Source organism: Achroia grisella, unplaced genomic scaffold (genome assembly GCF_030625045.1).
Source record: "Achroia grisella isolate CSIRO2021 unplaced genomic scaffold, CSIRO_AGI_Agris_v1 utg918, whole genome shotgun sequence".
In the NCBI taxonomy this organism is placed as follows: Eukaryota; Metazoa; Arthropoda; class Insecta; order Lepidoptera; family Pyralidae; genus Achroia; species Achroia grisella.
In genome coordinates this window covers 1,797,908-1,869,996 of record NW_026713067.1, presented here as the reverse complement: position 1 = coordinate 1,869,996, position 72,089 = coordinate 1,797,908, and the positions used below count along the sequence as shown (strand labels likewise).

The following is a 72,089-nucleotide window of genomic DNA, read 5'->3' as shown; positions in this document are numbered from 1 at the left end:
TTAATAAATTGTTCTTGATTTGATTTGAAAGTAAGCTGCTCTGCGGCGGAAAATGGTGAGACAGAGGTACATGAAGATGACATTGTATAAAACTTACTTTTGTAAACAATATATTGTCACAGATGATATACCAAATGGAATAGCTGATTTTGATCTCTACTATCTGCGTAGCAGAGATTAATAACGTCTATTCTATTTGGGATACCTACCGTATTTACATTGTACAAATGTAAAAAATACGACTAATTTAATTTCGTTCTACTTATGTCTCCGCTCTATATTCCATAATTACATATGATCCTACATATATGATAGTGTAATAACCCCTCTAATTGCATCTATTCACATGTCACTTCAGATATTTGTAGAAAAAACTATCACAAACGCTCCGCGGGAGTTAGCGCATTCTACTGTAGCTTATTACAGAATACTTATTTCAAACTATGATCAATACCATAAATATTTTCATAGCAATCAACCTATCACATTGAAACGCTAAATGTGCCAGCGAAGTGGCTATTACTAGATAATTATAGGTTCGAAAGTTTATGAAATGACATCCATCACTGCCGCCGGTGCTACGTCGAGTAACGTTTTAACTGTAAAAGCACAATCAACTTATACGCAACCACTGATCAGATTTTAATTATATAAAAGATAATAAAGAAAACAGTTAGAAACAATAATTGCATAACACAATGAATGATGACTAATTTATTGTAACAAAGTTATAGAAATAATAAAGAAAAGTGCAAATATTTTCAATTGTAAAACCAAATGTATAAAACTCGAAACTTGCTTACAATTATATAATTAATAAAAGTTATTAATTAACTATTTACATATTAAGTTTTTAAATACATCATAGAAAATAAATAATTTGGAAAAATACTATATATATTGATAAAATACCTCATTTGTATATAAACAGGATATTTACCAGGATGTTATTTATGAGCTCGCGATATTTATTTATTTAAAACAGTGTTTAAAAAACAAAACAGTGAGTAAATATATACATAGTTTATATAATATAAATACTTTATCTGATGCTACGGCGTGAACATATTTATTTCCTCAAATACTACAAGTATATTTTATGAGTTGAATTCAAAATATTATTTTAAATAATGACTGGACCCCTATTTTAATACCACATGGAGTCCACAATAAGAATTTTAAGTATAAAATATATTTTCTCTCCAAACTTTTTATGGTGAAATTTACGATTCTAATTTATTAAAATTCCTCTATCTAAATTAAGTTGATATATTTTAGCTATCTTCACATTTAGTACCTCACAGTATATGTCGAGTATAACTTTTCTAAACTTCCATATTTCTCAATCCTTATCTGTCAAACTCATCTCATCCCTACTTTCATTTGCATTCTACACAAACGTACTAAATAGTATACCAAGAACGAATACCAATAATAATGCAATAGCAAACGGTATATACCCAAAGCGGTCTACCTGCGACCTTCGAAAATAAACATTTGTGGAATGTCGAAAAAAGGGACACTCGTGAGAAATGGAAAAAAAATCGAAATTCTTCGATGGGGGATGGGAATATACGGTTCTTGGAATACACGTGCCATGCGTTTGAGCATTTGTACAGTAAAGCCCATTGTCAGGTATTGCATGCTCGAATGTGCGCTAGGAATGCAGTTTTTTTTTTCAATACCATTGTAATATATTCGACGATGTATCTATTTATTAACGAACTAAGTATTTTTTCTATTACTAGCTGCTATCACTATACTGATACTAAAACTATTATTACAAACAAACATAGGTACATAATGTTTCGTTATTAACAGTATAAATTAATTTCATTACAATCAAAGAATCTATGTTTTCCTGTAACAGTAGGAGTTCTGATAATTAAAAGCGCAAATGTGTATGTAATTTTTCAGTAATAGCTCCTAAACAAGGAGATAATCAAACGTTTATCCAGGGTAAATGTTTTTTTTTTTTAATAATTCAGACAGTAAAATGGAAATCATTCATTATTGTATGTTTAGAGACCAGGACGCTTGTGACTCGTTCAAGAGTACTAAAGTATTATTGTTTATAGAACTTTCTTGGTACTAATGATGGATTGGAAATAATGGCTATAAATTGTAACCGTATAAGTTTGTTACTGATTTTATTGATTTTTGAATGGTCTGTTAGTTTCGTATGAGTTTGTTATTGATTTTTGAATGGTTTTTGATGATTTGCTGTCATTGCCCCCTTTCTCTCCCTGCCCAGTCAAACTATTTTCAAGAAATCCACACTATATTATTATCCTACTAGCTGTACCCTCGGTTTCACACGCGTTAAATTTCAATAAAAAATATAGCCTGTGTGTTATTCTGATGCACAAGTTATATTACTGTAAAGCGTCATCAAAATCTCTTCAGTAGTTTTTGCGTGAAAGAGTAACAATAATCTATACTCCAAACATTAGTATTTATAATAAATATTATTTGAATTTAATAGAAGATTCCAGAAATTTATTAATGCATTTAATATATAAACAACTAGTAGTAGTAGTTTATCTATTTCAATACGGAACCCTGATAAGTTAAAACGATCGAAGACATTCGTGTCTTGCTCCGGTTTTGCTTCACGCCCCCAGCAGTCATTAACGAGGTTTTATGATGAATAGTCATCAGGTATGTCACATTCCGAAAGGTCAATTGCTTCGATATAAGACGACATTGGCTTTTAAAGAAACGTGAGCACGGATTTGTTGTCACTTATACATACATTTATTTATTAGCTCTCGAGTGCTTATATGGTACTAGCTGTCCCGGCAAACGTTGTTTTGCCTTAAAATAAAAAAAAAATTAGGGGTGGACTACCCCTAACATTTAGGGGGATGAAAAATAGATGTTGGCTGATTTTCAGACCTACTCAATATGATCACAAAATTTCATGAGAGTCGGTCAAGCCGTTTCGGAGGAGTATGGGAACGAAAACTGTGACACGAGAATATATATAAGATTAAGTTTTTTTTTTTTAATAAAGATTATTTCTTTATATTTCTACTCTTCATTGCACCAGAAGTACATAAAATAGAGCAGTAATAACAAATGGTGGTCTTATCGTATAAGCAATATCTTCCATACAACCCTTAGGTAGAGGAGATAAGATAGAAAGTGGTAGGTAGCAGAAGAATGGACTTGGAGAAAAAAAAAATTACAGGATGAGAGGATTGATATATAGTCCTTTGGATTCTCAACGAATGAGTATCATGAGTGTCATGATAACATGATGTCCGTAGTGCCGTTCTTGTACTTATATGGACGACGGTTACCAGATGCCACCAGATGGGCAGTCAGCGTGCTTAGCATTCTTTAAGTAAAAAAAACTAACTTTACAACGTAATGGAATTGAAAACCATGATTGTTAGAAAACTAGTCTGTGCGTTTGTGCGCACTAATCTCAGGAACGGTTTAACCGATTCGACTGTGTTGTGGCAAAGATCTAAAATTTTGTGATCGCCTAAAAAGTTACACGAAGTCACGGTCTCAGCTAGTATGTATCAAATAGATGTATTATACATAGTCAGTAATATTAATAACTTCATGCGGAAAAGTAAACTTAACTTTTTTATATAGATTTTTTTGTATTAATCTATGTTTAATAATTTTATAAAGAGTTAAAGTTTGTGAATTTTGATGTTCGGAGTAATCCCCAGTCCTACTGATCAGATTTAGAAAATTCTTTTAGTGTTGGATAGCTCACTTATCGAGGCTACATAACATCACGCTACGACAAATAGGAACGGAGCTGCAATGAAAAATGTTGCTGTGAAAATGTGCAGACGAAGTTGCAGGGGTCAGCTAGTATAACAAACTCATTAAAGGTATGAAAATACATAATTGCTTGTGCGTGCGCCTTCAAGGTCTGACGCGGAGGTCGTTCATCGGTGCCTGCGCACGCGTCCCCCGACGTAAAAACAATCTCATGTTACTGGAGAGCTGACCGGGATCGGGTGGTACCACTTAAGGAATTTTGCAGGACGGTGCGCCGAAAATATTTAAATATACCAAGATATACACAGACAGGACAGAAAGAAAAAAGATAATGTAACAATTTTTTAAAGTAACTGGAAACCATCTATTTGCTTACCTGATGGACAGTTGTCGTTTAGTGACCCTAACAATTGCTTGATTGTTCTGTGTGGAGTTGTTACGTGACGATACTGTGAGTATAGTTTAAAAAGCTGGATGATGGCATAGCAGAATTAAAAAATCACAGACTAATACCATATCATCTACTTTGAAAAAAAAAAAGAGAATCTATGAAGATAAACTAATACCAAGGTTTTGTTCTTTAACCACTTTAATAGATTTTTGTGTAAATCTATCGAAATTACACCCAGATGAGTAAGATACAACTAGATGAGTACAAGTCGAAAACTTTGATTTCATCTAAAAAAATGACGATGAATATTTTGTCCTACATTGCAATGGCGTGTGGTCGCGTAAAGCAAGCGAGATTTTATTGTTTTTGTACGCGGTTGTAACATTAGCCCGTCGGTTGGTAACAATGGGTGCGCACGCGCTGAGGTCGCCGCGCTTGGGTCGAGGACGACTCGGCCAGCCTTCCCCGTCCTTCACTCTTCATTTGAGGGCCTCACTGGTCTAGCGGTTTAGCCGATGGTCGCGGGTTCGATTCCTCTCACGTTACAAACATTTGTATTCATGAGTATGATTATTTTTATCGGTCTGCGTGTTTCCTATTCCTATATAAATATCCAAAATTCCAACGTTATATTAGATAACATTGGTTTTTTTTTATATATAATTATATACGAAGTTTCGTAACATAATGTATATTATATAACAACCGCCACGTTAAAAATAGCATTCTACTGTTAATAAATTCCTATAAGACTTGTTTAGTACAACATAAATAATCTTTAACCAAATAAAATATTCATAACACAGTCCTTCTTGTAAGTATTAATTCAAAATAAGCTGCCAAAGTCCAAAATAAACAATTTTATTAATCTGTACCAATGTATAAGAGTTCAATTACAACATATTTAAAATGTAACGTCATAAAATGAGTCAATTTCGAAATGTTAAAAAGCATACCACAACAATGACAAAGAGACTCATTAAACCGTTAGCCACTTCAAATTTTTCATGTTATTTATTTTTTAATGGACTTTTATCGTATTTGTACCGTGAACAATTTTATTTCAAATGTACTAACTGTTTTATTCTGTCTATTACACTAATATTTGCAGAAAATAGAGAAATAATGGGCGCTCATGGTAAAATAATATCAATATTACTAATTTTTAAGAAAAGTGACAGTGATGGATATTGAAATTTAATTATTCTTATTTATTGCCTGTATCCTTAAGTACGTCCCATACAGTATTTCAGATCATAGGCTACATATTATCTGAACTTATTTACGTTGAACACTACTTGTGTTCAACGTAAGCACAGATAGCGTGCTTGATACACAGATAACGTGAAGCACTAATAAGATCTAATATTTCTTCATGTACAAATTTAGAACTTTCCTAATTTTAAATTGATAATAGGCAAATGTTGTTCTTTTTAATTAGATTATATATTTGATATTCACAAAATAAATTCACAACATTAACTTTACAAATCTCTTACAGATAATGTAGCAGGCAACGACGCGTTAATAACAAAAAGAATCTGGTCCCATCATGAAGATGTTTTGTTTTTATAGTAGTTATAGAAGACATTGGTTGACGGCTACCGTATTACTTCTAAATGAGATTAGATAAAAATGAATGACCCTTTGTGTGAAGTATTTTGAATATGGCCAACAAAAGTTCAACAAGCCCACAAGACGACCTAATGAAGTTACCAAAAATAAAATTACCAAATTCATTAATTTATCTTTCAAAGTTACATTACGAAAAGTGCTACTAAATTACTATTTTGCACGAAAAATATATTGCAAAATTATGCAATAATTCAGTAATATTTAAAACATATATTAATAATCATCTTAAAGACAATTTTTTATTGAATCTTCACAAAACTTTTCTAATAAATAAAATCGAGTGAAATATAAATTTAATTGCTATTTACTTTATTGGTATTGCTAGTATATTAAAAAATTAATAACTACAAATAATAGATTATGTATTACTACCAAAGGGTTTTCAAATCTACCAAACCTAGTGGTAATCACTACGGTGGCAACACTGAGCATATAAAACGATACACAGGATCATATACTCGGTTTTATAATCTCTAATATGTGTTACGAGTGGAATGTCGATGGGCTACTGCTTTCATTTACATTTTTTGAACATCAACCCTCACTGCACAGGTAAATACAGGCTGCATGCATAGTTAAGAGACTATTGTAGTAAAGTAAATCGTATGGTGATTTTTAAATCCATTTCAATAGGAAGTTTATTGTTTTCATTTTACATGTATAAGTTAAAGTATATTATGTTTTTTATGCATATAATATTCTTGTAGCATAATATATTGATATAATATATATTTGTATGTAGCATTAATTATTGTAATATTTTCGATATGAATAAAGATTTAATCTATCAAAAATTGTAAACGCATGTTTATTCTACTACATATCGAGATATATTATTAGATATATATTATTAATATCGAGACATTTTACAAAACAAAGTATCATAGCCATTGTATGTCTGTAGGTTCGCGATTTTCTCGAAAAGTTGAACTATTTTTGATGCGGTTTTCATCCTGATTATTATTGTTAATTTTTAAAAACTTGTAGGTGTATAGCGTTAAGATTTTGTGTGAATTCAAGTCTCAGTCAAAAGAGTCGTAATAAATTTGTTATTACTTAAGCTGTAATGTTTTCATCTCACAGTCGGTAAGAAACCCTTTTTATATATTATATATATACAAATATATGTATACGCTTGAACGTGCTTAAACTTTCTGTCGTGTTGCTTGAAATAAATATCGTTGGAATGTTTATCTTAAAGAATTTTACAGTTTACGAGCGAAAGTGAACCAATGAGAAAAGGACAACAGTTGAACGCCAGTCACTATAACTTAAGAATTACGGTTAAGTATAAATGAAAATTTAAGATTTTGTAATAGAAAAAGACATACTATATCGTATGTAGATAATATTAGAAGAATAATATATAACCTAAACAAAATAACAAAAAACTTTTGAGTTACTTATATTTTAGCCACTTGCAGACGCTTGTTTTACGTCTTTTTTATTTTGCGAAATAACATCAACCTGAAAGAATCAATATAAAAGACGTTTTCTAAAAAAAAGAAAGTGGTAAAATAGGGGTAAATATCCATTTATACTCAACTAAGGGATAAAACTCATCATAAAAATAAAAAATAAAAAAACAAACTACTCTAATTCTAAGCAGGTGATGACTCGGTGCTAGTATATATATATATGTGCATATTATATTAGATCTAACGCCCTTAGATTATTATCTTGAAGGTATGCATGAACCATTTCTATTACGCCTTGTATATCTACATTCAGACAGAGACTTCAGCAGCGGATGCAGTGCCCGAAGCGCCCATATATAATTACACCAACAATTTTGTTCACATCTCACCCTACAATTAGTCATAAAGAGTAAAACCTGTAATTTGTACACAGTAGCGAGCAGCCAGCGTGTATGCACATAATAATTATATAAATGATTTAAAACACTCGTCGAAATGGACAAGGAATAACATAAAATACATATTTGGAATGAGCATCGCTATCGTAATGAAGCTGGACCAATAATTTGAGAATCAATTGAGGCTGTCGAAATTCCAAACTGGAATATGAGTTACAAATAAATATGGAGGCACTACTGGACCGCTATATTTTGTTTGTACCCGGCTTCGCACGGGTATTCAACGAATTCCAATGATATAAATATATACATCCTTCAACGTAGAGATTCAGAAACATCCCAACTATTTTTGTAATATTATTTTCTTTTTAGTATATATTTTATTAAATATTTTCAATTCAAAAACCTAATCATTTTTAACTTTTATTTTACTTGTAGGGTCTAGTATTAAAGAAATAATGTTTATGTAATACTGGACTTTTCAGTTCAAATAAATTTAAGCAATATAAATGATAAAATCTGAACATGAATCAAAATTAATTTATGTTATGTTTCCCTGCTAAATATAAACAAATTAAGTTTATATTACTAAGGTTTCGCAATGAATAATAATACAGACGGTCTGCGATTATAAAAATTTGATAACAATGTCGTGTTTGAAGGGGACAGTAGACTAAACTAAGTTTCTATGGGAACTAACAAAATTATCGATTTTACAAAACGTCCATGGCATCCACGTCCTTTCCTATAACCTTGCATCCCTTAAACCCAACCTATTAAGAGAGCATAGAAAGATTTGTATTAATTATGTATCTTTGTGTTAGCATGCTTCTCATTAATAAATTATACATAACTCACACATAAGTATTTTATATAATATGTGTGTATATACGTAAACATCTCGTCTATTATCAATAGTATAAATGAAGTTAGTTTAGAACTAGATGGCGCTATGTTGAGTTATATAGTTATTTATATATGATAAGACCTTCGCTAAAGTACCTATCCCGAGCGATATTATGTCGAATGCATTCATAAATTATCCGACTTGAATATATCGCAACATAATACTGCGTTCATAAATTACAAACAATGGGAATAGTTAAAATTTATCTCGGAAAGTTAACCGTAAATGAATACGCCCATTGAGGTCCGTCTGGATGGAATTCAATAGAAACTAACGTATATATAGAATACATTATTCGATACTCCCCGGCCGAGGCCATTTTTATGGTACGATAACCATGGTCATTGTTTGCGTTTAGGAATCATCATTACACCATTATAGTGTCTAAAGAGTAAAAAGAAGGTTTCGTATGTGTTTTATATGTGGTTTGTTTATGCATGTTGTTGTACGATTATATGTAGTGATTATATAAAATCTTTTTAAAAAATATGACCAATATAATTTTTATATGCCTAATTTGATGCAATTCAAAAACGTCTAGAATTTTGCATAATAATCATACATATTGTTTCTGTACTTCCATTATTCACTGATCATTATTTAAACAATTTCATTTGTTGGTCACTTAGTGTTAATATATTTTATATTTCTATTCCCTAAAAGTATCGACATTTAAATAGGTATATAGTAAACATATTATCTAAAAACAGGCACGTAATAAAATAAATATATAAACGAAACCAACACGAAAATATATTGATGTTCATTATAAGGAATATATGTATACCTATATAAAACATATTTATTGTAGTGACTGATTAATTTAATATATGAAAATAAACATTTGTACAAAATGAAACACAATCAGTATATATGTATATCCATATATGTAATTATATTATCATAGCACGCCTTTGAATTTTAGTGATCATGATCACTGATCGTTAGCAGTCGATCAAAGCTTGAAATAAATAATGAGCCTGAACTTGTATTTCTGTGTCGCATTATACAAGGCACTATCACAGCTGCATCCATCACATTTCCCTTATATACCATTAAAGGCATTGAATATATGCACTTGCCTTAAGAGGAATTAATGTCCATAACAGTATTTGATTTCTGTAAAATTGCCAATTAAAATAAACAGATTTCTAAGATTACAGGATTGATCAAACTGATACACAAATATTAGGAAGCAGAAGAAATAGTAATAGGGCCAAAGGACCCCAATGCTAACTGGGCTGACTTGATACATTGCTAATGTATCAAACAGGTCGACCTCCAGTTGGTCTCTCCTGGAAACCATAAAAGTCCACCTTTGCTCACATTGTCTCTAAATTATAATATCTTTTTATTATCTGTGCAATAAAAAATATATAATAAAGTTTTATCCCGCTGAATTTGTCATGATGGGCTAACTTAGACTTTATTATCATCCTATCTTCCTTCATTCTTGCTCCACTTGCTCCAACTGCAGTTAATCTTATTAATATTATAAACGCGAATCTTTGTGAGTACGGATTTGTTACTATTTCATGCAAAAACTTTACAGTAATATAGCTTATAAATCAGAATAACATATAGGCTATGACTTAAAAGGATATTATGCAAATTGGGCAAAATATAATGATAAATGCAGACGAAGTTGCGCGGGTCAGCTAGTATGTTCATAAATGTTTCTATTTTTAATCAGTTTCTGATTACCAATAAAAACATTTCCTAAAGAGGGCCTAATCCATTAGTCTTCACATTACTGCTTATGTTACTTAAGCTGACTGTTACTTGGCATAATCTTTGAAGCACACGAACTAATATGAATACTTTAACTACATTACTAGTGTGTCACTGTACATCTATAAAAAGAATTATCATACTGAATTGAAAGCAAGTGAAAAACAACGTCTCGTCTTTCATTGTAATCTCATACACATATTAATCTTTTACTTCACAACTGACTGCATTTTCAACATTCCAACGGCATGACTTCAAACTTAAAATTATTTGAATTCTTGCCTCTCAATGGTCTAAATACATTTTGAATATAAAAGGAGAGTTCACTCGTTGATAAATTGATGTTGTCATTCTTCACACATTTTGTACAATGCACAATATAATATAGATAACAGACTATTATAATTTGATTCATATGACACTAAAGACATCGCTTTTAAAAACAGGATATACTTACAGTAATAGGAAAATATTTTTTCATTTAAAAGATAATGTAAAACTGTACAGTTAAAAGTTAGATTATAATTTTCGTCGAGATTATAATCAAATATTTAAATTACATTTTAACGAATACAAATTACACTTGCATCGTATTTAATTTACCTTTGGGTCCATATGACAAATGCGTAGACGCAGACAATTTATATCGATGGCACGTTAATGGATTTAATCAATTCACCGGCATGTTGTTCGCATACGATGAAAAATGGAAGATTTGCTTTGCATATTATCTAGATATATCGCTACGAAATGGAGTTAAAAGCGACCATTTATAACGTTGTTACCGACTAAAGCTTCTGCATCTAAAGCCTAAATGATTTATACTAATATATATTTCCTGAATTTTAATATGGGTCATCATGATCTATTTTTCTTATCATTTGGAGTCGAGTAATATTTTTCTCCTCCATGCATCTTTATTCGCAATCATCTTGTTATTCACTGCCATATCATCTTTCGTACAGTCCATACATCTCTTTTTCGGCCTTCCTCTACCTTTATAACCATCTACATTTCTATAAAACTTAAACACAGTAAATATGGAATTTAATGCAGGTAAGTTCATTATTTATTCACCAAGCGTAGCAAATCCGAGCGACCTTCACGTACAGACCAAAATTTTCAACGGGCACAGAGCGTGAAATTGTCATAATAACATCCCACGCATCTCACAGATTTACGACAGGCTGCACTGGACCACAAGTCCCATAATCTGAGCCACGTATATCATAATCAAGGCAGCATCTAAGCTCAATATATTATCCACGGCGAGCCAACCTGTCGTACAGTAGCTTCCAGACGTTGTATTATACTAACAAACGACCAGGTTTCAACTCCATCGATTTTATTATCGATTTTATAACATTATGCTATAGTAGCTGTCTCTTATAATTAAGTGTCGAAGTATTCGATACAAACTTTATGTCAATTTGTTGTGGTTGCAATATCTTTTAACTATTGTATCGGTAACAAATTCTCGCAATATTGTTAGGTATTAAAGATCTAGCTCGACTGCTTTATTATTTTATTTTTAACTAGCTACTTGCCCCTGCTTCGCACGGCTATACATGTATTATATGTATAAACCTTCCTCTATCTATTAGAATCACTGTATCTATTAGATTTAAGCATACATAGGGACGGACAGACAACGACAGCGACTTTGTTTTTTATATTATGTAATGATTACTTTCAAAATGTGCATTTTTCGAATGGCTAAGTTAGTTCCTTTAATTAAAAATAACTAGTTTCAGTATTAATGATTCCACTACAATGTATTACGAATTAAGTCATTAAGAGATTACCATCGCATAAAAGTTTTTGTGGACATTGTTTCTTATAAAAAATATTATATAAGAAACAATTTAACTATTTAAAGTTTAAAGTAAAGAATCTTTAATCTAGTATATAGGTATAGCTAATAATATTCAAGCTACTTATGCGTCTCTACCATACCCAATAATCCGAAATATGCTGCTTATAGCTCAGCCGAAGAAAATTATTCAATTTATAAATAATTATCTAATGTAATATCTCGCTATATTAATGGATTGTATGAAATTTTTATTACAACCAGTTCGGTGTCGGCATTTTCTAATACAAAAATATAATTCAAATACTGGTTTCCGAGTGACGACATATATAAATTATGAGTGTAGTTTGATAACTAACATAATTATAGTACTATATAGATTACGTGAGAGCTATCAAATGGAATTTCAACGTATATTGCACAAACAATCATCCGTAGCATTCAATCACGTGTAGGTTGAACGTTATACGTTCATACTTTTGTTATCGTTAAATACAATAAAACCTAAACACACTATTTTAAACTGTACACATAAAACCGCAAACGAAATAACAGATGACAGAAACCAATTACTCGAAACACAAAAGAGATATTTTATTACTGCAGCCATTCATCGCGGCAACATAGTAGCGGTTTATGAAAAATTCACAGTCTAAAGATTACAATCCAAAGAGGTGCACGCTCGCATTCCTATAGAAACGAGTAGGACTTGGCCGGTCAACTTTTTGCAGCTTGCTCTTTTTGCCCGCAGCGTAACTTGGTGGCGGGGTCATAACTAATATTTATGGATGGTTTGTTACGTTTTAAATTTAGTGTAATGATGACTCTGCGCTCCTGAGCCCCATTTCACTTTAATTCCCCGACTCGTAAAGTCGCAGCTAAAACACTTAACATTGTAGTTGTCTGCATCGGATTTACTGTTGATCCTTCTCTGTCATTAGTTGCTTTGCCATGTTTCTTTTACGATCTGGCAGTTAAAGTAGTTTTTTACATTGGTAGACAATGTACTGAGGAATCAATTTCTGTTGTTGCCATTATTGTTTATTAGTCATTTATATGAGTTGTATCTTAGTTATTATTAGCTGTCAATGTATAAGAATAATCTATACCTACTTCTGTTATTTATTACACATAGTTGTCTATAATTACATGCTTTTACATATTTCAATATTTATTATAGTAGTAATGTACTATAATAAACTTTAATAATGAGAGAATTTGTTAAATCGATGCAGGGGTCCTGGAGTTTACATTATGCACAACAATATCTACGCTGTCTCTTCATAATATAAATATAGATAGATAGATATAGATGTTACTACTATTATTGTTCAGATATTATTGGGTTGTAAGTAATCAAGATTGCGATCAGATATGTAGAGTAATATTTCTGACACGTGAATTCGTCCACTTGATTAAGGTATGCCGATTACTTTCTAATATTCTTCTATATCCCATATTTAAGTATAAGACAGACGACTGATTTATTAAACAAACAAATAGTCACTTTTACTTTAATACTATTTAGATTATATAATGATGGAAAAGTTTATCTGTGTGATCAAGGAGTCTCTGAGAGCTCTTATAATTTTGTATCTGCCATAGCAAATAAATAAGTCTGAAATCTTATTCTAACATTGTTATATCAATAACAATAAATATATTACTATCATTATATTCTTTGATATCGTTAATGCATATTTAATTTGGTTAATTTAGTATCTAATAACACAGAAACACAATTGAAATGCCTAACCTTAATGTGCCTTGGCTCCAATAAAAAACTTTGACATTTTTGCCAGTTTATAATGATAGTAATCAACATTTCTGCGTACGTATTACCAAGGTGTCGCTACAAAGAAATCTCAACTATAATCTGAATTGTTTTAATTAACTTCCGTAATAATTAGTCGTTTTATAAAACATAAGAAATAAAATTATTTCTTAAAATGCAGATATTGCAGTGGCCGCTATAATTTGAGATGTAATGTACTATGTCTTGATATCTGAATTATTATTATTTATAATATTAGTATGTATTAATTAAGTGTATTATTGTTTATAGTCGCTGATTCAATTCAACATTTGTCTTTCTAAGTATAGTTATTTGAATGTCTGGGTGATTTCTATGTATATAAGTAGTTAATATCAATTTTTTTTATTAAAACGTTTATAAAAATGAGTAATTAAATAAAATATCATTAAGTTTTATTAATTTATATTTCATCATTCAAGAAATCTGAGTTATATCTTGCCAACAAACCTTCTGCAGTTTGGCCAGTCCTTGAATAAAAATGTACCTATCTTTGTTAAATAAATGAATAAAAAAAATGTAATTTGTGGAATTTCGATTGTGATGACGAGTAATTGGTGGGTAGCTGGAGAGCTCATTAAATATGACCCGGGACGTTCCTGGAAGGTCGCCGTAAGCCTCGGGCTGGACAGATGAGTGGGAGGGGTCGGCTTCCAACATTTTGTTATTACGGAGTTTGGGAGGAATTAGGCAAGGTTGTTTGGAGGTAAACGATTATGTCTGGATGTAATTTAATCTTTTTTTAGGTTTCGTATTTCGTATGTTATCGTGTTATTAAAATAATATTCTTTTTCTAACAATAAATAAAGCAGGCCCTTTTGTTACGAAATCGTGAACAAATAAATATAAACATATTTCTTCTTTGAAAAATTAAAACTTCGTCTATTAATTTATTGTTCTGACTAACTCTTTGGTGATAGAAAGTCTCTCAGAAAGCCTCTAGGATTAGTTTGGTTTGTTGCCAAACCAAACTAATCCTAGAGGCTCTGGTAAGCTTGTTCTCTGCCACGTTAAATCTATAAATACTAATTATCTACGACGACAATGCCTCTATCTACCCCATCAGTGTAAATAGCCGTGAAGGTTTATTGTAGTATAATTATTAGTGCCTTTATAAGTTTAAAAAATGTGTGGGTGAATATTAATATTACAAAACAACGTCAAGAATATTATACAACAAAAGAAAGTCAACGTCAGATCTGATAATAAAATATGCAGGATAACGACATGTTTTAAAGAGATTTAGTACCGTATTATATAATCATAAATGTATTTATATAAATACTGAGATTTAGAATTATACATATATATATTTTTTTGTTTTAAACGAACAACCGCATTGTTTATATACGTATTTTTATAGAAGTCACATCACTATATAAATATTACGTATAAAATATCCTGCTGTTTGTTGTAAAAGATATAAATTATTTAGAAATTGTTTAGCTTTTGACGAAAAATCAACAGTACATATTATCCCTATTAAATTTAAAAATGAATCTATATTTCTGTAATCGTATACAAGCTCATTTGAAAGGAAAAAGAGCTCAGTGTCTTGTCAGATCTTCTTGGCTCGAACGCAATGCGAACTGACTTAACTACTAACTGAACTGGCTAATATTTTGACATATCATAATAGTCTGTAATAGGCCTACATAAATTGATTTGATTTGATTACGCATCATCTTCGCCGCTATGGTGAATACACACAATAAACATAGAAGCTATACAAAATCAGTTATTATATCTGTATATTTAAATAAATCAGCAATCATATCGCCTTGTTTAGATATCTGCATTTACACAGACAGTGCAATGGGATAGAACTAGTAAAAATGCCAACTACAATATGACGTCAAACAAACAGGAAGAGCTAAATCCTTCATGACTAAAGACCCATCAAACCAGGAATTAATTGCTACTTAGTGCGACAAGTGTGACAAGATAAATATAAACAGTGCGGACAGCCTTGGTGGTCTAACAATTTAGCACAATGCTTTACTACCGATGGTCGCAGGTTCGATTCCCACTGTATAAATATTTTTTTCATGAGTATGATTGTTTGTATAGGTCTGGGTATTTTCTATATTTAATATGTATTTATATACAAAAAATAAATACATGCATGTATTTGATTCAGTTATATACTACTCATAACACAAGCTTTAGCTATCTTAACTTGAGTCTAGATGGCGCTGTGTGAATTGTCCTGAGATCATTATTATTATTATAAAGCGGTATGCTTTATTATCGATGATCGCAGGATCGATTCCCACAGATTGTTTTGGTCTAGGTGTTTTCTATGTAGGTATTTATGAATAAAAACTGTCTAGTGCCCATAACGCAAACTCTGCTTAACTTGGGACTAGGTGGCGCTGTGTGAATTGTCCAGTGCTATTATTATATATTAACAGCGACTGACACTAAGCAAGGGTGATATCATAATATCAACATTAGGATAAAATGAGAGATATAACTGATTGAATTACTAATATGAATGCGTAATATGAACTCATTTGCTATCTCAATACGACACTACTGTTTACGTAGAAAATTTTGATGAGCTAAAAGAAAAAATTAGTAATAATTACGAATTTCAGATTGTGCTTATCTTATAGGTAGGTAACCACTAAAATTCTCAAGTTAAACATATATTTATATATTTACACATATTCAGTCACTCAACCAGTTGGTTGTGTATTTAATATTTAAACTTAATTAATGCTATTTGGTAGTTTGTATTCACACGTTTTAACTTAAAAATGCAAACTTAAAATTTCAACAATTATCTAAAAGGTCAAAGCGTAAGTTTCTTACTCACTCTTTTGATGAGACAGCTTTTCTAATGAGTGATAGATTCAAAAAACAAGTATGACAAATCAAAATTATTTAAATTAAAGTTTATTTTAATGAAGAATTTTCTATTTTTTTACAAATATGAATACTTGAACGTACCTACATTACTTATTTACTAAAACATTTTCAATTAATGTTTTAGTAAATAGTAAATAATAAGTACTGAATACCCGTCCAAAACACACATTGAATATAAATTGTGGTTAATGTAACAAGACAAAAAACAGAGGACCACTAGTCAGTACGTAATTTTTTTATATAATAACAAACAAGGTGATGGCCCTTGGCGGAAAATGGTAACCATCGCCTAGACATGGTCATCACAAATATTATATAATCATGTAAAGCCTTTGGGCTTTATACGTTCCCATTCCGGGGAACTGAGGTGTCGTGCCTCCATACATTGCAATATTTCCTTGCAATCCAAAACACAGCAAGCAAAAAAAAAATAGCTAGCTGCTTCGCTGTAGATATAGCTAAAACAAAGGTATCTCAATTGGTAAGGGTAAAGGTATACGCAAACGTCTAATTAGGATCATAACTATATAATTAGAAATGAGTACCTAAGTACAATATAAAGATTGTATAATGTTGTCATATAACCCAATAAATTATAATTACTAAAACCGATGAATACATAAATAGATATATAGATTGAATATCCTTTTATTTATATAACATAGTAAACTATAATAGCTACTCGCCCCAGCTTGGCACGGGTGTATTATATACAATTATATATATAACCTTCATCTAGAATCACTGTCTCTATTTAAAAAAACCGCATCAAAATTCGTGCGTAGTTTTAAAGATTTAAGCATACATAGGAACAGACAGCGATAGCGACTTTGTATTATACTATGTAGTGATCTCTTCACTACAAACAATTTACAATTAAACATTTTTCCATACAATAAGACACCGTATTGCTAAAAACAATATTTCAAAGGCAATACATTAATCTATAATTAATTTTATCGTTATCTCTAAACAAAAGATGCATAATTAAACTAATTTACAACAGTCCAGTGTAACAAGATATCCCGAGTGCTGTACGCTGATAAGCACGCGCGACGTTTCCTGGAACTTTCAAGAGATGGTGCTGGCGGCCTTCCGCGAAACATTTCGACCCATTAAGTGGCCGCGTCGAATCAATCACAACAAAAATCTCGAATAACAGGAAACAGGCTAGGATGTATAATAACCACTTTTTATATTATCTCTAAATGTAATAAAACGTGGAATGTGTTTATCACAATTTGCACGTGTGGCGCGGAAATTACTGGATGTATTTCGACGAAACTTAGCATAGTAATAGCTTATTTTCCATATACTATTTTTAACACAAATTCACAAGAACTGAATCGCATGACTTTATTGCTGTACGTATACTTAATATAAGATAAACAGTGCTTATATAGTTTGTCCTGAATGACTTACGTCACCCAAATTTCAATTATTTTTAACAACTCACAGCCAACACTAATACTTTGTTTACTTGTGTAGGGTAATATTTGGACAATAGATAATATTTGGATATTAGACATAGGAAGCATTTTTGAAAACTTCAACGTATAGATAACATGTGAGCAAAGTCGCGGGCAACAGTCCGTATGTAATAAACGAAATCCATCTTGCAATCTTAATCATTACATAGTATAAAACAAAGTCGCTGACGCTGTCTGTCCGTCCCTATATACGCTTAAATTTTTAAAACTACGCAACGGATTTTGAAGCAGTTTTTTTTAAATAGATAGTGATTCTAGAGGAATATTTATATGTATAATACATGTACACCCGGCCGAAGCCGGGGCGAGTAGATAGTAATATTATAAATGCGAAAGTTTGTAAGTATGGATGGATGTTTGTTACTCTTCACATAAAAACTACTGAACGGATTTTGATGAAACTTCACAGTAATATAGCAGAATAACATATATGCTATAAATTTCACACGGATACAGCTAGTAGGTAATAAAACAGAAGATATATTTTAGCACAACTATTAGATTACTCATAATTATTTAAATACAGTTAATCTTTCCTATAATTATTTAATTAGCCGGAAACGACTGTCATCCGAAAATGGCGACAATGATAAAAAATATTGCAACAATAACACAAAAACTTTTGAGTTCATTCTTGACAATTTTGCGTGTGGGTAGACATTGCCGAATAGTCAAACAGGACCTCGTAATGCATTCCTTACGCAAACTTAGTTAGTATGGCGAGAGGGATGCCAACTGTACGAGAAACATAGTGGAGATATTTTTATCCACTTAGAAGCATATAAAAGTTTATTAAGATCAAAAAACTACGAAGTACATTATAGTATTATAACCTTAAAAACTAAGTACTTCCAATGTCTTTTTAAGCAAACTTAGTATGGCGAGAGAGATGCCATCTGTACGAAAAACATAGTGGAGATATTTTTATCCTCTTATAAGCATATAAAAGTTTTTTTAAAGTCAATAAACTACGAAGTACATTATAGTATTACTACTTTAAAAACTAGGTACTTCCAATGGTTTTTTTTAATAAAAGATACGTCGTTCTAAGTTACAAAAAAACTGTAAATAAATAAGTATATTTATTTATTCCCGCAGACAGCGGTCCGTGACGTTTTTAAAATCTTCTATACGTATTAATTTAATAACGTTTTTATGTATTCCGCACTATATAAATTACAATTACAATCAAATTAAGACTTAATAGATTAGACCAAATAATTATTACTAATTTTAAAAATAATTCAATATCAAATTAATATAAAAATGAATGTAATTTTTTTTTAATATAAACTACGTATTACTAGTACCAGGTTAAGGAGCTAAATTACGAGACTTTATTTCTTCTTAGGAGGCCAAATGTTTTATGGTAGGTAACCCTGGTACGTAGACTGCATGAATTAAATGTATCGTTCACGAAAATTTAAACCTATACATTATAAAATAAGGACCTGTCTGTCTACATTTATGTGGTAATCTCAAAAACTACTAAACGTATTTTTATTAATTTTTCATGCATCGACAGAGTGATTTCTGAAGTAGGTTTAAAGTGTATAAATGGCAAAGTGTATAATAACAACGAGTGTTTGTCAGATGCATAGTCCGCTAAAACGAAACGTCTTATGCTATTATAATAATTAAGATCATAATCGTTTGTTTTCTGTTTATCGAGTTGAACACAAATTTCTTGTTTTGTACGCATACCTCCACGTAACGATGGTGTCGCGATGCTACCGTGCATGCAACAGATACTAGTGGATAACCCAGCGAATTTTATATTATGTACAGTCGGCTATATATACAACGAAAATAACAGAAACTAAAATATACTATTTTTATTTTTAACAGGTGATTACGAATGGTGCCACCGTCTGCGGTAACGGTATCGTGGGGCACCAGTGGAGGAAGATAAGATAAGCAGAAAACCACGACGGTAATTTACTGGTAAAAAAACGCCTAATCGTTATTTTTTTTTAATAATTGGAATAGCAAACGACGGAGTACTTAATGAAAAGTGGTAATAGTTACAATAGCCTATAAACATGAACAACACACTACGGACATCACGTTATCATAACGCCCGGAATACCAATCAGGCGTTGTAATTCCGGAGGACTAACATTTCTCCATATCTTATAATTGCACTGTTTTTTTCACTCTTCAATAGAAATACAGCTTGCAAAGCCGATGACTTTAATATCAAACTGGATGATGTTATCGTACCTATAGTTTCAAGCTAAAAAGTTTACCATGTGTGATGTATTAGCTATATTACTGTAAAGTTTCATTAAAATCCGTTCAGTAGTTTTTGCATGAAAGAGTAACAAACATTCATACTCACAAACTTTCGCGTTTATAATATTATTAAGATTATACAACAGTTACCATATCAGGTAGCAATATCACGAAGATGACTGTACCCAGCATATTAAGTGGCTATCGTATCAGAATTCAATTACACTGTACATGCAAATATTGGATGCAATAGAATATATATTTTATCCAAGGTATTGATCGAAGGTTTGCATATAATGATGCTTCATTGGCATCTCCGCATAATTTTCCTATTGTAGAAGGACTCGGCAGGTTAGAAAACTTATACGATTTCTCAGGAATGCAGTGTTGTCATCTGAATAGTTTTGTTACTAAAACTGGGGAATTTGATCTCCCTTTGATGGATAAGTTAGCATGATTTCTAATAGGTTTTTCGTGAACTTTGAAAACAAACATAAAAATTATTACAAATTCAACATATTTTACTAGATAAGTAATAATATCTACAGTGTATACTGATATGAAAAGTGTAGTAATTATTTAAATTTTTTATTGAAAATTAGTTTTCATATTATAAACTATGTATATATAAAATTATATATTTAACTGAACTAATCTAAATATATATAACTCAAAGGTGACTGACGTAGTGATCTATCAACGCACAGCCCAAACCACTGGACGGATCGGGCTGAAATTTGGCATGCAGGTAGATGTTATGACGTAGGCATCCGTTAAGTAAGGATTTTGATTAATTCTACCCCCAAAGGGATAAAATAGAGGATGAAATTTTGTATGAAACTTTGTCAATTTTAAACCGATCGGGCTGAGACTTTGCATGTATAAAGCTACTATGACGTAGGTATCCCCTAAGAAAGGATTTTGATAAATTTCACCCCTAAGAGGATAAATTAACGCTTGCGAAGTCGCGGGCAAAAGCTAGTTTGATATAATATTCTAAAGCTTCTTTTGCAATTTTTGTATGTAAATTTGTAATTCAGATAATAGGATTTAGTGGTTACAAAATTGAGGGTGATAATTTTTATGTTTTAAGAGATCTAACTATACGCCTTGGTTGGTTGGTTGGCAACACTGCAGGTGTGTATAAATGAATGAGCAGTAACATTAAATGCGTAGTAACCATTCATAAATAAAACCGAATCAACAACTCATCTGACAAGTTAAATAAGGAGATACAATTTTCTTTCGTCTACTTTAAGAGGGCTTTAGAATATTTATTTTACTATTAAAAAAATATTTAACTTAAAACGTTATTTTATGACGATAAACGTAACTATAATAAAAAGCACATAAGCGAGTGAAGCATCGATCATAGAATATTTGTTTGTAGGTGAATTATTATTATAATAGCGTATCAGTAATATTATGAAATGACGTAAAAGAAGATATGTTAGTACAGAGGTTTAAAGCAAATACTTCTAAGTTAAAAGACTGTGCACTGAAAATTGTTTGTTGTATCTATTATGATAAAATACGATAATGTATATGTGACTTTTTTATTATATCAAAGTTTAAAAACGTTGATACTATGTATTTATTCGTATCTTGGCATTTAAACAATAATATTATTGGAAATTCAATTCAGTTTATAACAATGGAAGTCATCTAAAAAACAAAAGAATAATTAAAAGAAACCCTCATTGCTTTTGCTATTACAATTACATCACAAAGAATCCTATATATAAAAGTACTTCTATAAGTTAACATTGCCTTTAAAGATTATTATAAAATAATACTTCATAATAATATTTTTTATTATAATAAAAAATAACTGCCTGTATTTACAAATTGCAAACGCAGACTGGGAGTCTATTCGCGGAACACTCGTAATGAAGAATTAGAGCGGTATCGACTGATTGACTCACATTGCCACGCAATATCCGATCGAATTCCTAAACTATAAATCGTGTAGACAATTAAAATCTATAACTGAGGGACAATTTATAGTTAGTTTTTATACGCGACTTCATATGTTTGAACGAGATAATAATTGCTCATTTTTATCTTTCTATATACAAATAATATCAGTATGTTAATATTATTTGATCATGTAATTATCGTATTCATGGAAATAGATATTTTAGTTTTACATTGAAATATACAACTTTTTAATACTGGATTGGATATATAGGCAAGAGATTGTGTGGTTTCCTCAAATTTATTTATAACATAGGTTACTAAATGAACTATTGTTTTCTGAAATAAATACATTATTATTATATATTTAATCTTAAGGTTAAATGTTCAATTAATTTTAGTTAACTTTTTTCAATAAGTCTGTTACTTAACTTTTAGTTCATTTTATTTCATTTAAACAAAGAGTGACGTAAGATTCTCATAGTTAAAATTACTTGTAAGTTTAGTTTGTATTAATAAGAGGATTTGATATATACAAATAAAATATAAATATGGTACACATTTCAATGTATATTAGTATGTTAGTGGTAAACTATAACATACTTAGGTACCATATTTTTTGTTTAATTGTTTCAACCTACAAAAGATTGAAGCTAAATATAGGCGTACGTAATTCCAAGTTTACACCGTTAAGCTAAAACGACACTAAACATCAATTGAAGCTGTCCCTGTTTATTTTGAAGCAATGTTTGAGGTATGATTCACCCGATAGTTATACACCAATAACCGTAAACCAACAAAGTGGAATATAATAGCGTTGGTATGCCAAGTTTTCCGGCCTAAACGACGCAAGACACCTACGGATTCTGAACACACATTTTTCTATGTAATTGGTATGGCAAACAAACCGACGGTCCACTTGATGGTAAGTGGTAACCGTCGCCTGTATACTTGAACAGCACCATCGACATCACGTTATCATTTGATACCACACGGGCGGTGCCATTCCTGAGGACATAGATGTTGTGAATCCTTTAATTTCACTGTCTAATCTCACCCAACAATAAAAAGTTACATCTGTCTAGCTTCAAAAATGACGCTTTTATCCACAAACTTTCAACCCCTATTTTATTTTACCCCCTTAAGGGTAATATTTTCACAAACTTTGAATGTCATATCTATTTAAATTTAATCAACAGCCTAAAAATAAGATTCTTCATTTTAAAGCTAGATAGCTTTTAAATGACGATACTTCCATACAACCGTTCATCTCTCCTTTCAACCCCCTTACAACCTATATAGCCTATTTCTTTTATTATTATATTTCTCAGGGTTTAGACTATCTGTGTACCAAATTTCATTTAAATCGGTTCAGTAGTTTTGGTATGAAAGCGAGATAGACAGACAGAGATTCTTTAGCATTTATAATATTAGCAAGGATTACGTTAACATTAAAAAAACATATTTTTATGCTGTCATAAAAATATAGCAGATAGTTTTAACAAAACTGTAAAAGTAATAAAGAGTAGAAAACATTGTTAAGTATAAATATCAAAATTTTATTAAAATATATATATTTTTTATACTACTATGGTGGCAATCAAGCATACGGCTCGTCTTTAATATGCAATAATGCAATAATTGAAGGAAAAAGATTGTAGTACATGACTGTACACAATTTATGACGTCGCAGTATCAAATTCTACAATATAATTATTAAGTCGCACACTTAACACAATATTGCATTAACTCACTTATTACTAATTTTGAAATATGGACTATAAAATATTAAATTTAAAGTCTAGTTTGAAAAAATGACATTTGTAGTTAATTGTATACATGTTGTAAAATGGACTATAACCCTTTAAACTTTATGTTTAGTTTTGCATTTTGGAGTTAACGCAGTACATAGATATATGTACATGCGATTGGTATTACGTTTTGTACTAACCAACCAGCTCGGATTTGCACGGGTGTAAGTGTACCTATCACAGAAGTCTATCTCAAAACTACATATATATACTATATTTATATACTTGTTTATTTATTGCATTCATATTTTCGTGAAACAAGTATATATTATACTTATATACTTGTTTCACAAAAATCCTAATGCAATCCAAAGTAATACGAACCTAAGTAACCTAAAACAAAGTTTAATTTAAAACCATCGTAAAATCCAATGGGTCATCAAAATCTGTTCAGGTTAATATTGTACAACATGTATATATACTATATAATTAACTGTATTTTTTGTGAACGCTTGTCACACAAGCATATATTCACAATTACCTCCTCGTTATGAAGTTAGTTAAAAACAGTTTTATAGGCTCTTCATTGTTGTATAGGTAACCAGTCAATAAACGATACAAATGTCTGTGTAATTGCTTATTTTGTATATAACAAACAGTTATGGATGTTGCGTGCAAAGTGAAGTATATAAAGAATATGAACATGCTGTAACTTTTTGCAAATTTTGAGGAAAAAGTATAATAAAATAGTATTCGCCAATCGGTATCTGTAATCGGAATTTCTAAATATAAAAGGTTGGCGAGTTTTGTGTGAATCATGGAATAGAGTGTTTAGTTCTTGAAAGCATTTTAAAACCAGAAGAAAAATCGAATAACACTCGAAATATCGGAAGGTTTTAAAAATATTCAGATTCTTTATCTGAATATTTTTTGTACTATATATTATACAAAAAACTATATATATTCAATTAATATTTATTATCTACTTTAGTAGCTATAATGTAAAGTAGTGTAATGTAAAATCACTATATCTAACCTATAAATAAATTCACCTGTAAATAAATATACTCTTGTCCAAATAAATAAATAAGAATTGACAAATAATCTGTACTGGAATTGCAAAAATGAATTTACGATGATAAATAAATTATTATATTTTAATTATTTTATTATGTTTCCAAAAATAGTTTCGTTCGTTTAGTTATTTGCAGCTGAAATTACATACATATCTTTTTAAAATAATTAAAATTAATAAAAAACAAACGTTACATTACTTATTATTAATTTTAATTATTCGGTAGCTTCATTTAAAACATTATTTAAAAAGTGACAAAATATGATTACGAGAAATATGCTGTCAGTTGCATATAAAGAGGGAAAATGCTGCAAAATTGTTTAGATTGCCAGAACAGAGTTGCATATAGGTACAGAAGATTACCAATAGCAAAAAATAAATAAAATTCGCAAATAAAGTTCAGCGGGTCAGCGGTAGCCGTACATTTAATTGATCAATATATTGTATCTTTTTGTTTACAACCGCGTTATCAATCAATTGACGTCAATTGAGAACTACGAAGGTTATCTCCGATGACATTTACTCCTCCATCTTGAGTAATCATGGCGCATTCCACAGTCAGATAAAATATGAGAATGATACGAATGCATAAATAACATACACTTGTCGTTTTTTATTACGTCGTAAAATCAACCGACCGTACACTGATATGGATCCATACCCTGAATGGATTTGATCCATTACTTTTGAATATCTATGTTGGGTCACAGGATCAGTTTTGTCTTTTTGTTGCTATCATGCAATATAGATTATGTTATTTATTGGTAAAGTAGCTTATCAGTGAGCGATTTTTTTTCACATTATCATGTATCTTTTATATTATTCGTCCGTTTACATATATAGACGACGATTGCTATTTACCGTCTTCAAAATCTTGTTTGGTATTTCAGGAACATTAAAATATTGTGTAATTAGAACAATATTTGTTATTTAATATATATATATATATATATATATAAGGTTTTAATGTTTTAGAACTATATACCTACAATACAAAAGCCAAAAGGCATGCAGTTTATTTTTAATAGTTTAACATTTAGTTAGCATTTATCTTTTTTGATAAGGTCACCAACTTTCTAAGATACAATCAAAGTTCAGTAATTTCTAACAGAGAAATTGTAAAATATAAGATGTTATCTAACCGGATAGCTCGGAACAAATTAGATGAATCCATCAGCATCGTTGAGTCAAAGACCATTTCCCATCGCATGTTCAATTCGAAACAATATAAGTCGCCACTTGGCACTTATCTCTTATCTCACGCTATCAGCATCATCGCATTCCATTGTTATCTGGAGGAGCATGGATCACGCACTTAATGTACCATCTACTATATTAATTATAGCTAAATGATTTGATACTATCTCTTTTTAATTATCGGCCCTTACAAGTTGGATTGCATGTGTGAGAAATTAATAATTTAAAGCAGACCGCGGTACACCTTGGAAAAAATAGTCCGCCTGAGTACCTAAGTCTCACATATTTTAGCCGCCAAGGAGTTTGCTTTGTAAAATGTATCTCAGTTGAATGGCATATATCAACATTGATAACGCAGTAAAATCACAGGATACGTGGCTTGACATCTTAGGTCTCCGAAATGGCAACGTATTAATAGTATTATGGGTATTACATGTGCATATATTTGCTATCAACACTAACCATTAGATGAGCCGTTTGCTATTCTAATTAGATTAAAAAATAGATTTATTAAATAAGCCGTTAAATCATCTGATTGAGCTGTATGCATCTTTAAATATTGTTATCGTTAAATTATCTCATGATTTTATTCATCATCATAGTGTTGAAACTTACGATTTTCAATACTATAATGATTGTATATAGTGTTTTCTTCAATTTTCGTACTTACCGCTATTTCTTTAATCAAATATTCAAATCTCCGCTCGGCAATACTGCTATACCCAAATATACCATCTACTAGTTTCTTGATGTATCCCCAAAACGGATATCTGATAGTTTCTACAACACGCCTATCGCGCTTAAAATAATTAAAGCCTTTCGTTTTAACAACCTCGTAAACCTAATCTTCATGATTTCCTGCTCGATGTGATCGAGTCAACGCGGAAAGGGGAGGAGTTTTGTACCTTAATGCGTTTGTTATATTATTTTCTTCACGCTGTCCTCATCAAGATTAAATTTAACAACGCCATTCAAAAACGCGTCTGTATCTACTGATTGTGATCAATTTAATTCGTTTCTTTCTCCATTTTGTAATCTATTAATATTGACGTGGCAACCTTTTTCGTTTATATTTTGAGCTAAATCATCGTTAATTTTGATTCTATGTCCATTACTGCGGTAGCGAGATGCTATCGTCCAATTTCGAGTATCCATCGATTTGTTAAAACGTGCACGAATAAAGAAATGCTGCCAGTCATAGCGCTGTTTCTGTACAATACACCGAGTTGCTTTTAATTCGATGATCGTTCGATAAGATTAAGTGGTTTTGAAACTGTACGAAATACAGTAGATAAAGCTACTGGAATGTTGGAAGTTAATTTATTGTTGACTTGTTTATCGATCAAATGAAGCTGATGTAGTGAGCTTGTGTATGTACCTACTACTAAAACTATATTAATATGAATAATGTATCTAATTTATTGTCATGTGTCAATACGGAAAAATAGCTGTGGCACACCCTTTGGTTGAAATTAACACAATTGAATGAACATTGATCGTAATAGAATAATTAGGCATTTACTGTGGTCTGTTTGAATATTATTATATTAATATTATTAATCATATTTATATTAAATATATGTAATTATAATATCCAGAATGAGTTAGATTTCATAATACGTACAAATTCGCATTAATGATTATTTTCACAGACACTTATCACTGAAATGAAAATGATAGATCACTTTGAAATTCATAAATATTTTCATTAGTGACATATACAAGATATAAATGATACTGCAATGATTTCATAAATGTGACAAGTTATAATAATACTTTATCTTTGTATATTTTGTAAATTATATTATTTATAATAATATTGCCAAACAATTTAACGCCTTATGGGCGTATTATTAATACATGAATTACGTTGTATTATTACAGGAATTTAATATGATTACTATTGACTACACAATTCGATCTTTTTAGGGGATGATGATGGAATTGTTCACCGACCTATGTTAACGGTATAGGCTTGCGGCGCTGCAGTGGAGGATGATAGGTTGACCAAGAAGTGAGATAAGTTATTCCATCGTGACAATTTCGCCAGAAATAAACCACTATGACTTCCAGGGAGGACCTGGAGATCAATGTGATATACATAATTTTAGCATATTATTAGCAATGGTAACTAGTTCCCATTACCTTGTTAGTTAATTACCTGTACAATTGGATGGCAATCAGAAGATGACTGAAACCACTTGTGATTTCAGAATCAAATGATGAATTATATTTAGGGTGTATGTCAAATCCATCAACAATAAAAATATATATATAAAGATAATAAACATTGCATATTCATACATATATAATCAAAATAATATTCGTTATAATAATATGAATATAAAATACATACGTTACAATAATATGTATGTAATTATTTAATTACATATTAATCCTTTAAAGTGACTAGTCCTAAAGGATTCATTGATCTGTTAAAACATAATGTAAACAGGGTGTTAAAAAGTTGAAATGTAAATAACATACAGGTTGTTTTTATATACAGATTGAATTTGTGTAAACAAAATCGCAATAAACAGCTAGATCCTTAATACTTAAGTACAATATGGTAAACATACCTCCAATGCTTCTTGTGCTGTATGGAGGTAATCCCTCAGCATCGCCTCCTGGATGCTGAGCCATTCTAACCTCGGGTCTTCTAGCTGCGTCACCTCTGTAACAATAATAGTATTTACTTCCATAAAAATAATATTACATTAATCTCGTAGCATTTAATAATAATACAATATATCACCACGTCTTTTCATACCCAGAATATCGAAGTAACGACTGGAGGGAAAAGTAATAAATAAAATATAAATACGTAAACTCTACGCGAAGCCTACTAGAAACCAAATTCTTAGTGAAACCGCTGCGATTAGCTATCATCTTATGATCTTCTAATGATGTCTCATTAATTTATAACGACCGTTAGAATAGGCAGAATTGTTCCATCATCATCCATGAAAAATTAGCCCATAATTTATAAAAAAATTCAATGATGATTTTGATTAATACAACTTGCTCATTCCTATTTCGTTCTCGCCATCATTTTAGGATAATCATTCACTTGACAATTTAATATAAACCTTACTGTAGTGTAGATTAACTAATCTCATTAGCTATTCAAGATTTGAACAATAGATATCGCAACCTTGGTGGTCAGGTGACCTCTGGTCAGGCAACAGTAACGATGTGACAATGGCCAGAGTAAATAAATTAATACTATGTTTATTAATTCAGACTATGTTTTTTTTTAGACTAAGTCGTAGGTATACGTTAGGCAGGACGGCAGGACTTATGGCCTACAGTCGCTCCATAAGTCCCGTGGATTTGGAGTGCCATCTGCACTCGCCTCCTATGGTTCGATAAAGCTGCAAAGGCCAGCTGTGGCCAGCATTACAATATTTGAAAAAAAAACTGTTTACAGTTTATTATTAAATTTAAACATATTTATATAATCACATTGATCTGTCACTAAATAGAAATTAAATATCAGTCAAAAAGAATAAAAAACTTGCCTTTTGCTCTATTAAATATTTTTTGTAAAACTTTACATTTTTAAGCAAAAAAGGTGTCAATTATAAAGTAGCAAATGGCACAGACAACCAATATAGTGGAAAGATTATATTATATATTTCATTACAATAACCGGTTTTATCGCTATAAACAAAGCTCTTACAAACAACCCATAAATAAACTTCGTCAATTAAAAAAAAACTATACAAAGTGGTATGAAGCCTACAGAAATGTATACAGAAGTTTAATAGCTAAAATAAATTGTAGATATTATATTTATAACTGAACACTTTTTTAGCCTATTTCCAAAAGAGATTTCCTACATTAATTGACCATCAATATTATATATAGCCGATTTCTTCAATCCCAAATTTTACCTGTACACATATTAAAAATTCATGACTATTGGTTGAGCCAATACGCCAACAATAAGCATCGGCAAACAATTCAAATTAAGATAAATAGCTACGCTTGGCTAGCTACTTTCGTTGAACTAATATTATAGTCATTATAACGTAATAGACAAACAGACAGGGGCATCGGACGAACCTTGGCATAGCTGGGTTGAAAGTTAACCGGGTCGCCGACTGAGCAACATTATGCTAAACCAAACCTACGCAACTTTGATATACGCGCTGAATTGATTAATGGCTATCAGTTTACATACAATCATAAAGAATGACTATAAACACATATATGACTAGCTGTACCCGCGACTTCGTCCGTGTGGAATTTTTTTTAAATAAATTAGTCTAAATTACTTATTATTACATCAGATACGTGCCAAAAAATGTCCCGTCAAAATCTATCCAGCCATTTCAGAGATTAGCCGGACCAAACAGACAGACAGACAGATAGACAAAAATTGTAGAAAATGTTATTTTATGGCATGTACCGTATTTATATTCATATGCATGTAGTAAAGAACGGTTATTTCAATATTACAAACAGACACACCAATTTTATTTATATGTATAGATGTATAGATTCAGTAACTCCCATAATACATTAATAACAATACCACACCAAGGCACCATTAGGTAGTACTGTGGTAGAAAAAAAGTATCTACGTTCTCATTTATTTCAGCTGCAAAACAGCTTGCTTAACAAGCTGTGTTTTGACAGTACACAGCTTGTAAAGCAAGCAAGCAAGTGCAAATTGAACAAACATATGTCTAGGGCTGTGCACAACAACAATATGCAGATTCTGCCAAGCTGAAGAGGAAACGCCACCATACATCCTATGTGATTGTAGCCTACTCATGCATAAGCGAAATATTACCTTTGGAAAGTATACCCTATACCCTGAGGAGATAAAAACCATAGCTCCTAAGAAAATCCTTCAATTCTTGTCACTGACGGGTAGCGAGCTCTGAGAGCACAATAGAACAATATAGATCACACAATGGAATTTCCAGGCGACGGTTTACTCTGGCTGAGCACCAGTGTAGGACGATAAGATAAATAGGAAGTCAGGTCAATTAGCCCATCGTGATAAATTCACCAGCAATTTATCGCGATGGTTTCCAGGAGGAACTGCGTAGAGGTCAACCTAACATGGTGAATTGCTTTCTCCCCCTTACCAAGGTATTAGGTAGTACTGTAAAATACTTCTGTCTCGCCCATTTCAGCTGCCATGCTGCTTGCTTTATAAGTTGTGTTTCGATTTAAAGGTGAGATAGGCAGTGAAATTGACTTCAATCAATTATTGATTTAGCATATGATAAATCTGCAAAAGACCTACATGAATAAGTAAAATAGCTATTTATTCATTCATTCATAATTTAAGAGCTTCTTTCATAATTTCATAATTTACTGCACTCTTGTCGGTGGAGCTTTAGTCCCCTTTTCATGACAATTATTATGCTTTTTAAATGTTGATACGACACGACTCCAAGTTTGTCTTTAATTTGCTTGATGTAGTTAAGCCTTGGTCTTCCCCTCAACTTTATTTCTTCTATTGTTCCCTCAATAATAATTCTGATAAATTCATCGTTAACATTTTTCCTCATCTATTTTCTATTAACTACAAACACATATAATTTGCATCTATTGTGTGACTTCCATTATAAACCAAATATTCATTTTTGGCACTGAAAATAAATTGTAATCTTTCATACTAAATTGATTATGTGACCTCACAGTATCTATGAACGTCCTTTTTTTTATTATAAACACTGTTTGGAAAAAAAAACAGTTTTATGAGTATTGCGACATGTTTTCAGTTTGGTCCTTTATAATCCTTTTTCGCTTTACCGTCATCCCCTTTCATCCTCTCCCTGTATAGAACAGATAGAGTATAGAAATAAATCAAGTATAGAACCAGTGACATTTTTTTATGGATTACTACTCACCCTATAGGTATATGCCGCGCCTTAGTACAATAATTAATGAAATGGTATATGACGGCGCCTATCACATATATATACATTTTGATCTATATTGCTGTTAACAATCTATAAGATAATTAACGACCCTGAAAAAATTCCTTTCAAGAATGACTCAACGCGCAAAAATCTTCAAGATTAACCGGCGATTAGCGATTTTTTTTACAATGGTAATAACTTGTTGGTATTCGTTAATAAATCGATATTATCTGTACTTACTGCATTGCGATGATAATACGTCACAATCGCGCGGGCGCGGGTTACACGTAATACTGATAACAGCTGATAACAATGTTAATAGTGAGTAATAGTTATTCAGTATAAACTTTCGCGTTACCTACACATTAAATATAGTTTGTCGGTTTCTAACACTAATAGTTTATTGATAAATAATTTATACAGAATTTATACGTCACCTCAGCCGTACCTTCACTTGCTAAGCAGTTCTGTGTAAGCTGTGTCTCAGTTGAAAGGTGAGACATGACAGTGAAATTAAAGGGTACGTAGGTATGATACCTTATAGTACTCTGAAATACCAACATATGAGAAATTTTGCTATATCCAAACAGAGTTCATTTACCCTCTACTCATTCATTGTAATCCAACAACTCAAACAATAATAAACGATTTTATAATAAAATAAATTAAATTTTTTTCTTAATTTAAATATTAAAATATTTATTTCTAGAATTATTATTATTATTTTTGTAAATTCTAAAATTAAAATTTATGGCACCCTATCTATTTCATAATGATAACACAAGAAATCAGTTGCATTGTCAGATAGAATATGCTATTATAACATTGCCATAAAGCTGAGTGAAGCAATTTCCATTGTTTCTATTAATTATATTTTATTTCTCATGTATTTATAAACACTGAATAATTATTTCATCTCTCAGGTTTTCGGTCAAAGTATGTTTTTTGTACAAAATCACATTTATATCGTACCCAACATGTACAAGAAAATCATGACGCGCGGAATGTTCATCGTCATTTGGGGCAATATCCTAACGCTGAGTACAGAGGTTAAAATCATCAAGCATAGCTACAGGAACCAATCATTGGCCACATCACTGTCATCTGCATTCCTCTATCATTCGCACGCCGCGTGACAGCCAAAGTGCGCAAGCGAGGCGATCTTTCAATTATTATTCTCAATTCTGAACCCGGCAAGGCCGAAACGCTGCTGACAACTTAGGGTTGCCAGTTAATATAAATTCATCCTGGTAACACTATTTTCCGTACCTAACATTTCAATAAAATGGCTACTTGGTTAATTTATGAGCGGTCGATGTGGGAGCGAGAGGTATCTTCTAAAAGATCTTGGCCTATTTAGAACTGCAGTAAGTTCTATACTAGAACGTGTATCTAAAGCTGCTTTAGCGAGGTCCTATCATATTTGGCTGGGCAGGCAGAGAAACATGAGCAAATAATGTGTGTGTTGGCGTACGTCGTTGAATCGACCCCTTAAACCTACACCGTCAGGGTGTCCCGGGGACTGGGGGAAATTCGCTCTCTGCCACACGATGGACCCTTCTTGGATGGAATTTCGTCTCTTACACAAATTAAAACTTCTGAATTTTATACACATAAATCTGATTGTTTGACTATTCAAGAAGGTTATTAAAATTTCTTAAGGGTCATTACGCGTATGTCACACTCATGTTTCAGGCGTCCATAGGATACGGTAACCATTTACCATTCAATCAACCGCATGCTTGATTGCCACCACTCTGGCTTAAAATATTTAAATTTTTTAACTATATGCCTGCTACAACCAATTTTAAGGATTCCCACCATTACCACCTTAGAGAGCACACATAAAAATGTATCGACAAGAATTATTTGTAGATTTCTAAATTCAATTATAATAAGAGTAATAATAGATATAGATCATAATTCCATTCATTATCTTTTTACATTATTTTTAAGACAGGGCTGCGATTTTCTTTTATTTTAATAAATTATTTGTGTTAGGAGACCTTGTTCATCTGGGGTTATTTATTACTTTGTAAGTACCTACTTAACTAGGATTTTTATTACCCAAAGTTACCATAAAATAGCTTTTAGTTATTCCTATTATATACTATTTAAATTATATATAATGTAATACAATAATGATGAGGTAACTAAAATACCATAAATTACTTCATAATCGACAGAACATAAACACATCGACTGCTTAGATAAACATCAACAGACAAAATATGTCAAATTGTAACGTATTCATTAAAAATGTAATTACATTTTGGATATATTTTGTTAATTTAAAACCTATATGCATCGTCATAAAGTCTACAATGACAACTGGCGCATAAAATGTTACATAACATTTCATTTCACGTATTAATGCTTATCACTTAATTGAAAACATCTAGCTTACAATTTATAGGAAAAAACATCAAAGAATTTTATCATTGTGACAGCCCTTGTCTCGTCTGATAACAACTCGTGATAACAAATCAGATTAATATAAACAACAAATTTAAGATTTCGATGCAATTTGACTTCTACATATATTCCGCAGACTTTTTTTTATTTATGTAACTGGAATAGCATCCCACCTGACGGTAAGTGGTAGTTATCACCATAGAGACCATCATCATGTGACGTCTGTGGTACAACTCGAGGATTATCATTCCGGAAGACATATATGTCATGCTAACGTACCCTGTAATTTCCCTGTGTGGGAATTGAATCCGCGACAATCGGAAGCAAAGAGCTGAACTAAAAACCGATAGACCACCGAGGTCAGGAATAGTCGCAGTAATAACAATAATAAGAAATAAGTGGCATAAATAGCAGAAATTGTCTATCTTGGAAGCATGTTTCAGTTACATATATGTACCATATATACACAAAATAGAGTGTATTTAAGTATTTCATTCCCTCTGTCAGTTGTATTACACTCTAAGACCAACGCAAACAATCATATTCACAAATACAAAGGTCTGTACCGTGCGAGAATCGAACTTGCGACGATGAGAAACATCTACATGAACTGTTCGTAAATAAATTATACTGGTATCTGATATGTACAGGCAACTCACACAAAACCCCATCAGCTATTACCTTCATTCAACAGCACAATTTGTAATTTATCGCTTGATAAATCTAACAATAGGTGCACAATTGTTGATTTGCATCATATTCAATAGCATTTAATGAGGGACTAAAGAAACATTGTATACTATGATGCAGATTACTCAAATTACTGTACTTGTACGAGCTAGCATCGTACATTATTTGCCAACATGAACATTACATTTAACATTTCATATTTCACTAAAAATCAGTTCGCATTTGGCTATCAAGACCACTGCTCGTACTTGATTAAACATTAATCAATATCTAGCAGAATCGAAGGACCAATGTTTCATTCGTCATTTTCAATTCGTCAACATTCGTCCTTCGAGCCGGATCTAAACCAGCAACCTATGGATAATAAAAATTAAACACTAAAATAAAAATTTCTACTCAGGAAAGCACGTAATTTATATCAGTTTTAGAAAATATAGCATCTATACAAATAAATAAAATAGAAGTACTCTGTTTGTAATTTCAAATTAACAACTTTTCACTAAATTCGTTTGAAAGCATATACATCAAAATTCTATTCTGTAATTTCACTGCCTTATCTCACCACAGGTGTATCATCATTCTTGACGATTAATTTAGTTATTTAAATATCAATTGGTAAACAAATATTATCACTTTCACATTATAAAAATTACAAAGTTTCGTATATAATTGCTAAATTACAGGATGTATTTTAGGTATGTACTATTACAAAGTGGATTTCTATATAGCTCCTAAATAGAAATCCACTTTGTAATAGTACATACAAAGGGCCCCTCCGATCTATCATCCCCCATCCAATTCAAACGGGGATCAAAATTACGACGACCTGAGCCAAGGTCCGAACCCCTAGCAGTGCCCTCTGACTAAAGTCGTATTTGTCAGGCGGGATTTGGCGTTCAGCCGCTCATAAGTCCTTCCGTAGGTTTGGAGCGCCATCTGCACTCGCCCCCTATCTTTCGGTGCAGCTGTAAATTCCAGCTGCATATAACAGCATTATAGTAATCCAAAATAAAAACGCTACCACAGATTTAGAATTAATCTATGAATAATCGATCTAGTTTCACATATGTATATTAGGTTAATAGAAAAAGGATCGTCATAAACCACATTAAAATCGTGACCAGCCCTCACGTATTAGTTAACAATTCAAAAGAAATCGTCACATGTCGAAGTGTTATAGAGAATAACAAAGAAACGACCGCCAGTGCCTACCATAAATAAAAGTAATGCACGTGACAAGTTAACAGTAGAAAACAAAGGCCACACACAAACGAAATTACATGTCTGATATGCATCTTAAGTAACTCATGTCAAGTAGTGACAGCAGATTTGGTTAATTAAACTTATTCCCACAAATAAATGTATATAAAACATTTATATAAAGAAATATATACGTATATTAATAATTCGCAGGGTACCACTAATATATATAGTTATATATATTTGTATTATTTGTTATTTAGAAGTACTCATGGAATATGTATTATATTTACAAGGGTTTTAGAGGAAGGCCGCAAAAGATATTGATGGACTGTTTAAAAGATGAAGTCAAGAAAGAGTGAATAATGAGATGACTGCGAACAGAGATGAATGGTAGAGAAAAACATATCACGCCAACCCCAAATATTATGGGGTAATGAAAAGATGATGGTCTTATGAATTATTTAATGAGTACATACGATACATATATACACAATTTCTTCTGCGTAAACATTAATTGTAAAAACATCGTTTCGCTAAATATATGTATAAAATTTCCACCAGATAGCATTCAATAAAAGGCAGTTTGTCTGAAGCATATAAATATTGCAACAGTATGCAGAAATAGGTATAGGGGAGATCGCATACCTCGATAAAGGCTCTGGAAACCATAAACTAGAGGAGTAGTCATTTATACAAAGTAAGGTTTACAAGCTTTTGCCACTAAGCAATATATTTATTGGATTTAATGACTTTATCACTTTGGTATTCCTCATTCGCATTGAAATAATATATTCCTTTAAACGACCCGCACTCTGGAAACTAATTCCGATCCAAACTACTATTTAATCCTGAATTATTTTTAGTTTCTATATAATTTTGTTATTGTCGAATTTTTATGTTTAATTAATAATTATTAGTTTGTTATTTTGTTATGTTACTGTCAATTTCTTATGTTTATATTGTTAGTAGAAGACTATTTAGAACTCAAGTGCTAACTATTGTATTAATTTACTAATAAAGACTATAACAGAATAGCAGAGAGGGTGGACAAACACCGTTTCATCATCATCATCGTTAACAAGTCACGATTATTACTTCTAAATTTTATTTTATTACAATTGTAATAATTTATTATTTGAGACAAATAAATATGACGATTATTACTCTTTGCATGTAATTCGTGGGAATGAAGATCATATCTTAAGGATGGTGTTACATGTGAATGTGGGTGGTTATAAAGGGAGGGGAAGACCGAAAAAGAGATGGATGGACTGTGTGAATGATGATATGGTAAGAATGGGAGTAAATAACGAGATGACTGCGAACAGAGATGAATGGAAGAGAAAAACATATTACGCCGACCACAAATAAATGGGATAAGGAAGAAGCAGATGATGATGATGATTATTATTACTATTTGCATAGTCTTCAATTATACTTTAACGACGTAAAATAATATTTCGTATTCAATGGTAGCACTAATTAATAATTATAATAATAAACCAGTACAATCCATCAAAGTGCCATCTAGTCCCACACAAAGCAGTATTTACTACTATGGATATTGAATAACTAATACAAAATCTTATCAATTTGTAAATACATATATAACATGCATAGAAAACAGCCAAACCAATACAAACAATCATATCAATAATACAAATTGCATCGTGCGAAGAATTGAAGCCGTGACCATTGGAACTAAACCGCTAGACCGGCGAGATATTGACATTATCATCAGACTAGGCTTGATTACGATTAAAAGACCAAAACTGAATTGAATTGAAATCGACATTGCCATTGCACTTGAAAAATAGACCAAATGTTAAGTATTAATTTTTAAGATTTTTATTTATATAACTATTTACAATAATTACTAACGGACCGGGCAAAAAACCAACACCTATCGGCTCCAACTGTATCTTCAAGCTATCCAGAAACCCATTAAAATATAATCACACACTTTCATTGCATTCAGTCCAGTCTGTTAGCCTTAGATAGGTAAAAAACACATACATACAAAGAAATACATATGTCAAGATTAGAATTAGAAAATGACGAAATCACCTATCTAAATCCTAATCGCTTAAGTCGTTTCAAATTCATAACTAAATTCCATCGGCACGTACGTGATTATTTAAAATACGGTATTAATACTAGTGAATATTTAAATGTTAAAGCCATAAAAGCACTAGGAAGAGATATAAATAAAAGGAAGCCTTATTTCACTGTGGAGACAACATCCATTTTCATTAGCACTACTGTTATATACAAAACACGAGAACTAATTTCAATATCTGTCCGTTCTCAAAGGAATTCAAATGACGTCAATAGTTAAGACCACGTGCAAGAGTATATTTCTTAACTAGCTAAGGCTACTACTTCGTATGGTATTTGGAATAACAATAGATTTTATTCCGAATACCATAGGTAGGAAGTGACGGGCTCAGTGGTCTAGCGGTTTAGCATACCTTTACTTCCGATGGTCGCGGGTTCGATTCCTCGCACAGTGCAAACGTTTGTATTCATGAGCATGATTGTTTGTATCGGTCCGGGTGTTTTCTTAGTATATTTTGGATGTATTTACAAAAAAAACTGTCTAGTACCCATAACAGAAGAGAACCGTGGGAGTAGACGGCGCTGTTTAAATTGTCCAGGAATATTAATATTTTCTGTTCATATACTGATAAAAACAAACACTCTTAAGACAAGTGTACTACAATAAATATATATTATTAAAAACCGTATTCGAATCGGGAACCGTATTCTGGGTATAACACGTATAAATAAATAGATGTAAAATTATTCTTTTCGGTTCTATTATTGTGTGAAAATCCCCTAATTATGACTTTTCTCATATCTTCCACATACGGACGGAGATTACATTTTAATGATATGTATAGATAAAAGTTTTAATATTAATAAGGAAACATAAATAACAATAGAAAATAGACTACATAGTTTTATAGAAATGGACACGTTTTTAAGAAAATAGTTATAAAAAAACTGTCTAAAAATAGTTAATGTAAAAAATTTACATAAGAATGGAATATAAATAAACTTTATTTAAATAAACACAATCAATTTTAAGCACTTTTGAATAATTCCAAATGCTTTGGATGGCTGTGATGAATAAACAAGAAACTTATGGTTGCTCTTTTAAAGATATAATGTTGCATAACTCCACATTTTTGTAAAAAAAAAAAAGAAAGTATAGTATCTATTACTTTCTACTATTACTGCTATTCAGTAATATAAATTCTGAATTTATTTATTTTATTATTATAAGTAAATTGAAATTAAAAAAATATATAATAAGTTACAGAAATGTTATAGTTAACTAGAAAATAAATTTATAGTGTTTAAACACTTCATGATTTAACTAAGAACCATCTCCGTCACATTTACAAACAATAACACGCATCAAAATCGGTCTGTCTGTTTGGAAACGATGACACCACAGATGCAAAGATAAACAAATATAGATTAAATATATAACATGATTCTTTGTTAGTTAAAACGAAATAAAGTAATATATACAAGAGCAACAATAAAAGAAAAACAATGTAATATTCTCTTATTTGTGCTAAAACTAACAACCTGTTACCATATGAGGGCTTATTAATAACTCCACGCACTGATACTGTGAAATTGTATACAATACAAGCAATTCAAACTAAAAATAACATCTTGCAGCTAGCAAGTACCGCAAGGAATACAAATTTCATAAATTATTTTAATTACTAATTAGCAACGTGGCATCTAGACGATAAGTAACGATAATGTTGCCTTCGGGTGGACGCTATCGATGCATCTACATGAGTAAAACACGGCTTCAAGTGGTCCCTAGCCGTATACATAAGGAGCGTCTCCATAAAACGACCGACACACGTTACTAAAATCGGCTCGGAATTCACATCGGTTCTGACTCCGCTACAGACGCGGCGATTTAGGTAGAGATACAGGACGCTCTCCAACACTGATCAGATACTGCCTCTGAATTTAGGAATTAATACCTAATTGCAGATAAAATTGTTTCTACGACGTATAAGATAAGGTCCGAATTTCGCTACACGAGCGGCGGTCTAGGAATCGAGCTAAAGCTCTCCCCACTACTATACCGATATTACCCCCTGATTCTAATGCCCCCAAAATCATCAATATTATTAGCTCTGATGTCTCTACACAACGATAATCTAGATCGCTCCCCGCCACAGCTCCGATATTGCCTCTGATCTTAAAACCGTGTGTAGGCCGTTTTATGTTGGGAGACTTGCAAATAACGACAATGTAGCTGCTACTGCGCAATTTACGAGTACAACGCACTTAGACACCAACATTCTTTACTGTAACAGCTATTTATTAGAATACACGTCAAGATTACCACTTTATATTGCTAGGTGAAAGGTGCATAAACTCGAGAAATATAAACATTTTCAATAAAAATAGCAATATTTAATTTCAACACTGCGCATTTAATCGTGAATGGGTAATGAACTCGATGATAACTATCTTAAAAATGCAAAAATTTTTCATTTTTAGGATTCATGTGTACGGTTCAGTTTTTTTTTTCAAAGTAAGAACGAGGCTACAGCTCGTTTAATAGAACATATACATATCAATATTAAATTTAATAAAAATATTCTCCCCTTGGAATATATGTAATTTACCGCAAAAGTATAAATTTTTCTTCTTTCTTACATCAACAAATATGATCATTAAATTCAATTTTACGCTGCTATAAAAAAATCTATCATTTATTGAAATAATCAATTTTAAACTAAAAAATATTGTAAATTAAGCAATTATAGATAAATAATTAAATGCTATACAAAAAACTGTAACATTCAAGAAACTGATTAAAATGCATACAGATTTCAGTGCATACGTAACCAGAATTTGTATCCTTTTCTGCAATTCTATTGCCATAGCAAATGGGACAGAAACCTGCGCGCACGCATGTTCCCGGCAAAATTATGAGAATACTGACCATGGCAACTGCACCGTAAATAAAGTACCAACATGTTGGAAATAAATTAAAATAACTCAGCCATTATCAGTTAGGTAATGGCGTAAGTTATTAGAAATGGCTCGTCAATAAACTTAAGTTATTAGCCAGTTAATTTACTGCGAAATTTAATATAACAACGAGGAAGCACTTACATCAGAGCCTACTTGTACGTGCCTATATTAATATATATACATATGTCTAGTACATAGTGACCCGGCAACAGTCGTTTTGGGATATAAGTTATTTCTGGATATGGCCGCCCTTATCACCTAGTGATATAAAAAATAGTTTAAGACCTACATTTCCAGACCTATCAAGTATAACCAAAAAATTGGTTAAGGCGTGTGTGTCAAAATTACGAAGGGTATTTTTCGTAAATTTGATAATTTCTCTATTTTCTTATGAAATGTGGAACTTTATGACATTGTATGTGACAAAGTTTCGATAAAGACACGAGATTTTTATATATTAATATGTATTTATTGTGTCATAATTCCTCTATATTCCTCTGAACTGTCACATTAGCAGTTTTAACGCTGCAGCAGATTCGATAGTCGCAACTTCGATTCCGTCGCAATACTCATTGGTATATCAGCAATATTATTACTTATATTCATCTAAATGTTTTCTTTATAGTTTACTAGCTACTCGCCCTGGCTTCGCCCGGGTGTACATATATTATATATATAAACCTTCCTCTTGAATCACTCTATCTATTAAATAAAAAATCAAAATCTGTTGCGTAGCTTTAAAGATTTAAGCATACATAAGGACTGACAGACAGCGACAGCGACTTTGTTTTATACTATGTAATGATGACGTTTATCCATTTCCAAAAAAATATTTCTTACCATTACAAAGCCTTATTTAGAACTCATTAATGATACCATTAATTTGATGTATGTTAATAGTCATTATAACTAGACGTGATGATTTAACGACTAACTTTAATTTTGTCCAATAGTGGGATAGTACTTTGGTTCTAATTTATCCAATTTCGTTCCATTACCTAATAAGATAACTTACCTACCAATCTGATTGTTCGCAATAACATGTCAATAATTTCATGTAAAGCCTTGTCTTGCCTGTTGTTCTATATTATCGACATATTTTCTTCCCCTAACGACGTTGCAAATAAACGTAAATTGAATCTAGAAATATCGCCTTTACTAATGATCTGGCTATGTAAATGCAAATTTAATCGTTTAGTAATTAACTGTGGAATATATATTCAAATGTCGCAAAAAGATTTCATCGTATTACAATTCACATTCCAGACCGTGTACAATATGCACATATCTATATATTTACAATTATTTATAAGCTCCGGTGCAAAAAGAGAGGTTTCATAAGTATCACGTCTCTATGTATTTTTGAAAGACTCTCTGGTGCCGGTAACACCGATAACTAACCAAAAATAAAATTATATCCCACGAAATAAGGGGAGAGTTAGTAGTCGTAAACGATAAAATAATTATTAAAAATGACTATCTACAATTAGCAATAAGCTAACTATATTTATAAGATAAATAAACAGAATATATTTCTTCTAATAGACAAATTCATCTTGTGCTACATATAGACAAACATACAAACGATCAATTAAACACACATATTCCGAAAAATATTGAATCTGCAATAGGCCATAACTTTAAAAGTAACAGTAAATCTTACGTAATAAATAAGGAACCATCAATATTATAACGACGGGTGGTCAACGAAAAACCCGAGAAAATGGCGAGAAAACATCCCTGGACATTGAATAATGGATGCCGTGCGTGAACTGCGTGCGAAAATCAGCAACTATTTGAGGTGTCTCGCCAGGAATGCCAGGCCAATGTCAGCAGGTGTTCGTTTCGTTCTTAATGTGGGCTCATACTATCGTGTTCTGACCCGACGGTCCGTGCCGACGATGCCATATTATTGGCATGTACAAGAGGACGGGGCGTTGCAACCAATCGAAAGCCGTCGTTAGCACAAACCGTCGGATCAGAACTTGATAATGTGAGCCGACTTTAATATTACTTGGTATGTAGGAATGAGGTTTTTCATTGAGCTGAATAATTATAAAAATACACGGTTCTTTACGAGTCCAGAGAGACAAGTGAAGAGTATTGTACCTAATTTTTTTATGTATTCATTTAGAATGACAAACAAGCCACAAGCGATGCTGGCTGATAGTAATGTAACCGTCACCTATCTGTTGATAAACAGCACTACAGACATCACACTTGTGATGCCAACATGGCATGATATTTGTGATGCCACTTAGGTGTTGCCACATCTGAGAACTAAGATGTCATGCCTCTTATCCTGTTAATTCACTGCCTAATCACTACACTGCTTAGCAGAAAAAAAAAGGTAATCTGAATTTATTAAAACTAAACATAATATACTCATACACATAGAGTTAATCAAGTAAATTTAAAAATGAAATACGTATTCATATACAAAAATCTACAGAAGATCTCACTCTATTTTAAGCAGATAAATAGAATTATGTATATCTAATCCGACCATTTAGAAATTTCTTAAACTTTTTCAGTATAGTTTACAAATAAACTTTTAATATTAAAGTCTAAAAATTCTATCAAATTTAGATGAGAAAATTTCTGTCTGGCTAATATGAGTGCTTAGCTGGTCTAGGGGAATAGATAACAACTGTCGATGAATGCGGGTTCGATTCCTCAAACAATGCAAACATTTGTATTCATGAGTATGATTGTTGGTACTGGTCTGGATTTTTCTATGTATTTCTATACATATATACATGAACAAAAAATATATTTAGGTATTTCTATCTATAATCTCTGCCTAACTTGGACTAAATGGCGTTGTATGAATTGTCCAGTGTTATTATTATCTATATCTTAGTTCACTATAAGACTACAGTCTTACGTAATAATTATGATAATAATTTATTTTTTTAATTCATATTTATTACGCATATTTCCAGACATTGGTAATAATGTTCTTATAAAGTTGAGACATAATGGAACAAATTTGTGAATATAAATAAACATTCGTCATTCTTTATCGTAAACAATTATTCAAGTAATACAGCAAGCTATATTAAGTGTATAAGTATAATATAAAACTATTTATTATTATTGCAAAGTAAGGAAAATTTAAAGTTAATTCATTGTAAAACGACAAGATGGTCTGTAGAATTAATAAGTACAATAAATGCAGAGACAATTTGAAATGTAAATAACTATTTATAAATGGTGATAACAGTAACAATGAAATAGTTGATAGAACATTCTTGCAGTAATTCTAGGCAACCAACATAATACTCTCGAGTAAATGGAATAGATCGGACCAATTACCTATGCAAAGTTCTACGGTAGTAACAACATTATTTTAGTAGCTTTACGTAGTGAATTTAATAAAGTTCCAAATTTATAATGAATAGCAATAACAATAATCTCAGGACAATTCACACAGCGCCATCTAGATCAAGACAATTCACACAGCGCCCAAGTTAAGCTATGTAAAGTTTATGTTATGCTATACTAAATAACTGATACCACATAGATTTTTTTTGCTGATTGCTAGCGGTCTAGCACACCGCTTTACGTCCGATGGTCGCGGGTTCGATTCCTCGCAAGGCACAAATATTTGTATTCATGAGTATGATTGTTTGTATCGGTCTGGGTATTTTCTATGTATAATATGTATGTATTTCATCATCATCATCATCATCGCAGCCCGGAAGACGTCCACTGCTGGACATAGGCCTCCCCCAAAGATCTCCACGACGATCGGTCCTGCGCTGCTCGCATCCAATGCCTTCCCGCGATCTTGACCAGATCGTCGGTCCACCTTGCTGGAGGCCTTCCCACGCTGCGTCTTCCGGTCCGTGGTCGCCACTCGAGGACTTTACTGCCCCAACGGCCATCTGTCCTACGAGCTATGTGCCCTGCCCATTGCCACTTCAAAGTCGCAATTCTTCGGACTATGTCGGTCACTCTGGTTCTTCTGCGGATCTCCTCATTTCTGATTCGATCACGCAGAGAAACTCCGAGCATAGCCCTCTCCATTGCCCTCTGAGTGACTCTGAGCTTGTTGATGGGGCCCATAGTTAGCGACCACGTCTCTGTTCCGTAAGTCATCACTGGCAACACACATTGGTCGTAAACCTTCGTCTTGAGACACTGCGGAAATTTGGACGAAAAGATATATCGGAGCTTCCCGAACGCTGCCCATCCGAGTTGGATTCGACGATTGACCTCTTTCTCGAAATTGGATCTACCTAGCTGGATAGTTTGCCCTAAGTATACGTAGTGATCGACAATTTCGAGTGTAGAATCTCCGATTTTTACGGGAGCAGGTACGACATGGACGTTTGACATAATTTTCGTCTTGTCCGTGTTCATTTTAAGACCTACTCCTTGTGAGACTCTACTGAGGTCTTCGAGCATTTTGCTAAGGTCTTCCAGGGTCTCAGCCATGACCACGATATCGTCGGCAAATCGAAGGTGATTGATGTACTCGCCGTTAATGTTGATGCCCAGCCCGCTCCAGTCCAGAAGCTTGAAGACATCTTCCAACGCAGCGGTAAACAGCTTTGGCGATATGACATCGCCTTGTCTGACACCTCGCTGCAGTTGGATAGGCTTCGAATTCTGGTCGTGGAGGCGAACTGACATAGTGGCGTTTTCATACAAACATTTCAACGCTTCGATATATCGATAGTCAATTTGGCACCGCTGGAGAGACTGTAGCACAGCCCACGTCTCGATCGAATCAAAGGCTTTTTCATAGTCCACAAACGCCAAGCAAAGTGGCAGGTTGTATTCTTCGGTCTTCTGAATTACCTGCCGCAGCGTATGAATGTGGTCTATGGTACTGAAGCCTTTTCGAAACCCGGCTTGTTCGGGAGGCTGGAAGTCGTCAAACCTGCGCGCGAAACGATTCGTGATGACTCTCAAAAACAACTTATAAACATGGCTCAGCAGTGTTACGGGTCTGAAATTCTTCAGAAGCGATTTGTCTCCCTTCTTGAAGAACAGAACCACCACACCCCTTTGCCATGCTTGAGGCGTTTTGCCCTCGAGGATGACGGAGTTGAATAGCTTCTGGAGGATTCGTAGAACAGGTCTACCTCCAGCCCTCAGAAGCTCAGCAGTAACTCCATCATCGCCCGGCGCCTTGTTGTTTTTAAGTTGTTTAAGAGCCATACCAATCTCGTACAGGCTGACGTCCGGGATATCTTCGGTATAGTGTCGGGTTAATTTGGCTCTAGGGTCTTTCGCCGTGTTGTTAACAGGTGCCCGTGTTGTCCTGTATAACTGTCCATAGAACTTCTCAATTTCCCTCAAAAGTTCGGGTTTAGACGAAACGATCCTGCCGTCATCCGTCTTAAGTCGCGTCAGTTGGCTCTGTCCGGCAGCCAGATCCCTGTTAAAGACTTTTAGGCCCTTGTTTCTCTCAATAGCCTCCTTTACACAATTTGTGTTAAAGTGGCGTAAGTCACGAGTCAAGGACTTAGAGATCTGCCTGCTAAGTTGCCGATACTGAGAAGCGTCAGTCGGAGACTGCAGGACCATACTTCGCCTTTCATCCATCAATTTGAGGGTAGAGATAGATATTTTTCCGGTTCTTTCTGCGCGGCGGGTTTTGAAGTGCTTAGACCCAGCCGCACGGACAGTTTCCACGAACCTGTTGTTGTAATCGTCCACGTCAACGCAGTCACCAAGGCTTTCGAAACGGTTTTGCAATTCTAGCTGAAAGCGTTCGGGGTTTTGGATCTGTATAGGTGTAGGGCGGAGCGTAGATTTCATCAGTCTGGATCGTTCGAGTTTCAGATTCAGATTCAATGTGCCTCTTACAATCCGGTGATCACTTCCAATTTTGACGGCATTGATCACAGAGACATCATTGAAAATCTGTCTTCTCGTTGACAAGATGAAATCTATCTCGTTTTTTGTGGCACCATCGGGACTAATCCACGTCCATTTCCGGTGTTCCGGCTTCCTGAAGAAGGAGTTCATCATAAAGAGGTTCTCCTTCTCCATGAAGTCGGCCAGCATTTGACCTCGGAAGTTCCGATCACCGATACCAAATTGCCCCACTCTCAGCTCATCACCGCTTCGTTTGCCCAATTTTGCGTTAAAGTCCCCCATGATAACGTTATAATGAGTCTTTGTACTATGTATGGCTCTGGAGATATCCTCATACATAGCCTCAACCTCATCGTCGGAGTGCGTCGAAGTTGGAGCGTACACTTGGATGACCTTCAATGAATACCGTTTGGTAATTCTGAGTATCAGGTACGCTACCCTAGTCGACACGCTCTCGACCTTGATAACATTATTCACAAGGGACCTGTGGATGAGGAACCCGACACCGCCTTGGGACAGTTGATCGCCCTCCCGGAAGTAAAGCAGATTGCCCGATTTCAGGACTATCGAGTCCTCCCCTTTTCTTCGGACTTCAGATAATCCCACGACATGCCAGTGCAATCTGCTCAACTCTTCCTCCAGTTCAGTTAACTTTTCGTCGGTCCGCAGTGTTTGAACGTTGTATGTTGCCAGGGCCAGTGGTCGTCGTTTGTGGTAGCCTGGTCTTACCCGGAGATTCTTCGCACCCCCTGCCCCGCCGTTTCCATGACCGCTACCATGATCAAGACTAGCGGGGCCGCCGGGGACTGGGGGCCGGGGCCTTGGGTGTAAATTCATTTGGGGGGATATTGCCATAATCGCCACGCTTGGCATGCGGGTTGGCGATCGCAGTATGATGGTAGGTACTCAGTAGGACGCTGCTGCCCGTCCACTGGTCGATGAATCCCTTAGTCGCCTTTTACGACACCCACGGGAAGAGAGGGGGTGGTGCTATTCTTACAGCGACACCACACGCTTTATGTATTTACGAAAAAAAAATTATCTATGTATTTGTATCAGTAATCTAGTACCCATAACACAAGCTTTAGCTAGCTTAACTTGTGTCTAGATGGCGCTATGTGAATTGTCCTGAGATTATTATTATATATGTTCAATATGAAATACAAACTCGACTTGAAAATGTCAACTAAGACTAATTTGAAAAACTATGTACACATTTTCGTAAGCATGTCCTAACTTACTTGGTTTTTCGATTTTTAACTACCTAGTATATCACTACTCACATTTATATATTTCAAATATGTAGGTACTTCTATTTCTATAACCTTATATATATTTGTGATTAATTAGTAACATGGTAAACCTGAAATAAAATTTTAGGTAACAATCTAAAATATAAACCTTAATCAATTTTTTGACATCCTTACTAATTTTAGTTTACCAAAGTAAACCTAAATAAGCTTTATAAGACCACGTAACTTTTTTCTATTTCCAAAGATTCGAACCAAGTATGTCGGTCGTTGATTCTTTGGCATCATTACATTCACTAATAAGTTTACCAAAGTTAGCAAAAATAAGCTTTATTAGAACACGCAACTTTTTGCTACTTCCAAAGATTCGAACCAAGTACCTCGGTCGAAGATTTCATACTCAAACGAGTGCATCAATAAGGAATTCGAATCAAGCTGTTCAATAATTCATAGTATATACTAAGCTAAAGCTCTGTACTTCACATGCCCCCCGCGTAGAGCATTTTTCAATCGTCATACTGAATAAACCAAGGAGTAAGGCATAAGGACTAGAATATAGATGGTACAAACCTCTGTGAGAATTTAAAATATCTCAAACAAGTACCTGTGACTTGTTTATTGTAGTAGCCTTGTATGTCTTACATACTCAAATATAACAAGAATCTTGAAATATTACATAGCATCATCTAGACGAAAGTAAGGAACTAAAGACCAAGCTAAAAAACGCTTGTAAAGTGTTTGCAAAGCAGCTGTTAAAATACATCAATATTTTATTATTCATAACACAACTACAAATAAAGTAGTAAGTAGATAACTTAGTACTTTATTTGGAGATGAACCTGTGTCACAATATATTGTAAAAAAAAGACCTAGACTAAAAGATATACTAATACAATTTTGTATTGCACGAGAATTGAACTTACAAGCATTAAAAAGTAAGGCATGGTGTTAAATAGATAAAATCATAACTGAATCAAGTATAAAAGAAATAGATTTCAAGCCTGTATGTATGTTTTCTAAAAAGCCAATTGATTATATTGGCACTAATGTTCACCAATATGTAAGAAGTAGTTTTGAAACATACGTGTATGTTTATTAATTTACTTAGAAAGTCTTAATTAATAGAATATTTTGATACCAACATTCAAATAGACAAATCAGATGTATGTATATCCACTTCACGCCACCTTCCCTACGTGACAAGTGTTTATTATAAGTAAGTATAATATATATCACAAAACAAAAATAAATCTTACCATTTTATAAATCAATAAAGATACAACTATAATTATTAAAAACTGAACCAAATCCGGGCACTTAAGGTCAATGTCAACTCGCGTGTTACATAAATACGGTAGTACATACTACATATAGTGTTGATCTAAATGTTACTACGCTTTATAGTGGCATAATTAATATATTTATGTAGGTATTTTTATAACTTCAAATTAATTCATATTTAATAAGCAAATATGTATAGATTTCAAATTGAATTGCTGATTACGAATTCAAACCAACGTGTCTGGCATTGTCAGCATATGGTCATGAATATGACAATTTTTATCAAGTCGTCTATTGTTAATAATCTCGCACGTAGACATATATATCCATTGCAAGATAAGTTAATAAATATAGCTGGAATCAATAATAGACTGGTTCATATTTTAATAGAAATACTAAAGCATATACTAAATATTAGCTTTAATTAGATGTAACAAATCTTTACTTTTAAAAATTGTGATTCCTGTCACGAATTTCAGCATGATGTCTCAAAACAGTCTATCAAAGAACAAATTCAACATTTCAGGCGAAAGCTTAATCGTTTCCTACTACAAACTTCGTTTTAATTTGGTACGGTTCTGCGAACATAGTCGAGGATTTACAAAGGAATTTTGAATTAAAAACTTACGCTTGTTATGGTTAATGTAATAAGGTCCAATTTGTGGATCGTACGCCTCCTCCCAACCATGCGGTAGCTCATTGCCGATACAGTCCGCAAAGGACTGGGGTTTTGTGTATCTGAAACAAATAAAAAACAATATTAATCAGTGGAGTCGACAAAATACTGACATCATTAATGACACTATGTTCTGACAGAACATTATGTTTACTATTAGAAACTGATATTATGCTTAAGCGATTATGATTTATCTATCTTTGAATAATAAGGTGTCATAAAGATATAATATATAGCTAATAGAATTAGGAATACAAAAATAGGTATTGCGTAAATTAAAATTATTACCGTCATCAGCAAACGCTTTACATCCATATCTGTTCCAGAATTCTAGAAAAGTCAGAAGACTCTATTGTAGCAAAATGTTTAATAAAAAGCTTATCTGGCTTTTAATTTAGGTAGTCCATCTAAGATATTTAGACCCATTACTCAGGTTCACATCTAAATAGAGCTTATTATGTTCACGTTTCATAAAAGACATACTATGGTAAATTTTGCATACTACTCCAGCGGTATTTGACGGTCATGTCCAGTCTAGATAAATTTCAACTTGGCACCTTTTACATCAACAGTGGTTGGTTTGTGTTAGAACACAGTCTACGATTTTGGATGTGATCCATAAGTTTTACTTTCAACATTACTACATTCTATTATCCGCTAGAAGACCCTGAGGATGGAAGGGTTTGACGGACGGGAAAAATTATAATCGTGTTGAAAGGTCTTAAAATGGAACTCTAGTACATTCATTTGTTAAAACATGACCCATGTTATGTTACATGCTGATAATAGCTGTAGGTGTAATATTTTTTCAAATCAATACAATTTTTGTTGTGTTTATCTATTGCAAACATACAGAAATAAAATCTCTCTTTACCACTCATTACTAATTTCAATAATTCTTCCAACTTTTGCGATTGCGATCCATAACATATTATAGACAGAGTAATTGGTTTAGTATAGTCTTCATTATAATAACATAGATACTGGCATTATAATAACCCAAACTGCTCAAATCCCAAAGATGCAAAGTAAAAAAATATTCCTATTCAAAACGCAACAAGCAACTCTTCCCACGAATTTACAGGGGCGAACCCATTAAACAGTTCCTATTACTATCATTAAATCAAAATAAAAACAACCAAGCCCCGTTATTATTTCGAATCTTTCGACCGGATAATTTTTACTAGTTATTTAGTAATATGGGCCGTGTCTGACAGAGGCCAGAGCGTAGTCAATTTTGTTTCGATCTTGTGTGTAAACAAGTATTTTTTTTTATAAAACCTGTCCGAGAGTTAATGTAACAGGATTAGCTGAACACCTATCATTTACTGAATAAATTATTTGAAAAGCCAGTGCTCATGTTGTGTGGCTTCTAAGTCGCGCTGTCTCGTATAGAATGTGAATATTTTAACTTTACGACAGTAAAGTCTCAATTCAATTAAAAATAGTTTCTTTGCGGAGTTGATATCATAACCTTAATTACATTACAAGTATATTGAACCAGCATTGGATGTAGTTTTACTTGCATTATTCATTGCTATGATGCTTGCTGTAGCTTGTTTCATAGGAATTTCTGATTTTGTTTTTTTTTTATAAGTGACGCTATTCAAGATACATATCAAGTTGCCAGGTCCACTGTTCGGTTTATAATTAAACTTTTTACTTTTGTGTTTATAGACCATTTATTATAAGATCATATCGGAAAACTGCAGAGCTATCACAAACCGTCTGCTTGTTGTATCTTTAAATATTTTAAATAAATTTTACTCACTCTATTAAATTCAAGAATATGATTATACTCCATTTTAAAGTCTACGAAAAACTTAAACACGTTTTCATTCTGATAATAAAATTCAAATTTGACCGTAAATGTTAGTACCTATTTGCCGGACCAATGCGTAATTTCAGGTTTGATGAGTAACCTACTTATGGTTGAATTGGTTATGATCGTCCAAGTCTCGTCGTACTACTACGTTTCTAATACTTATCTATACATACGATACAAGTATGATGCATCTATTTTCATATACACATAATTATTTAATTCATATGTAATGATCATCAACATATAAATAATGCCATAAAAATTGTCGAACCGACAAAATTTCTTTGAAATTTTGTTTTGTCTTCATGTTTAAAGAAGATAATAATTATTTAGGTTTATTTACTTCACAAATTTAAGACATGTTTTTGTTTCTTTGTTACATACTCTTAGACTTGTAACAATTTCGCTCCACCTCAGCTTGTCTCGTGATGCTCGTAAATTTCCAGTTGCATTATTGCCGAGCTTTTTATTGTTATAGTCGTGATTATGGATACTATTAAACAGAGAAAGCCTGTATGAAATCTGTAAAGTATTCATTTTATAAAAATCACAATGCAAAATCTCATCATCATCATCATTAAAAACCTGTACCATCTCAATGTTAAACATTAGGCTCTTCTGATTAGAAAGGCGAATTATGCCAAAGTTGTTTGGTATAGGGTTTTATTTCTAATTGTCCATCCTTTTCGTCGATGTTTATTTTTTTATCATTATTCAAATGCTTTGCACCAGTATTCTTGATTTAAGGAAATAATGACAGTGAACGAAAGAAAGCACATGTTGATATTTTACTCAGCGTACTATCATACTACTTCATACCCGTGACTTAGCCTTATTTTTTGATTTAAAAGATAGCTTCTTTATGATACAATCTATCTTCACGTTAAACTTCATTATGATCTGTATGTCATAAAAAGTTAAGAAATAGCCAAACATACTTTTTTATTCGGAAAAAATCACGATATAGTGAGTTTTATGCTAAAGTTATAAATTAATAGTAGATATTTTACGTTCAAATCTGTACACGATATAAATAGAAATGGCCCTTTGAATTTCTCTTGACATTTGATGAAAAATGCGCCCTCGGCGTTGTAAAAGTTAATTTCATTTCACAAAAACAGGTGCAATGTATCGTAGTACGCAGATCATGCAACTAGGGGATAATTAATAGACATCACTGGTGCTAGAGCCGCGGGGCAGGGCGTGGTTTGCTGGCGCCAGCGTCCAGCATCATGGGCCACTTCGTACAAGTTTCGATTATGATTCACATCCAGTTGACCAACAAAAAGTGGACCTTCGCGTTTCCGATGGTGACGAAATCGAGTGGCGTCTCATACGCATCGCTGCTAACGGTTCTTGCTTTTTAATATGGCGTTTATACGGTAGTCGGATATTATAAGATTCTTCAGTTAATTGGCCACGTTAATGTCCAGTTTTGTGTTCGGGTTTTTAAATTGTAGAGTTTGCGCGATGGTTTGCTAAAATTATTGTCATTGGAGTGTGTGTATAATAGCTATATAATTTTGAAATAGGAAAGTAAGGTCTGACTAGAATGTACTATGCCGTCACTATATTTATTTATTTATATATAGTTTGCTTTATTTTACAAATTAGACCAAATTACTACCTAAAAAGACATTCCTAATGAACATTAATAAATCTCAAGATATGTGTTAATATAAGAATATTTTAAAAAAATTAGATAATTTTTAATTATCTACATAATAATATATCTTTACATAGTATAAAATGAAGTCACTTCCGCTATCTGTTCGCTTAGACCTTTTAAACTACGTAACAGATTTTAATGCAGTTTTTAACAGTAGATAGAGTGATTAAAAAGGTTTATACGTATAATACATACATACATATATAGTATATAGTACATAATAAAACATAGTCACCCACCAAATAAATCAAATTGACTGTCTATATTTTCGCGATAATCTCAAAAACTTGTGAACGGATTTTTATTCAATTTTAATCCATCAATAGAGTGATTTCTGAGGAAGATTTAGATGTATAATTCATTAAGGTCTTACGTAAACTAATTGCAATACCTCTAGTATTATATATTTTTACACCAAAAGGAGTAGAAATATCAACATTATAAGTCCAATATCAACATTATTTGTATCAATTTAAACCACTCTTTCATACAAACATAAACATCCAGAAATACTACCTACTTTAATAATCATTTGCCTATGAAAATGCAAATTAAACTTTTTATTAATTAACTACTATTATATGCTGTGGATTTAAAATTTAATTAAAGGATTTCATTTTATGATATTATGAATAACAATGTAATTTGCATGTCTTTAGATAATCCCGTTTATATTCAAGGTTTGGAAAAAAAATAATATTCTGAGATAGAAACAAAACATATATGATTTAATGGAATTGCAAATCATATTCCAGATTATGTATGTGCACGATGGCCCAGTGGTTACTACGACTTAAAGATAGTGAGTTCAAATCTGATCTACACCTAAAATTTTGTGTTAATTTATATTCTTGATGTGTCATGGAAAGTACTGATTGAGCAAATTAATCCCAGTGAACCACAGTAGGCGCGCTTTCTGTCAGGTTAGATTTAAATACAGGTAAATTCAATTCAATTATAATTCTTTTTTAAACATTTTAAATGTCATAAGTAGAACAGCGATCACTAACTTGTCAAGTATGGGGAATAGTGACTACAATATCTAAAATAGTCATTACTGTGAATGTAACAACAGTAGGTCATCATACAATATAAATAAACAAACAATAGATACATTTGTCTATTGCGATAATGCAATTTAACTCTAAAACGTTCATAGACATTGGTTAAGCTATAGCATATTGAAAATTAATGTTACTTTGTAATAACACAAAGCTCTTGTGAACTGTGAAGCTTTAACGTAAGTAAAACTTCAATGGGAAATTCGTTACTCCTTCCGTACAGCTACCGAACGCGCGGCGTCCATTTCAAAACACGATCACTCTTATCGAAGTGAGGGGATAGAGAAGCGTGCGTGCGCGCATCCAATTTATTGACGATAGAGCGAGACAGGGACACGCAATATGACTGAGGGAACGAGACGAGCATAGATACAATGTTGCCGCGCCGTGGTGGAACGGCAAAACCAGTCCTGTCAGCGGTACGTCAAGACAAGTCGAGTTCTTGGAAACGGTGACCCGTGTCACGGAATCCCTAGCTGCACACGCTGACATAAACACACACACACATTGCACGTGTACAGGGAGCTTTTGACTCCAATCAAGCAGCGTGACAGAATTTTTATTGGTGCCATAATACGACTAAATGTCACCGAACTATTATTGAATACTGTTATGGTTTCCATCGGCGACCGTAATATACTACGGATTGTGAAAAAACGTGACTATTAGCCAAATTTCTTCTGAATCTACATTGACAAATATCTGCGTCTTTGTGTGCCTACTATATATTTTATATCTTCTAATGTTGGGATACAAACTTATTATAAGTACATAATAAAAATACATAACTTATAGTACAGACACAAACACTCTTCTAAATTATGGAGAGTAAAGCCTCTATGTACAAGCATTATTCTTAAAGCGAAGTATTAACAACATTATTTAAATAAACTTTGGATTACTTATTTAGGATATAATTTTTGTACTTAAGTAGGTAGGTACTTTAAAATTAAGTATATTTTTTATTTAGATTCCTTTTAAGGACTCTGTCCAACATAGTTTTTTAATTTAAAAACTCTTCTGCCAAAAACATTTTAAACTATATTTTTCTTGGAATATATCTGAAAAATAGATTACACGTAACTATAGGTTTTTTTTACTTATGGATGATAATGGAATGGTGGAACGCCTTCGCTAACGGTTAAAGCTGGCGAGGTACCAGTAGCGGATGATAAGTTGACATGACGTCAGGACAGTCAGCCCATCGTGGTAAATTCACCATTAATTTATCACGATAGTATCTAGGAGGAACCAATCTGACATGGTATATTGCTAGCAATGGGCTAATTACCCTATTGCTATCAATGGGGTAATCAGTTCACGGCAAGTCCTCTACGCATTTCCCTAGAAACCATCGTGATAAATTCCTGCTGAAGTCACGATGGACTAAATGACCTGACCCCATGTTATCTTCCTCCACTGATGCCCTGCCAGCGTGAACCGATAGCGCAGGCGAGTGCATTATTTTTGTAAGATTTTTTGTACTATAATAGTATAAAAACCTTGCAATAAATTTGCTTGTTGTACCGAAAATCTTCGTAACAAAGAACTGTTTAGACAGCGCTGTTATACTTTTATATAGTCAACATGACAGTAATTTTATAACTTTGTTTATAAAATGCTGTAACTATATATTCTATGTTAGCATTAGTTGAATTCGGATGAATTGGGATGGGTAATAAATAAATCTATAGATTAATTGTTACTTTAACAGCCTATTATGATAATAAAAATATAACTCAATATGGTAATTACCATATTGAGTTATATTTTTCCTTCCTTCCTGAAATAGATAGAAGCCTACTTTGTTTTTTTTTATGTTTTGGATTAGATAATTCACATAGCAATATCGAGTCCTAAGCTGAACTTATGTTATGCGTACCAAAGAACTTATAGAACCACTTCAATATTTTTTATAATATACACTAAAAATTATTGATATAAATACAAATAATTTTAATGAATACAAATGTTTGTATTGTGCGATGAAAAGATCGGCGACCATGGAAATAAGGCGGTATGTTAAACTAGACCATCGAGGTCTTTAAAATAATTGTCTACAATAAACTATAATAATACAAGCGTATCTAATATCAAAATAAACACACTTATAAATTAAAATTTTTTTGTCCGACTTTTAAGAAATCTTTAAAGGTATCCTAAAGACGTAACCATGAAAACGACTAAAAACCATCCTTGTTTAAGGCTGACCAAAATTTGACAAGACAACTAATCAAATAAATGTGGCTCAATTTTTGTACGTAATAATCATTTACTGCTGAAGGTTTATTAACATACTCACATGAAAACTTCAGATTTAACAATTCGATCCAGAAATTAGAAACTTTGTACTCAAGCTGAATTTGCAATTATAATTTTATGATAAAAATTTGCTGTTAATAATTCTGTGATGGAGGTAATGAAAGTGTATGGATAAGCAGTAGCTTTATGGTCTTCTGCAATAATTACTAGTTATGAGCTACTATTCATATAATTATCATCCTCCGTACCTACTAATTGAGACACAATATAGTAGTGTATTAAGAACATTTTTTGTAACATTTCGCTGAGCAATTGAACATGACAGAGGTAGGACCCACCACCGTTTATCAGATTAACTGTCTATCTGATTTGCTAACTGTGTTTTCTGTCACCAGAGAATTCGCTGGAAATTAAAATGGTCGCAGACATTTTTATTTCTTGTCAGCTAGCATTGAGCATACTACAATCTCAGTCTTGTTACCCGAAATAGTGGACCATTAGACCATGATCTCTAAAGATAAAAATCTGTTAATAATGAACGACCTCTAAAGCAGAATAGCAGTGCCGTTTGACGATGAATTTAGCTTGCTTTGGATTAACGAGTCATCAGATAAAATTATGATGATGCATTGTTATAATCACTGCTAAATCTTCTTTTATTGATCAATCCAATCAATAAATTAAAAACATATTACTTTCCATTATTAAAGCATGGAAGCAGTGAAGAAACAATTAATTTACTTAAACCATTAACCGTGAGCTATTTCCATAAATGTATTCTAATGCCATCTATTGGTACATTAGCAGCATGTAGTTCCGAATTATTTTCCTACTAATCTTTCCTTTTACAATTCCCAGCAGATATTATTCAAACTTTAAATCAGCTTAATAGAAGTCATTAAAAACAATAAATTTATTAAAATACATTTCTCAGAATACACAGTCTATTTGTGTTTTTTGATAAAATTCTTGAGGCCAATATGTAAAAACACACACGACAGTTAATAAAATTTTTATGAGTCTCAAGACCTTTTATTAGGGCATACTAACGGTAACATAAAGTGTGAGATAACAATCAGCGAAAACAAAGAATGGACGCAAAATGTAAATTAAGCATTTCATATTATATTTCCAACTGATGCAAATCTCAGGAATCCTATTATTTGGTATAACATTGCACAGCACTTTGAACTTGGTGACTTTCATACTCAGTTTATTATCAAATCGTCACGCATAGGAGACGCGAATAAAATCGGGTTCGGATGAGTTGTGTGATATGTCAGTTCAGTGCATCGAGTCTCATTGGAAAATAGCGCGGCAGAAGGCCAACGTACCGTCGTTCGCCATCCCAGAATAGAAACACGAAGGTTGCTGCCCGCTTTCGGACTATTTCATTATGTACTTACTCCTGCAGATTTCATGCAATTCTTCCGGAACCAACTTTTACAGAAACTTAAGTCTCAAAGCAAGCATGCGAGTGAGCTCTATCCTTATACCTCTTTATACCACAAACAAAACATCAATAACCTGCACACGGAAATCGAATTCCATCTACTTAGTAATCAGACAAATCCAGTTCAATTGCGTCGAGAATTATAAAAGGGGCACTATAAAAGTGTTAGCAAATATATATAGAACGTATGATTTATTCCTAGTAACATTTGCACATCGTTGAATTAATACAACATCCAATTTATCGAAGTCTAGACGCTTGCGAACGAACTGGTATTAGTTGTGAATGTGTAACGTTCTAATCCGGAGCATATTACTCATTATATTTTGCAAAAGTGGAAATGCCAAACCGAATCCTGGGTTATGATTATGACTGAGTTGGAACACGTCTGGTCGAAGGAGGTGCCACGCTGTCTCACATATATCGACCGACCGACAAATGGACACGCACACCTACTAAAGCTCTATAAATACCGTGAGGGAAATATTTTAATCCGGATGGCCCGTTTAATGCACATTCCTTAAGCTTTGGAGCAAGCCCGATTTTTTTACTCCTTTACGGCGAGAAGACATTGTTGCCACACTTACTTTTAAATCCATAAGATTAATCTACTTACTTATTATCAAAAACTGTGTCACTAGATACAGTTAAGGATAAAAATGTGAAGTGAATAACCTGTGACTAAATTACTATGTGCATAATATTAAAGTAAATAGACTGGCCTGTGGTACTTTAACAATTATTGTTCTTGACTTAAACAAAACCAATCTCACAGACAGGATGATTACAGACTTTCCGATGTCCAAAAAAGGAAGCGTGTTAGGGGTCAACGTGATTTCCTCTCGCATTCCAAAACGGTGACCCATTGCTACAACGGCTACAATCAAATTAAACACGACTTGCAATGGGTTCGACGAATGCCGACCGGATGATCCAATACGTGGATATAAAATTTCGTATCTCCACACAACCGTGCAAGCGAACCGCATACACAAACATTCTCCATTTCTTACGTCACTAGCGGCAATCACCGAATTTATCCCCCAAATTACGGTGGTAACCGTTCGAAAGTACTAATTAGTAGTGCGATGGTATGTTCATGGGCAGTTAATGCCACACCATGACGTCACACGTCATTCGATCATTGACAAACAGCATTCCAACGCTTAGTGTGGACGCTGTTAAGACGCGCGTCACGTCAATCCTTCAAGGTCTCAGCTCGTCTTGGGATTCGAGAATTTATATACCTACATTTATTTGATGCTCTCACTTGAATATCAAATGAGTTATTGTGCTTTAATCTGTATACTGTCAAAGATTAAGTTTCGAATCAACGTTTTATATTGTTGCAATGAATTGTGGTGTAAGTACTAAGTGGCTGACACGAAATATCACCCCTTGTGTGTAGATGTGATGGACGGACGGACAGTGGATTGCATAAACAGCGAATATGTAGGGTTTCCGATTGAATCACGCCGCATACCAACCGCCTTCGTCACGGAGTCAGGCGGCGCGTGCGCCTGCGACACAATATCGAATAGGGATGTGAAAAACAATCGATTATGAAAATAAAATCCACAAGTAATCGAATTTTGTGTTAGTTTTTAATGTACTATAAAATTTATTTATTTCATCCAATTTTGTCACCTTGGGAAAACAAAAACAACGACGTACCAATGTATCCAAAAATAAGTATGGTGGGAAAGTAATCGCTTATGTAACAAAACTATTTTTATGCAATCGATTATTATGCTATATAATATAATCAATACATTAATAACCGACTATTTGCAGGAAATATTACATTCATAATATTGAACGCAGAGGTATCAATACAAAAAGAAAACAGAAAGGATTTTAAACTTCCTTCTTATTTAGTCAATATTATTGGTCAGGTATGTCACGTGTCTAAATTTAATTTAGAATTTATATCGATATATTTCTTAAGTAAATGTATCTGTCATTTTATTTACTCAGCATTTTTAAATAAATGTTTAAGTGGTTAGGTAATACCTATTAGAAATCTATTTTAGCCTTATTTATTTAGAAAACATTATAAATGGTAGCCATGTTCCTGGCTAGACATAATGTTAGAATATACGTACACATAATCATAATGAATTATAACAAACAAACGAAGTAGAAATATATGAGGTATTTCATTGAAGTAAAAACTACATATATTATTTGCTAGTTGACACTTAACTCTAATTTGTTAAATTTATAGCGTTACATTAAAGTAGAAAATGAAATATACACAACACAATTGAAATAAAAACAAAATTTAAATCAACTCACAATAGATAAAGAAAACTGTGAAAATATTGTTTTATTTAAAAAAAAACGCTAATATAAATTTAAAAAATTAAATACGCAAAAATTTTTGGTAGGTCTTTACGACGTATCTAAAATTTTTGTGAAACAGTCGAAATTTTAAAAGATATCGTGAATTTAGTAAACACTTGGTAACACGAAAGCGAATATCACGACCTCACTCAGTCATTCGATAACACGACGCAGTCTAAATAATACCGTGGAATGACGAATGGCCTGTTGCTTTTGTACTTAAGGAATTCCTAATTGATATTGCATTATAGTCGCCCCCAACTGGTACGGCTACATTGCAATTTGATGCAGATTAATACCGTAAATCTAAAGAACCTGGCTCTGCTATGCATGTCTCAGTAAATCAGGGCACAAAAATTTACGACCCACATAATTTATAGTAACTTTAAAGTATTTGTGATGTATTTTTAACGACTGCTCGTAATTAGTCGGGCAATATAAAAGCTAGTCTCGATCTTAGATGTATACGAAGCTATAGACGATAAACGCGACTTCGTTTCTATTACGTTTTGATAATACTACATTATTTGTACAGACTACTTGTTATATAAATTTATGAAAAGATTTAGATTTGATAACGCAATAACAAATAATCCAACAGATACTTATTTTCTTAACACAAAATTATAAATGGGAACATTGGTAGCTTAGTGATTTAGTATCCAGTTTCAAAAGATGTACTAAGTTTAATTAATGCTGACACCATTACTTTCTTATTCTCATTCATTATTTAATGGGTCAATGATTATAGCAAGAAAATAATGAAAACAACACAGCATTAATTACCCCTTCTCAAATATAATAAAACTCAGTCAATAGACATATTAAAACTTAATAGCACCAGATGACTAAGCTCCTGCAACTACCGCATTTAAGATTACAGTTGAGTATAAAAAATATGCTAGCAGATAATACAGCAATCAAACATTCCTGCGGTAACACGACTGTAGAAGTGGGTAATAAAATGTGGAGAAATGTAGAAATACAACGTACATGACGCGCCACGGGTATGCGAGTGCGCCCTTTAGATATGATAGAACTGTTCTTAATAGTTTGCAACGATGCTTGTCGGCAACTCGACGATGCCACGAATGGTACTTTCGCAGTGATAGAAAGTCAAACATTAGGCAAAGCAGCTTCGTTCACGTACATTTGTTATTAGAGCGGTGTCGTTGTAACGCACCGGAAACTATGGTTAAACATCGGTTGAATTGGTCAAACAAGATATCAATGCATGCGAATGAATGGATGGCGCCTTACTTCTGCGAAACTTTGTTGAGAACCGAATTCCTTAGCCTCATTGTCACAGAATCTTTAAACGTAGTAAACGTAGATTAGTAAGACAAAATGTTACTATTGATTGTAGCGCTTTGTACACTGCTGTATTACTATGAAGATCTATCTTGATTGAAACTACTAGATTGAAAATATTCACGGTTTAGTATTCCAGTACTAGATATATATTTTTTGTAAAATAAAATTGAAACAATGGAAAACTATCTGAGCCATCAACATATACACATCAAAACATCGGAGATTGTTAAGTATCCCAGATGTATAAAATCGATAAAGTTATGGAAAATACTATTACAATACAAGAAACGTATTTGAATTTTATCAATGACAATAATAATAAAATTATGCATAATATTCTAAAGAAGGTCAAAAATAATATGCAATGGAATCATTACAATAAATCCAGTTGTGACATAAACAGGACTTTTAATCTCGATTCAGCCGCCTAATTGCTGGTCCAAAGTAGGTAACTATTCTATACAGGTGTTTCGTATTCCAAAACGGTTACGATCCAAGAATAAGTGATAGTAATAACAACGGACACTATTGCTATGGTACAAGGTACATATTAGAATGAAATTGTAGATATTCGCCAGTAATGGACCTGTCACATATTTCGCCCACGTCCAAAACTGCGATTAGAACAATTTATTCAGAACCAAGGATTTGTGCCCATTCGCAGCCGATGGCCACGTCTACTATAGACAACTAATTCTAATAACATAATTGTGTACTTCACTAAATACACTATATCCTAATCAAATTAAAAAACAATCTAAATTGATGGACGTTTTTGATTTACGTTGATGATTTTATATATTGAAAATGGATTGCTCAATTAGTTCGTTTTGAAATTAGTTTTCTAATTTCATGTCATACACTTCAAATTGCTTTATTCCGTAGTCAAGTAAGAGGTTAATCGGCACAGCTTAAATAATCTACATCATACGCTGCCGTAATAGGTTATTATTTTGTTCACAATGCAATTATAATGTTTGTCATGAATAGCTTCTTTAATTAATGGCATACCAAAGAAGTTCCATTAATAACACACCAGTAAATAACGATTTTAATTTTTATTTGACGTTTTTAAGTCGAATAGCGGTAAAGTATCGCTTTCTTTCCATCCACAGTCAGAGTTGAATCACACATACTACTATAAACATTAAGAGGATATTCCCTGAAACGTGCTCCGTACTATTTTCTACAACAATAAATTAAACTACTACAAAATAATATTTCGCCGTTAGTACTAATAAACTATTATTTCAAAGCGCCAACATTAGTTTTTGTTTAAACTCATTTTTACGCCTAACTTAGATAATGTAATCGTTAATGTCATAAATAAAAAGGACCTAAATAGCTCCTTCCTGTGAACAATCCAAGATAGTACATTACTTTAGTAAAGTTTTGCTGTCACGCCTGAATGAAGAGGAGGACACAAATACTGAATTGAAACAGCCGAATATCTAAATCTCAAGTCGATAAACTCCTCTTAAATCGTCACTAATGTTTATAGAGGAAACATTAAAATAGGCAACATTCTTTAGCGACCGGAGTCTGGGCGTCCTCCGGAGTTTAATCAAACAGTCTTATGCAAATCAGGCAAAAAGTTATTCAGTTTTATGACCGAACAGTATAAACGATTGATCAACACTCAACATTATCAACTTATTTATTTTAACTATTTTCTATAGTAATGGCATGGTGCATTCACCTGCGCTATCAGTATACACTGACGCGGCACCAGTTAAAAATAATAGGATGAAAATCTTGTATTCTGGAATGGAGATGTATATAATATCCGTAGTGCATGTACATAGGCGATGGTTACCACAGACCATCAGGTGGGTTCTGGAGGGAAGTCAGTTTGTTAGCCATTGCACACACATTACAAAGTTGAGATTTATGGTAGTTTAAATGTGTACTGAAGTATAGTACATAGTGGGCGACAATGAAATGAAACCATTACAAATATGTAAACAGTCATATGACGACAATATTAGATAAGAAAGGAATGCTAATTTGTATTAGAAATGAGAGCAGTACTGTTTTTATCACATACTCGCATAGATAACTTTAAACATGCGTGATTTAAGACTATTTTCCAGTACCATAGATAGCGAACAAAATTTTTCTGATGATAATGTTATATTCTGAATACAAAGTAATATATATCGATGTGACAAGGCCTCGTATGTTCGACGTTTCCAAGACATTCTTAGAATCGGCATATCAAAATTATCTGAATGTCAGACACTTCACGGAACTTTCCCTATTAATGTACAGCGAAAATAAAAAAACATGAATAAATTGTTAGTAAATATTGTATTCTATTATAGTCTTCTAAATGTATGTACATAATTAGAAATGTAGATATCAGTATTTTTATTATAGATACTGCTTAGATTATAAAATAAAGAAGTAATGATCGTCTATCATTTGCAGCAGAATAATCAAATTATATCAACAGTCATAAGTCGAAGCGCGGTGTCTCTACGCGCGTCTGCTAGTATAAAACCACCAAGGACATATTTATCTGAAAGGAATGCGTTGAGTAAACAATGTTGTACGCTATTTTGCGTTCGCTCGGCCACGCGCCGCACCCTACGGTTCACTTAAATTTACATTTCGCTACTCCCCAATAGACTACAATTAGTTTAAATTGTTAAAAAGAAAATGTTTCTTCTCTTTTATCTCTTGAGAAAACATTAATCACCACATACATTCTGATGAGTGTAGGTGGCTTAGTTTGTAGCGATTATCTGCCTCAAGCTAAAATATTTCGTTAATCATATTCAAATGACTATCCCTCTATATCTTAACACCGTTGAATAGGTACGTAAAATACTTTTACTTCGTTTTAGCAAAGGTGACCGGTTCACGCTCGTTTCAGTATAGCTAATGGTTCGATGTCGGTCACCTTGATGATTACCGAGTATAAACAACGCGTTAAGCATTATTCTACTTTGAGAATTCAACAGCATTATTTAGTGTTCAAAAGTCAAGAAACGCAGTAAAATGCCCAGCCCCTTTAGCGTTACGCTTGAAGGAACTCGCGTTGGGCGTGGGAAGAATGCAAGATGCTTTACACATACTTGGGTTACACAATCTTATGAAGACAGCTTCGTTACAACCAATATTACTACTAAAATATGTGCAATCGTTGTCGAGAAAAACGATGAGCAATTGGCCTGATTTAACTAAACAGCTACAGAAGAAGCTCATAAATATTATTCAAAATACCTAATAGTACCTAGATTGCAGTACAATATATGTACATGGTTCTGTATTAATAAAGACAGTTACAGCAATACTGTAAATGTCTATAGTATTGAAAATGCGTTAATATATAATACAAATATTACAAGATGGAAAGATTTTACCGATTAATTGTTTGTTTGCAATAAATATAGCTCCGAAATTGCTGAACCAATTTGAAGCCATTTACCATTAAATTCTAAATTGAAACTTCGAACTCATACAATAGAATATTTTCAAAAACGTTACGATAGGGTATAAAAACTCCGATAACGTAACCCAGCGTGTGAAAAAATGATTGTGTTTTATAATTTTAAATTTTTTATATTTTTATTAAATACCCGTGTAAAACCGGGGTGTGTTTGACTAGCGAAACATTAGAATGCAAGAAGAATTTTAAATATTCTATCATTATATGAATCCCTACGATTCCCACATCTAATTTGCCTACACCTAGGCATGCAGTACGCAGATTTCACTCGCAACATAGAATTATGCATTAACTAGCAACGGAACGCAACACTGTGGTATGCAAGCTGAACAATGTACAGGCTAAATGTACCGACGCAGTGAAACTGCATTCAACCGATACAATTAAAGTAATAAACACTGACGTACTCGGGTATAAGTTCCCATTCGCTTGTTAATCGCCGCTATCATTGTCTTTCTCGCTTCCTTACTTATAGAAACGATACAAAGCTTTTTTCTAGACTCACAATGCGTAGCTGTCGAACAGTTCTATGTCGTTGAGTTCTTGTCGCTTCTTTTAAGCACCACTTATATCGTTACGTATCACACTTGTTGTTGAGATCTGCGAAAACCGCAAAATGCTTATTCGCACGCAACACAGAGCCTCGTTATAGAAGCATAATATAAACCACTTATTGCTATGTACAGACTACACCTCTAATAGCATCATAAATATCCCCACCATGTTAAAAAGATTTTAATTCGAAATTCAATGGCGCATATTTAATGTAACTAAGAGATCGTAAGGTTCGTCGCGACAGACCAATAAACTCATATCAATTTAGTATATATCAAGTCATAAAAACCAGCCCTAGTTGACAACATTCTCGGCGGAGGCATGTAAATAATTACATTCTGGCAGAAACACGAGTGCCGTAACCGAGACAACATTTTTCATAGAACGTTTAGGTACCATGCCACGTATAAGGTTATAATAGCGTATGCTCTGGAGACGTGGCCTGGTTATTTTTAGACATTAATAAATTGGCTTAGTGGCTCAGTTTATTATGTGCGCGCTTTACACAAGTAGATGTCGGCAGTGACATCCGCGGTGTCTTCACTTCTAGGTCGATTGTGACTCGACTGCTCTTTATTATCGACTTGTAGTTCCTACCAAAACAATGCAGCGTATCTGTTATTAAAAAACATTATCTGTTCAAAGACATTTCTATATTTGCAGTAAAATAAATTAAACGATTTAGAAATTTTCCATGTTTGTATCTGATAAAGGAAATAAGATTATTCAGTTTTAAGTACACTGAGTCTCAAATATCACGCCAATGTCGATACGATCGTACGGAATGCACTTTGGCAAAAGGTTCAATAAAAATACCAAGTTTATGGATTCTGTGTGAGCGGCGAATTTTATTGCGGTGTCAGTGTAATAGAATCAGGATCCTTAAGTCTTTTAATTCGCATCTGATTTTTTGAAACATTGAACTCTTTTATAACATTCGCATAACATCTGCTATAGCTTTTGTCCTTGCGTCACATATTCAATTTAGTAATCCAAGAATGCGGTAATGTTGAAACATATTGCATTGAAGCTTGACTTCTTCTATGTCTATTTCATACATAACATCTTTCAACATGGTCTAAAATAACTTTGACTTTATATTGTTTAATTGAACATACATAAACTCATCCTGTTTCTTAAAATAACTGTTTGTTGTAAGATATTATTTTATTATAGTATCAAAGATAAACAGGTTTTGTTATAAAATCGTGAATAGTATTGTTAGCATGTTGTATGAAGTTCATTTTATTCCTCTTGTTAATAAATGGGTCAACAAGATCAATTTTATCCTGTTTAGCATCATTGTATGAGCCATGCAGCATTACAAAGTGTTGCTTAGCATTTTTAAACGCAGGTGTAGGGTTTTTAAGGTCAAACTTTTTAAGACAATGATGCAGGTGTCATTTAGCATGGTAAATAGATACGACTAGAGACATGATCGGTATTTAATAGGGATGTTGCAGCACCTGCAGCTTGGCGAGATGTTGCGGTGGTGAGGGGAGGGGCGCGGCGGGGCTGGTGCGCCGCTTTAGAAAGGCGCGACCATCGCCGGCTCGCCGCAGGCTCAAGCCGCATTCTACGGCCTGTCATTCACACGACGCAACTTGCCTATGCATTGCATTCCATCTCCCACCGCGCCGTTGTCGCACCATACACGCGTACCTTACGAAATCAGCCGTACCATCTCACACATACCATATTCAGACAACACTTAACGAATTATTTCTAAGCCCGTTCAGTCACCAACGTTACTATGAACCAGTTACGTGGCCTCATTAGTTCCGACCCAACACCGTTCATCAAATAATCAGACCCCTTATGGAAACAACGCAACTAAAACAATGCATTCCAATGGATAACAAATGATAACCATAATTTGTGTTTAGCTCATTTTGTTGTCACTAAATTGTGGTATGTCGTGTGAAATCGAGTCAGTTACGCGCGCTTTCAGCTAGAGAGCACCACCGTCGCGTCGAGCGGGCAGTTTGTTTTCCACGATTAATTCTATTTTAGAACAATGTTTATCACTGCAATCTTCTCAGTGCAGAGAACGTAAAGAATATTATCACTCTTTGGCACTGTAACACACAAATTCAAACAGAAAACGCCACAAATTACATTGGAATGTAAAGTTTTGACATGGGGCTCTTACGGGTTAACACTTCTCTTTGGAAAACTTACCTGTCCCGCGGGTCAATCCAAGTAGTATTTCTATTGTTGTGATCAATAAAATAAAGTTTCCCGTCATAGTCCCTCGCATAATCCCAACCGTCAGGCAAGGGTATCTCGCCGTTTGGTCTCCTTGGCATATTTCACTGATTAAATCCATTCAAACGAATAACGAAGCACACTCGCGAACTAGCTACACGGCCATGTTGAATACCTCATTACGAGGAGTGACGTCACTCGGGCCCGACCAATAGCGGCGAAGGGCCCCCACGATGGAATGCGGCGCGTACGCGAACACAGAATGCTTTCGTACGTCACTAGAACGACACGCAGACGGAACGCGACCGTACCGTGCGACCCCACGTCGCTGACTGAGCCGCGCCGACTCGCCGCCACGTTATCACAGCTCATGATAATATTCCAGCACCTACAGTCTAAATGCATTCCTGGGCTAATGTTTACATTACATATACAGACAGACACGACGGTGGTCTGCCAGTGGCGAACGAATGACTGATGCTTGCTTTCGGCGATGAGCGAGACGCGAAAACGCCAAATTGACAATGTATGCAAAAATTAGGTATTCAATATATTTACAATTCTGCTCTATACAAGCCAGTAGGTATATAGAGAGCGCGTTGCGCATTCCACAGCGTATGTACTTGCGTAGAGGCGTAATACAAATTACAGATAGCTACCCCGCCTTCTAAGATGCTGTATCTCGACGTACTACCTACTAAAGCAATAATTACTCATTTTTCAAAATGCAAGCAATGTGCATAAGCTCGAGGCAGTTATCTAGAATTGGAATTTATTGCTCCTCCCTAAGAATACGTATTTTATATAAAAAAAAAACGTTGCACAAGTATAAGATTCAGTATAAAGTAAAATAGGAATTTCTTTTGCTTGTTCAGGTTATTTCACGTTTATTCGTGAGGATGTTGAATTGGTGCCCTGGGCATCAAGAAAACTTCAATATCAATCAATGATGAACTAGAGAAGGCTTGAATTGTCTTAAAAAGACTGAAAGGTGAGATGAACTATGTATTTCATTTCATCTTTCAATAATAGATAATATTTATCATAAGATCATTTACGAAATATTTGCATATAAATATTAAAAATAATATAATATGGTCCCAGCGCCATCTAGTCCCAGCCAAAATAGAGTTTGTATTATGGGTATTGGACAACTGATATAAATACATAGACATATATTTTCTGTAAATACATAATTTACATAAAAAATACCCAGATCGATATCAACAATTGTACAGTCATACAAGAATACAAATGTTTCTGTCGCATGAGGAATCGCGCCAGCGACCATCGGAAGCAAGGCGGTATGCTAAACCGCAAGGATACCGAGGCCGTCAAAATATTATAGAAAAAGAATAATTTAAATCACACAATTATTTATTTCGATCTCATTATCATATGTAGTTAGAAACAAAATTGACCAACGGGACATCACAAAAGAGCACGATCACTACAGATCACTTTCGCACGCAGAAAAAATCCAAGGATTAAGACAGGGAAATTACAGGGTGTAGAGACAAAGCATTTTCGTTCTCGGGAATGGCAACATATGAGATTACCTATATTAAAAATAACAATTTCAAATTAATTTTTCACTAAATGCATACGTATTTAAAGAAATACATCTGTTTGATCAGACTAATCTATCAAAAATGCCTAATCTTATATATTTGGCACACCTAATTAAAATCCTATAACTTGACATACGACATGATACTTAACAATTTATATCGCCAAAATCTTTGCACAGGATATGTCAACCGGCTTGGATATGGACATGAGAACCTGGGCTTTTCCGATTGCTAACCGTTGATATTGGGTCTTTCACACAGCCAGGGTTGCCAATCGTAAAATATCAATCTTGTACGAGGAAATAAATAATCTGATAATATCTCGTACATTAGCTCAAATTGGATCTCTAAACTGTATGAGTTTAGAGATCCAAATTCATTGTATTTAGACTGATTTTAGTAGATCAAAAAACGTACGAAGATCAGCTCGTACTCGTACTTACTCGTACATACACGGCCAAAATTTTGTATTTGTTCGAGAACTCGTATACGGTTAACATCCCTAACTATATTGAAAAAAGTACTTCGCATTGAAAAAATCGCGGCAAATCCACCATATATTTCCGGCGCAGGTTCTCTTAGAATACCAGATCCAAAAAAAGATATAATGTTTGACTATAGGCGTTTCTTTTTTCAAACGAGATATCATTTCTGTACGCAGTAATTTCACTACCACTTAGTACCTTCACTGAAATATAGCTTACAAGGCAAATTTGTTGCTGATAAATAAATGTTTGTTATTCATTTTCGAACTGTTGCAATATGGTCGGCCGCAGCTGCAGCTTTACAGCTTGACCGAGCCATTGGGGGCGAGTGCAGATGGTACTTCAAGTCCACAGAAGGACCTATGGAGCGATTGAAGGCCAAAACTCAGTCTTTACGGATTCGCCTTAATTCTGAGGGTAACGTTAGGGGTTTGAACCTTGGCTCAGGTTGTCTTAATTTCCGTGCCCGTTTAAATTGTACGAGGGATCGACGGGAAGGGCAAAAATTGGTTACTTTGTAGAAAATTCATTTCAGTACCTAATCTATATAATGCAGATAGAAATAAATTAAATTGAATGATTGAGTTAAATGATTATTAACAAGGTAATAAAATAAATTAAAAGATAAAGTAGAGTCACTTTACTGTACTCAGTTTTTGTAAAATGCCATAAGCAATATTTTATTCATTTTTAAGATTTGCTAATCGACATATTGCTAGCGCATCAGAAATATTTGTGATAGCAACATTTGAGAAAGAGTCGAATATACAATAAACGGAAACTGACTTAATTGATGTTTATCTTTTGCTCATTGTAAATAGTTTTTCTATGCTAATATAAATTAAGATATTGTAGAATTCTGCCATTTCTTTTAATACATATTCAGGTTACGTCTCTTATAAAAGTAAAGTAGGTAAGCTGCAGGTGACAGAAATAGGTGAAACATAGGTACCTAGATTACCTTCTACACAATTTCCAGTATTGTTACAAAATAAGGAAATAACTTTGTCTGTTTGTTTACTCAAGATAAAACCGTTTAAACGATATTGATGGGATGAAATTTGGTAAAGCTATTATCATGGAATCCTTTTCTCATAAGAGGAAAATAGTAGTCCCGGAGCCAGAGCCTACTTTCGTCAATCATTTCGTGTGATTTATAGAGTGTAGGAATCACGGGCATAAGTAGTAAAATTTAAGAAACATTGTCTATCTTGCCCAATAGAATAAATAACGTTTT

At 33.1% G+C, this 72,089-nt stretch overlaps 1 protein-coding gene across 1 annotated transcript; it reads right to left on the bottom strand.

Moving 5' to 3' along the window:
* Positions 1-28,947: 28,947 nt before the first annotated feature.
* Positions 28,948-69,154, bottom strand: LOC131853930 (protein WWC2-like). Its single transcript, XM_059205019.1, has 3 exons — positions 68,770-69,154; positions 50,602-50,711; positions 28,948-29,066 (listed from the first exon to the last, which is right to left on the bottom strand). The coding sequence occupies exons 1-3, from the start codon at positions 68,895-68,897 to the stop codon at positions 28,948-28,950; spliced, it is 357 nt and encodes a 118-aa protein (XP_059061002.1). The 5' UTR covers positions 68,898-69,154.
* Between the last annotated feature and the right edge of the window lie 2,935 nt (positions 69,155-72,089).

Bases quoted from the DNA above. Each gene is read 5' to 3' on its own strand.
- LOC131853930 (XM_059205019.1), bottom strand. From the start codon at position 68,897: ATGCCAAGGAGACCAAACGGCGAGATACCCTTGCCTGACGGTTGGGAT. The intron at 50,712-68,769 runs GTAAGTTTTCCA...TATTTGTTTCAG, and splicing joins TGGATTGACCCGCGGGACAG to ATACACAAAACCCCAGTCCT. The intron at 29,067-50,601 runs GTAAGTTTTTAA...TTATTGTTACAG, and splicing joins TTACATTAACCATAACAAGC to AGGTGACGCAGCTAGAAGAC.